Raw genomic sequence first — 60,948 nt, forward strand, 5'->3', positions numbered from 1 at the left:
CCTAGCTGCTTTCTGGATATTACCTCGAATGAGCATTTTATAGGGTTCAACTTCAACTTATACTTTCTCAACCTTTCAAACAACTTTCTCAGATTCTGACAATGGTTTCTTCCTTTTCGGATTTAGTAATCATGTCATCTATATATACTTTAATTTCTTTATGTATCATTTCGTGGAATAGAGTTACTATTGCCCTTTGATAAGTGGCCCAAATGTTTTTCAGTCTAAATGGCATAATCTTGTAGCAAAAGGTTCCCCACGAGGTAAATAAGGTTGTATTCTCAATATCTTTGTTGGCCATTTTGATCTGTTTGTACCTAGAGAAACCATCAATGAAAGAGTACGTTGAGCTGCATTATCAATTAGAACATCGATGTGTGGCAAAGGGAAGTTGTCTTTTGGGCATACTTTATTTAAATCCATGTAGTTTACATATACTCTGATTTTGTTTTCTTTCTTGGGAACTACTGCTATGTTTGATACCCATTGTGGGTACCTAACCACCTAAAAAACCAGCATCTTATTGCTTTTCTATCTCGGCTTTCACCTTGAGTATCATATCTAGACGAGTTCTTCATAGTTTATGCTTCACAGGTATACTTCATTTAATGGCATATTATGCACTACAATGTTAGTATCTAAACCGGGCGTATCTGCATAGGACTAAGCAAACACATCAACATACTCACGTAGTAGTGAGATCAAGTTTTCCCTTTTAGTAGCGGTGATCAGAGTCCTTATTTTAAATTCTCTTTCATCCTGCCCTGTACCAACATTAATTGCCTCTAATTCTTCTCTTATTGGTTTCCAAGCTCGCTCTAATTATTCTACTAGCTTCGCAAATTCTTTTACATCATCCTCTTCCTATTCATTTGCTTTTATTGCAATTAAGTATTCATCAAAATTTGGCCATTCATTCTTAGTGTAATGTGCTCGTGATTTTGTGGACGATGCGCTTTTCAGATTTCTTGAAAGTGGAAGGTGTTTCAATGTAAGTGTGTATTTTGCAAAGATAAAGAGATGGAAAAATTTGTGAAAATGCATTATCTCATTTGTAATATCCCACATCGGCGAGTGAGGGTTTGGTAGCTGGCCTTATTACTAGTGCTGGTTGCTAACATGTTGTACGTGTTTTGGGGCGTCAAGCTCAGAAGTGGGCTCGCGTCACCAGGAACAAAATCATAAGGGCGGTAAGGCCCAAAGCGGAAAATATACAGCATGTTAGGCCGGGCTATTACATCATTGATAAAAAAATAAAGGCTCAATATAGTGAAAACCATATGTTGATATCTTGAGCCAAGATTGCCAACTTGGTATGAAAGCAAAGACAAACACATAGACAAATACAGAAAGCACAAAGAGCACACTAGAACAACATTGTCATTTATTGTTTGAAGATTATAAGAGCCTCTTGGATCACTTAATTTTGGAACATTTTGCCACTTGCTAGCTTTCGTACAAGGCCTTTACTAACATTCCCTTCCATGGTGTGAACAGTTAGTTGTGATAGCAACTCTTCTCCTTCAACAACCTTTCTTTTCTCATTGTAGCTCTTGACTTTACGATCTTGTTCTAATGTGTTGATCCTTATAACAGCCAAGCCTTGGATAGGAACATCCATCATATATTCAGAGTGCTTTACATAAGCATCCTTTAGGAATGATACAAGGATCAGAGGGATGTCAATCCTTTAGGAATGATACAAGGATCAGAGGGATGTCAATCTCTTCTTCTTCTGATTCCTTTCCTTTCAGTTTGGCCAACCTTTTTTCTTGTTTGATATCAACAACTCTTTTATAGTCTTTTTTTCCAGGCTTAAAAATGAGCTCAAATCTCTGATTTGCAATCTTTAACCTTATTAGATTTATCCTCCTAGGATTCCTAGAGATAAGATCATACTAGAAAGCCATTCTTATGGCTTTAGAAATTACTGATTTTCTCAATATTATGTTTTCTAACACCCATTATGTATTAACAATTTCAAAAGTATGAAGATTTCCATCTTTGCTCCCTTCAATTTCTATATAGGGAACTACTATATTTTACACTAGGGGTGTTCAAAAAAACCGAGAAAACCAAAAAAACCGATGAAAAATTAACCGAGAAAACCGAATCGAGATGGAAAACCGATTAAACCGATTTTTAAAACCATAAAATCTTGCCGGTTCGGTTCGGTTTCGGTTTTAAAACTGAAACCAGTGAACCAAACCAACCATAAAATAAAAAAGCTATAAATACTACAGTCTACAGTTAACCTAACCCTAATAACATAACACGAAAAACTGCTGCCCAGACCACAGACTATTTTTCACCTTCTTCCTTTCCCTTTCAATTTCCATCCACTCTGCCCTCTGCATATGTCTCTTCTCTAGCCGAACAAAAACCTACATCTCCATCTCCTTGGCTTCTCTCTTCATTTCTTCTTAGCTTATCTCTTCACTTCTGAACAAAAATCCAAACAAAACAGGACCCACAACAGCCAAAAGCTGCTTTTGTACAAGCTGGTTAGTTTCCTTCCATTACTAATGTTTTGAATGAGTCACAGGGGAGAAAGAAGAACGAAGAGATTATTGCCAAGGTCACAAACTGGAGCACTGGGGAACAACACCCTTCTCTGAGGAGCCCACAACATACTCCTTTGAAGAGCCTTTTGGGCAAGGCAAGCATGGAAACCAAATCCAAGCCACTAAATGCTAAGGAAATCCCAGTTGAAAAGGATGGCCCCTCAGCTAAAGATAACGGTGCTTTGCCTAAAAAAATTCAAAAAAATCCCATTAATTTGATGATTAGGTTTCCCGGTTTTAAAGCAAAAAAACTAAATTTAACCGAATCGGAATTCGGTTCGGTTCGGTTTGAATTTTTAAAAATTTGAGTTACTCAATTAGGTTGGTTTTTGTGGTTCAAACCGAACCGAACTGAACCATGAATAGGCCTATTTTACACCATTGCTAATGTCTCTTCATTCTAAATCATCACCAATGTTCCATTCATAATATACTTCTTATGCAACCATATTATTTGATAGTTTTACCCACATTTACCTAGTGTTTTTCCTATATTTTATACATAAAATGCCTTGATAATCTTTATTTTATGTTTTGAAGGCACTTTTGGATGAAAGATTCAAAACGAAGTAAATTGGAGATAATTGACAAATTTGACCTCCAATCGATGTTTTGTGCAGAGCTTGAGCGCTAGAAGTTGAAATGAAGTGATTTTAGTGGCGTTAGCAAGCTAACATCCATACCTTTCTGTACATATATGGTAAGAAAAATAAAAAGAGAAAGACCATCGAGATCGCATCCTTCAAAGTCAAATCTTGCATTCTGCCAAGGTTGACCTTTAGCCATTCCGACTTTAATATATTGAGTTACAGAAGTCCATTTGATGCAAATTTAATTTTGTTGGATTCCTGACTCAAAAACCTATCAGCCTACAAAATGTTAGCAGAAAAGGAGCTCATATGAGAGATATATGAGTTTTCTAAGATGACATATGAATTCTGCCAGCAGACAGGTTTTGTGAAGAAATAAGTCCAAAGAACTTCTCAAAGCATCCAAATCGTCACCCAAGTCTTTATTTCGACAATTTAGCTTTCTAACTCTAAAGTCAAAGCTTGAAGATTTTATGCAAGGCTATTTCTCTTTTTTTAGGAAAATAGTTGTTGAAAGGCTTAAATGTAAATTGTCTACTTAGGAAAGGACTATTTTGTATAAAAAGGATTAGGGTTTCCTAGGATATAAAAAGAAAGAGAGAAAGGAAAAGAGAGGACGACTAGCCAAGAGAGAAAAAAACAGCCATTTCCTTTGAAAAACCTAAAATCAAGTTTTCTTCGTTCTTTTTGATTAATTGTTCAATAGACATGCAAGGCTAAACTCTTTTTCTTGGTTGTAAGGACACGGAAACCTTCGAATTTCAAGAACTGTGAGATTTATTTTACCTTTTCTTTTTAGTTTATATTATGAATATGTTTGTTCTCCTATGCTTATTTTTTCTATGATTTTTTATTTTAATTGCTAGAACGGACTCCAAGTTATTATTGTAGACAATCTGTTGCTATGTTTGATATCAAAACTGGAGTTGTGGTATATGAACTTGTGAAGCAACTAAGTTTAATAATTGTGGCGGATCTACGTTATTAACCTTAGAAAGAACATTCAAACAAATCAAACATGGACTGCAGACAGTCATATTGTTAAGATTAATCAATTTATCCAGTTTTTAATGTTGTCATTCAATTAAATTACTAGTGCGGACACTGTTGTTATTTGATGGTTAGAGTTAGTTATACGGTGGATCCGTTAATTAACTAGTGTTAAGAAAGGACAAATATTTAGAATATAAAATTTATGTATCGTTTCAGTGATCAGTTCTGATTTCCGTAGGTGGATGTTTACTTGAAACCAAGGTTTGTTCTCTTAATAATTTTTTGATTTTATTTTATTTTGCTTGGTAGTTTTCTGTTTACTTTTGCTTTAGCCTAGATAACTCCAAACCCCCCTCCAAATTGCATATCATATAGCATAAAAATCTGAATTAGACCTTCCTCGTGGGATCGACCCCTTACTTGCTCTATACTATCTTGTGTGTTGTGTTTTAAGCTAGGATAATTAATTAATTAAATTCTTCTAAGGGCATAAGTAGGGGTAGGAGTTATTCTTGGTTTCTTTGGTAGGTTCTTCTTAAATTGTTTTCGGCTTGGTTTTCTAGCGGGTTAGTGAGCTAGTTTACCGGAAGAGGCTTAACAAAGTTAATAGTGGATATTTGAGAAGATATGGTATGGTAGCTTTGGCTTTGGTAATTCTTATTACCTTTATACCCTCTTTCCATATTACTTACTTCAATATCATTTTTCTTCCCAGTAAACCCCCTTTCTTAGGAGGTTCTGATATTATATCAGCTCTTATCCTTTGTTCTATTCTTTCAACAATAACAACAACATCATAAAAATGTTGGACGGAGCAACCCATCAGATGCTCATAATATGGGGACTTGAAATTATTGGCGAATAGATTCACCATCTCTTTCTCCAATAAAGGTGGTTGTACATGCATTGCCTTGTTCTTCCACCTATGGGTGTACTCCCTTACGGTTTCCTTGTTTCTCTTATCCATCACCATCAAGCTCATCTGGTCTAGAGCGATGTCAATATTGAACTTGTATTGTTTCAAGAAAGCATCAACAAGATCACTTTATTTTTTTACTCTTGTGTTATCCAAGGTCATGTACCAGCTTAACGCAGAACCAATCAAGATATCTAGGAATAAATGGATGAGTAACTTTTCATAACGTATGACTTCTGCCATTTTATTGTAGTAAGACCTCAAATGCGTATTAGGGCATTGCAGTCCCGTATACTTGACAAATTCTGGCACCCTAAACTTCATGGGCACCACTACATCTGGCACCAACAAATCCCTCAACAACCCTCAATCTTTCCTCTCAGGTAGCCTATTTATCTTGTTAAAGATGTTCAGAGGATTCAACCCCGTGGGGACCCTCCATTGTTAGATATATTATGGTCGGTACTTGAGCAAGTGTAATCAGGCAAGTTATTAGAATGCTCGTTGTTCCTTGTGGTCTAGTAGCGCGATTTTCTCCTAAGTTTTGTGAGTCAATGATAACAGGAGTTATTGGTGGCGGTAACATGGTTGGCTGCTAACTAGATGTCCCTCCCCCAGACTATGTTTGCAAGAGTTGCTCAAGTAAGCTAGCCATCTGAACCATATTGTTCTTAACATCTTTCATTTCCTTCTATTAGTGGGCCTTAAGGTGAGCCCCTTCTTCATTTTCCATCCTTTTGCGAAGCCTAATATTGTAGATTCTGGCAAGGGGACCTATATTTCGAATACCTGCTATGCACATTCCATAATTCATAAATGTAAATGCATATGGATGTATGATTATGTATGATGATGTATATTGGATATGGATTAGCTATACCTCAGGTTGATATATAGCCACCATTCCTTTATAAACGGGTAGGGTTTTGACCTTTTTGTAGCTGTTGAGAAAATTTAATATGAGCCAATGCTTAATAAAAAATACACTGATCACAAAGAGATATTGCTCAAAAGGTTGGGTTTAAGCTCTTTTCATTAATACTTGATGAAAAGTTTTACATTTGAAAGCTAGTCTACTCATCATTATCGTTTACAGGAAGAAAGGCAAAGCCTTTATTATCCATATTCCTAAGAAAAACATTAGTCTCAACCATGCTTTATTGATATCGGTGGACATCCTTTCCAACTTGCTGGACATTATGGCGAATTATTTGGGCATAAATAAAGGCTTAATTAATATGTTTATCTATGTTTCTCATCTTCTCCAAGAGGAACATGTTGTTCCGATTCAGTTGATTATTGTTGGTGTCAATCATTTGGTTGTGACACTCAAGTAGTCCATTCTTTTCTTCCAAATATTTTTCCTTGGCCTTTACTTTGTCAATCTTCTTCTCTAGTAGGTTTATCTTATCTCTCATATTATCCAAATTAGTTTTGAAGACCCCGACAACTTTTCCTTTGGCTTTTGCTTCAACCAGCTCACTTTTCAGTATTACATGCTTCTTGTGTAGCCTTTCATATTGCTCAATCTAGCTTTCTAACTCAGCTTGAGTCCTTGAAGACATGTAAGCCCTTTATTGGTAATCATTGAAATTGGTTTTCAAAGCCTCTAGCTTAATATTGGTTTGTATCCAATGTATTCCTAATTTTTATCGCTTTTTCTTAGCTCGATTTTTAGTCGCTTTTTCTTCTTTCAATTGCTTCTCCAAAAACATGATCTTCTTATCCTTTTCCTTTAGCTATTACTCCCTTTCATATTGCTCAATCTAGCTTTCTAACTCAGCTTGGGTCCTTGAAGACATGTAAGCCCTTTATTGGTAATCATTGAAATTGGTTTTCAAAGCCTCTAGCTCAATACTGGTTTGTATCCAATGTATTCCTAATTGTTATCGCTTTTCCTTAGCTCGGTTTTTAGTCGCCTTTTCTTCTTTCAATTGCTTCTCCAAAAACATGATCTTCTTGTCCTTTTCCTTTAGCTATTACTCTACAAACTTTCTCAATTTCTCTTCAATGAGATGCTGCTCCTCGAGGGATATTTTGAGGGCTTTACTAGTGCCTACCTTCATAAAAAGCTTTTCCAATTGTTCTCTCAACTCTTCCTCATTGATAATCCTCTTCCTTTTAGTTGGTTTAACAACTTATGAAGTCTCAACTTCAAATCCAAGAGTCATGGGGATGGTGACTAGTGATAGATTTCTCCACCTTGAATACTTTTCACTAGTATTTAGATCTCTCAAACCATCTAATTCAATCTTGACAAATACCAGAAGCTTTCAATGTTGCTTGATGTTTTACACAACTTCCAAAATAGATTGGTCATTGAATAATTTGGAGAATTAGGATTATCCAACTGTCCTTGGCATATGTTGTATGCCTTCAATTTGCCTTACAACCAAAGCGGATGCGTAGATGACATATTCAGTCACTCAAATCAGAGGCACCCATCGTCTTTGACCATAACTCATCAAGCAATTTATTGCTCTCATCCACGGGGCTTCCCATTTCATTTCTCCTTGCATGATTCCTTACAATTTTACTTTCTAGTTTTCCTCACTCAAGTCCTTCCACTCTTCTTCTTTAACTATCTTTAATGGTCTTTGACTAAACCACCAGATGTTATTAAATATTGGCTTATTGGTTCTTAGATGGCTAATCACCTATATGCACAACAACTGTTTACAACATCTCATTGATCCTTAGCCAACCCTTTTATAATGGTGAGGTTTGGAAATAACACCAATCCGGAGATCCTTAAAGCAAATATCATGCCCTTTTCTTTAGCAAATCTAGAGTCATTCTTTCTCTTTTTGAATACCTCTTTGATCATCTTCCACTTTAGGTCAGTAGCACTTTTCTCCAATATCTTATGGAGATCTCAAACTTTGATCAATTCAGTCAATTCAGTTAGCACTTTGTCGCACCTTTCATGAAAGTAGATTTTATATAGATTTCGAGAGAATTTGGTTAGTAAACTCTTCTAAAGTATGACACATGTCTATGTTCTTAAAAGTGAAGCACCAGTACTTGGGGTTCTAAAAATACATCAAGGCTAATTTCTAAATTCTACATCATCGCGGATGCTTTTCATGTGTGAGATGAGCTTCTTCAAATTGTTTCTAGTGCAACTCACTTTTTTGATGAGTGACAATTTACCATCATCCAGTTTCAGGCAATCCCCTTCTAAGAGCTATAGGGATTCAAAATCCAACCCGTATTCAATAGAGGTCATCTCTTTAATGATGACCATGTTATTAGCCCTAAATCCTGCAATTCAAGATGCTTTTTAGGGTTAAGCATGTCTTAATGCAACAATGTTTATTTGTGGAACATACATCCTATAGGCAGGTTCTATGTCCTTTTACGAGAGACATTGAGGTAACATTATCTAGTCTTAAAGGGGTCTCTATACCAATTACTACCAGTTCAAGCACTCAACAAAGAGTCAGATAGTTTCATGAACTTAATCCCTAACTAAAAAGTCATAAGGTCAGTCGTTACTCCTCCACCTAAATTGAAGTTTTCATGTGTGTGTATTCTGAAGCAATATATCACAAATAAACTTGTGATGCATGAAGTCATTCATCCATATCCAACATACATGCGTGAGTAGGATAAAACATGCTAAAGAGTGAATAAGTAAAAAAGAAATAAACCGAATGCAAAACTTTAAACACATAAACCACATAAAACACATAGAGCCTAGTCCAAAACAGAAAATCTCCAATGGAGTTGCCATTCTGTCGCATGTGGGTGCGTGGTGTTGCGGTGTCGGGATCAAGGAGTCACCACCTAGTTATTCGGTTCAGGTTCATTGGGTTCCTGAAATTTATACACGCAGCAAAAATGATAAATTTTAAAAAATATTCAAGAGTCTCTAGGATCTCGTTAGATAGATCTTGAGTTATTCAGGGATTTATTACCTGAAGATTTAATCTTCTCCAGCTTTGAATAATTCTTTAAAGGCTGGGTTGTCCCAAACCACAAGTTTTTCAATTGTCCAGCCTCCAATGGTAATACACACGACAACTAGTGAGAAATCTCCTAAATTCCTATTTAGAAGAGAGAGATTTCTATGCCTAGAGTGCTAGCTCTCTATTAGGTGACTTGTGTAGTTTTTTCTGTCTAATGGACAACCTCTAAAAAATAAGAGGCATAACTTTATATTTATAGAAAATCCTGAAACCCTATAAATAAAAAAAATATCTATTTGCCCCTTAAATAATATCCATATATTATTTAAGAATAATTTTTGAAATTTAATCAATCAAGTCCCTACTTGATTATTCCAGGACTAGAATTATAATTCTTGAATTAAATACATTCTAGTGTTTAATTTCTAAAATTATTTTCAATCAAGTCAAACTTGATTAATGATTTCAGTTTAATTTTTGACTAATGGTACCTAATGTATGTGACCCATTAGATTCTTAATATATTAGTCCAAATATAAATTATAATTCTAAATAAATAAAAATAAATAAATCAAACAATTTAATTTATTATCAATTCAATAATTGATTAATTTATATTTGAAGATTAAGTGTACCGTTAGCAACGTGTCATGATCCTCCAAATATTATGAAAGTCATAAGTGGTTTGACTTAACCTTTCAATGACTGATTTTTTAGTGTAATAATTATTCCTTCTCAATAATATTTTGATTTAGATATTTTAGCATGGAGTGTGTCTGCCATGTCAAATCATATTTATTCGCAACATTATAGTCATTGATCATTTGAATAAGATTTGAAACTCTTTTCAAATCTCATTCCATCTTGTACAAGGATTTAACAATCAATATTATTTGAGAAAACTTGTGGAACATTTTCTCTAATTCACCTAGGATGATGAATCCTCTCTTGGTCACTCAAATACCTTCATATAGTTTATGTTATATCCAATGTCTGCCCATTTGTTACCTTTACCAAGATAACATGTAACATGATCAAAACAACTGTCACGTGAGCCTTTCCATAGACACAAGTGATATCTCCATATAGAATTCTCATGTAAATCAGTTTAATGTACATGTTTTTGACAAGTACCAACATATTAGTTATATGTATCTCTTATACCTCAGCTTATAAGAACAAATGATTCTTTCCAAGAAAAGAATATAATATGTATCAGTCTTTACGGCTCTAATAAATGTCTAATATTTAAGAGAGTATCGACCAAGAACATTTTAGAAACAATGCTTTGATGCAATATCAATCCTATAATTATAACAATTTTATAATTTCTCTTGCAAAATATTTTTGTCTCATGAACTTTATTTTTACTTTAGATTCATAATCAAATATTAGATTTGTCACACTTGGACATCGTGGCGACCTGTTAAAAATTTTCAATGAAAAAAACAGATATCTAGCATCTTGTTCTTGAAGGGAAAGGTCTAGGAAGGTGGTGATGACAATTGTAAAGATCACATTGCACGTGTGGGTGGTCTGATAGATGCTTTTTCCTTCTTTTTTTTTGTAGGGAGTTTCCTTTATTTTCAGAGGAAGAAGACAATGAACAAAAATGAAAAACGACACTATTTCTGGACTGGGGCGGCTGTTTTTCAATATGGTCCTCCAAGTTTTAACATTTTTTTAATCGGGACCCTGGGTAGAATTGTATTTAAACCCCTACATTGCAGCACCTTTTACAAAACAATCCTTGGACTTTAATCTCTTGTAATTTTGACCTAAAGTAACTTAGAAATTTAATATGTCTTCAATTATGCCCTTGATCTCATTAATTAAACTATTTCTAAGGTCAATTAAGCCCTCAAACTTATCAATTCTTCAATTAAATTCCCGATATCATTAATTAAACCGAATCAAAGTTTAATTAAAACCCTAGACTTGTCAATTCTTTCAATTAAGCTCATAATTTCATTAATTAAACTAATTCAAAGTTTAATTAAGTCTCAAATCTTCAATTAAGCTCATGATTTTATTAATTAAACTAATTCAAAGTTTAATTAAGTCCAAAATCTTATCAAATCTTCCCTTTTCTACCAAAATTAGCTCCCAAACTTATAATTCCACCTTGATTAAATCCTCAAGATTTTCAATTTGTGTTGTCTTGACCTATACCTCAATTTTTCTTCATTCGTTTTGTTTTTTTGGGTGAATTTATGTTGCTAAAAATTCATTGGTTTCTAAAACTTTGAAAACAATCCCAACATTGACTTTCACTCATCACGAAAACAACTTCAAATTTATTGGTTTCTAAAACTTCAAAAACAATCCCAACATTGACTTTTACTCATTGCGAAAGCAACTCAATTTCATTAGTTTTCGAATATTTCAGAAACAATCCCAAAATTGGCTTTCACTCATTGCGAAAACAACTTAATTTCCTTGATATGTGAATACTTTTGAAACTATCCCAACATTTGATTTCGCTCATTACGAAAGTAACTCAAATTCATTTATTTTCAAAACTTCAGAACAATCCTAACATTGGCTTTCGCTTATTGCAAAAGCAACTCAATTTCATAGGTTTTCGATTACTTCAGAACCAATCCCAACATTGTCTTTTGCTCATTATGAAAACAACTCAAATTCATTGATTTCTGAAACTTTGGGACAATCCTAACATTCGCTTTCGCTCTTTGTGAAAGTAACTCAATTTCATTAGTTTCCGAATACTTCAGAAACAATCCTAACATTGGCTTTCGCTCATTGCGAAAGCAACTCAAATTCATTGGTTTTCAATACTTTGAAAACAATCCCAATATTGGCTTTCACTCATTGCGAAAGTAACTCAACTACATTAACCTCACATCATATTCATAATTCATCCACATTTCTTTCATGTTAAGTTGTCATCATTAATCTGAAAATTCAAATTTATAGGCAATTCAAATTCATTAATTTCCAATAATATAAAAAACGATCCCCACATTGGTTTTTGCTCATTACGAAAGCATTTCAGTTACATTAATCTCACATCATGTTCATAATTCATTCACATTACTTTTATGTTTCAGTATTCATTATAAATTCAAAAATTTAGATTTAACCTCATGCGTTGTAGACTCTTTCACTTACCTTCTTCTCTGGTCGAGTGAGCTCCTCCGATAGAAGATCCTCTACCCGGTGTTCCCCTCTAACCATACGAATATTTTTTGTTAGTACATTCCTTAAAAAACTTACATACTCATTCTTTATACAAGCAATACTTCTTTTAACTTCATATCAAAACTCATTATGTTCAACAATACATGACAAAACACTTGGATATTGCTTAGTGTTTCTCTCCCCTCTAGAGTTGTAAAACTCATTTTATTTGGAGTTTATTTTTTTAGTGAGCTAAGACATAATTACACAATTTATATGAAGAAGGTTAAACCCAGTTCTGCCATTTATATGTTTAAATTCATTGAAATATTATGGCATGCGGGTCTGTCTTGTAACATACAACCCGACCCTTCTCTAGTGTTTTATCCATATCTGAAGTTATATAGCTCCAAATAGAGTAAGATTTGTTCTCTGTAAAATTTAACATCATTGAACACATTTTTCATAAAGACATTTACCCCATATTTTCTTAGTTGTAAACCTAAATGTTCACTTTAAGGTCTAGTGCACATTATGTCCAGAATTTCTCAATCTAACTTGTCTTCAGGTTTTTACCTATATCTAGAGTTCTACAGCTTCGATTTAGATAATTCCAGTCCCATTTAAAATTTAACATCCAATTATACAACTTTCATGAAGGGAAACATCATAAATTCTTCCTTTAACTAAATTAATGTCTGGTCTCAAGTTAACTAACAACACTGTCTAGAATTTCAGTTTTGTATATCTCACACAAACAATTATTTTCATACATTTCTTCCCCTCTTTCTAACATCCTTTGTATAGAACACAAGTTATTTCCTAGCAATGATCATTCTTGAGATTTTACATATTCAAATTTAGCTTCATAAGAGCATGCACCACATAAAATTATTTACATGTTTAAACTTCAGCACACTATAGTTTCTTGTAGGATCCTACACTTGTTATTTTAGCATGCATGCATAACCTAGCATAAAAAAGGTTTCCCCCCATCATTTGTTCATGTCTGGGCGAAAGCTTTCAAGCCTTTTCTTAGTCATCATGTTCTTTAATTTTGGTAAAACATTATCAAGCCTTCTTCATCTCCCCTTCACACTCTATCCTCACCTTCAATCTACTCAGAAAAATCCCTTAAGAACTATAATATAAGAGCTAGTATTTTTGTATAAAACTTACCCAACGTATTTGAAATTGCTCCTAGCTGCATTTTCTACTCTCGAAACTCCTTCTCCCTCAAATCTTTTGGCCTCTCTTTATCTTCCCTCTTCAGCCGCCAACCTCCTCTCTTCTTCTCCCTCAATTTGTTTTGTTTTTGGTGTTTAAATCTTCACTCAAACCTCTTATTTCATCTCATGTAATTGTTGGTGTTTAAATCTTCACTCAAACCTCTTATTTCATCTCATGTAATTGTTTGCATGTGTTTTTCTTTACTTGTTCTTGAGAGAAAGTGTTGAAGAGAAGAATGCCTCTTTCTTTTCGTCTCCTTCTCTATTCCACCGCCAACCCTCTTCTTCTTCTTCTTAATGTTGACAGGTTTTTTCCTTTTTTGTTTTGTCTCTCATTTGTTTATACATTTTCAATTTAGTCCCCTCATTCTTTTGTCTTTCCATACTAGGCCTTAAATTTCTCCTTACCCATTTATGTGTGTTTCAATACTTTATGCTAAAGCTTTGAAATTTTACTAATGGGAATTCTTTATTCACTTAATATCATGCATTCATTTTCTAGGGTTTTACCATCAATCCTTGTCTACAGGCTTGGCTTCTTTTACTTGGAAGTCTACTATGAAAACCTTCTCTTATCTTCGTGATGGATTTGTTTATAGATTGGGTTCTGGAGATGTTTCTTTACGGTATGATAGGTGGCTTGAGGAAGGTTTGTTAGCTGAATTAATCCTAGTAGTACATATATCGGACATTGATTTGAGGGTAAATTAAGGATGCTTGGTTCAATGGCTCCTGGAATTTTGACAAAGTAGTTATTATTCTTCCTATGCAGATAAGGGACCGATTGTTATCTATTCCAATTCCATCTAACACAAACTTAAAAGATTGTGTAGCTTGGAGTTCTTCTGCAGGTGTATATAAACCCAAGGCTGCTTATACTTGGTTGTTACATCGCTATAGAGAGACAAGGTCTGATGTTAAACGGGGATGGCTGATTCATCTTAATTGTCTAGAGAAGATTAGGACGCTGACCTGGCTTGTGTTTCATGGAAGCCTACCTACTAATCACCTTCATTCTTGTTAGTTATCTACTTCAGCTAGTTGCATGCGCTGCCAAGCGGCTGATGAGACAGTGCTCCATTGCTTGCGGGATTGTGGTGCAACAATGAGTATTTGGAGCAAAGTAAGTTTGAATAACATGTCTGGGTTTTGGTGCAATAATCCAACAGATTGGGTTATGGTTTTTTCTTCTTTCCCGGATGTTCATTTGTTCCTGTGTACTTTTTGGTGGATCGCATCAGAGAAACATTATCTCATTTGGGAAAGTTTATGATGGCGATGAATGGCTCCTTAGGAACATCTACAGCTTAATAGATAACTATAGTTCGAACTTGATGGGGTGTATTTTTTCTAGGGCTTCTTAGTTTGTTTGTTATTTTCACTATACCGAAAAAAAAAACTGCACAAAAGGCATAGTTTTGAAACCCAACCCGGTGGTCGACCCGGTCTAATGATCGGGTCACGGGTCAGATGGGTTGACCCGGGTCAACCCAAAAAAAATAAAATAAAAATAAAAAAATCACGTTCAGAGACTCATGTTTTTGACAAATCAAATAAAGACTTCTATAGTACAATTCCCCTCTCTTATTCTTCTCTCGTCAATTCGTTTTCCAACCACAAATAAGTGCTTCTGCATATAACAAGAAAACAACAGCAATGTAAAGAGAAAAAGAAAATCATAAAGAGAGAGAGAAAACACATGGACATCGAAACAGAAAACAATAGCAATTGTGTCTTGATGCAGGATCTGATCTAAATCGGGGATGTTGTCTTCAATGGAATCTACAGAACCATTGACAACTACCTGCTTGTCTGTGGGCACTACAGGGTCCCATTCCTTCTCAACCTTCCAGACGCTACCAAGTCTCACCTGGTCACCAGCGAGTTATACGCTGTGTCGAGGCAGGGGTTGTCTAGGCTCAATGAATTGGAGGGAACAAGTGGGATCACTACAAGAGGCTGCCGATAAGGATAGAGCCCATTGACAGAGGGACGCCGTGTTTGAGGTGGAGACATATTACGGGCACAAGAGCTATGGATTAAAATTGCTTTTCTTTAGTTAGGTTATCTCTGTATGGCGTCTATAATTTTGCAGCGTTGGTCTTTGTCGTTTTGGTCTTTTAAAAGGCCAAAACGACGTCGTTTCATGGCTATGTATATATATAAAAAAAGGACTGGATCTCAGCCGGGTTTTCCCGGGTCGCCCGGGTTCCGGGTCCACCCACCTGGTCGACCGGGTCAACTCCTAGGCGGGTTTTTACTTAGACCTGAACCGGTCCCAGGCCCGAGTCGGCCGGGTCCCGGGTCGACCCGCCGGGCCGGTCCGGGTTTCAAAACTATGACAAAAGGTATTGTTTTAGATGAAAATGAACAAACATACAATTAATATGAAGTTTTTTCCCTACTTAAGGGTTTAGATTGGCAATCACAGCATGCTATATCTCTTTCATTTAAAAGCCTCCACCTCCATCAAGAAAAGAACAAATTCATCACCACCATGGCCTGTGGTTCTGCACTTCAGAATTGCTGCTTCGTGAAATTGAAGGATATCGACCCAAATGGATAAGGAATTTCATGAATAGTTCGAGTTTAAGTAAATCTTGAAAGCACAAAGTTGGGTTCCAGGGTGGCTATGATAATGCTCTCCCCAACCTCGAAAATTAATAATGTCCTTAAAGTTTGGAAAAATTACATTTATGGCAATTAGATAAATTGAAAGTTTGGAGTTTCTCCGCCATCCTTCTCACTTCTTTAGCCGTCGTTCTTCTCTGCCGGAAATTGAGTCCACACTCACTTGAGAACTAACATGTATTTAATCTATTCGCTCTCTTCTCTGCCACAAATCAAAGCAATTGTCTCTTAATCTCTTCCCCGCCAGAAAGTGCATCTCCTCGATTACAGGGTTTCTTTTTCATCTTTCCATCGATACCCCCTCCATCCGCCAGTTTCATCATATTTGAATATATCCATTTTGATTTTATCTTAATCAACATCAAGAAATCCAATGCTCAACCTTTCAGGGGTTTTTTTTTTTTTTTTTTGATGAATTAACAAATAAAGTATTATTTAACTCGTAAAAGTAAGGGAGTTAACAGGATGGATAGTCCCATCAAATCAAATAGTCCATGAGTTGAAATAACAATTCAGAAAATCTCAAATGAAAAAAAAAACGCCATAACTATAGCTTGTGTGCTTCAGCACAAGTATCGGTAATCAAGCTGGCAATTATTTTAGTGCTATTTGCATGGATCCTAAAACCAAATTAGGCAATGCAAGGAGATGGATTAAGAATCTAAGATGCGTTCGATGCTCTCACCTCTTCTAATTTTAAACCTACTAAAGTTCGTTTAGCATTATAACCAAAACCAAAGTTACAACAATATGTTATCCCCGAGTGGAAAAATCAGTAGCCAACTGAAGAACCAACTTGGAAGTGAGACAGTGATACGCAGTTTGGTGAGCTGCTGTCACGAAGAACCCAACGCGCTACAAAGAAGAATTTGAAGTATCTTGAATAAGAGGAGTCATGCAAGTCCGATAGAGTCAAGTAAGTTAGTGTCAAGAATGCAAGTCAGCTTCCGATTCAATGGGAGAAAACAAAGCAACCACTTCTACATTATTTGCATTTGAAGTGTAACCTTGGATTTCAGCTATAATTGCTGAAAGTTGTCATGGTTTAGCTATATTTATATTTATCAAGAGGAATACAAGGATATTCAGACTTTTATCCAAACAATACCTTGTGGGACGTTCTCACCCTAAGAGAATTCTAGTCTTACTGCAATTGTGTGAAGCCCTTGACCGGGACCATACCAGACAGTCACCACTCACCAATGTTGCTTCTCTCAGATACCAAATAATTGACAGCTGAAGAGAGAAACTGAAATTATTTTCTAATCAGCTCTGTTTCTTACAAAGAAAAACACTCATAAGTTGTTCTTCACAGAACCAAATCCAACACAGCTAGCATGACAAAGTTCAAAGAGCATGGGAGAGAAGAAAAACAAAACAATTTACTTTAGTATGCAAGTTCAACAGCCTCCTACTGAAACAGAATCCTATCATGCCCTTTTGGCAAAGTCGCCAGCATCATCTTCGTCCTTGTAATTTGCATCCAATGCATCATCTGGGTTTAAACCACCACCACTACTGTCATTGGCACCAAACTGATTGCCGCTGCCATACCCCAACCCAGCATTTCCATCATATCCACCATCAGCATTGGTGCTAACATAACTATCACTGCCTCCAACTCCACCAGCAATGCCACCAGCACCTCCATCAAAAGTGTTTTGAACAGCATAATTACCATCATTACCACCATAGGTTGCATTTCTTCCACCATGGTTACCACCATCATTTGTGCCATATCCTCCACCAGTTCCATATCCATATCCTCCACCAGTGCCATATCCTCCACCATAATTTCCACCACCATAGCTGCCATAATTATTGTTAAAGGTACGCTGTGGCCGTTCGGTTGCATAATTCACCCTAACACGGCGACCATGAAGATCCTATGAGAAGGAAAATTTGAAACAAAATGATGTAAGCACAAATGACAAGGAATGAAAAAGCGGGTGATACAAGAGATGAATGTAATTTCTATCAACTAAGTTAAATGACAGACTTGAGGCAATGAGAGAGTGACGTTCAAAGAAAATTAGAAATTATGCAATTCCCTTTCTTTTGTCCCTGTTTCTCTCCTCAATTGAATATCAAACTAAAGAGAAAATGCCAATACAATTCTGCACTTCTCTTGTCTCCACTTCCAGCCACAGGCAAAAGACAAACAATGAAGTAGCAAATTACCTGTCCATCCAGGGCCTGGATGGCACTAGAGGCCTCCTCACTAGAAGTGTAAGTAACAAATCCAAACCCTCTGGATCTACCAGTTTCACGATCCATAATGATTCTTGCTGCAACAAAATAAGACTAAATAGCATTAAACCCAGACTGAAACGCCAGAACACATCTAAGAAAGGAAACCAAGAAATAAGCACACTAGCAACAACCGCGCAGAGACACAGGTACACACAACCACAGGCAAATACCACATATTTTGGCTAATCCATTCATGTACCTTCAACAACATTGCCATATTTATCAAAAGCCTCTTTCAGACTGTTGTCATCTGTCTGGAAAGAAATACCTGCAATGAAATTTGATAGATATCAACCAGCAACAGCATTAAAATACAAGAAAAACTAATAAAATAAGATATGCACCTCCAACAAAAAGTTTTGAAGATGACATGCATCTCATTGCTTGATAGATGGATGGTCTAGATGCAGAAATCTCAGAAGCCATCTGCCTGCTAGCCGTCTGCCGGAGCATATTTCCCATTTTGGTAAGAAACGCCATTATAGCAACCTAAGTAAAACAAAGGCTTGGTTAATAACTAAAACTAAACTAACCCCATAAAAGTAACGAGGACATCTCACTGTAACATCATTTTGCTCTCTCTTTTTAAGTTGAAAAATTGAATTTAAAACAAATAATCAATAAATCATAACCCATAAAAAGCTATACCTAGAAAAAAGCAACAAGGGATTTTATTTTTTTTTTAAAAGGAGAGAAGATTAGCGATGGTTTAGATGGAGAGAAACGTAGAACACTAACATCTATAGCATCTATCTAAATAAGCATATGACCCTGTCTTTGTCTGAAACAAACAACAAACTCAGTGAGTCTCTCTCTTCCTGATCAAGACCGCAGAGCAAAAGAAGATCCATTAAAATATTTCGTTCTGGATACATCAAAACATAACCCAAAAAGTCACAATATTTTTTTCATTTTCATAAACCCTAAAACACTAAACACAAATCAAATCAGTTAGAATCAAAGCCCATCCAAGAAGAAACAAAAGTAAAAGAAATGAAAGAAATAAATAAAATAGCCGAGGATCCAAGAAAACTAGGGTTTACCTTTTTACGTTTTGCTTCACTCTCTCCCCCTCTTTTGAAGAAAGCGACCTAAACCCTAGCTTATTATAACTAGGAAGCAAGAGAACTGGTCTTGACCGTTGGATTAGATGGGTTTATATAGGAGGGTTATTATAACTAGGAAGCCAGAGAACTGGTCTTGACCGTTGGATTAGATGAGTGTCTGTGAGGCTCCGTATCTTTGTAAACCCTCAGTGTGTCCACGTGTTCCCCTATTAGTGCTTTGTATTTTCTAATTTGTTGCAGGGCAGCTAGCTTTGATGGGAGATTTTATTAGAGAAAATTACCTGGTCCTCCCAACATTTAATTGTGATAACACTTTATTTTTGTTTTTATATAAAAAAAAATTACACTTTATATGGCTATATTCAAGTTTTAATTTTTTTTTAATGAAAAGATAAAAATATTATAATATCACTACAAAATAATATATTATATTCTCTTCTTAACTTTTCAAGTGTAATGATTTTATTTAATACTCAAATTTTTAGTGTAATTAACATATTAATTTGAGTAAGATATTAATATAATTTTTTTAAAATTTACCAAAATCATAGTAGAATTTCCCCTGAAAATATAAATATCATGGACATATTTTTAAAATCATTTCTTTTAAAGGGTCCAAATTTTTTAGATTTAACAATTTCTTCGTATCATCGAATTAGAACACATCCAATCACAATTTCAATTACTTCATATCTTATAAAATAATTTTCATGAAAAATAATAAAATAAATACACAAATTCATATAGAAACATTATAAAATAAACATATGCATTTTGAATTTTAATATGTTAAAGTGAATTCATATTGTTATAAAAGCTCAATACCATATTTTATTTACAATATTACAAATATCTTAAATTTAAGCATTAATTACTTACCAAAATTATATTGCAAAAGAATTTTAATTTAAATTACATTTTCATTACTTAAACAAAAGAAATTTAAAATATCTATTACTCTACATGATGTTGCAAAATACCTGAAATTGATTTAACACATGATGAAAATAAAATCAAATAATAAAATATACAAAATAATAAGCCAACTTTAATAATATGTCATGGTCTTAATTGATCCTCTCAAGCAATTCTATAATCCTATTGTACCATCTTGTCGGGTCATATTTTATGGTCATCAAACAAATTGATGTCATCAATCCATTACCGAACATTAATCCTATTATCGGGTAACCAGCTCTATTGTCCATTACTGGATACTAACCTTATTATTGAGTAACTAGTTTTGTTTGCTAATTTCTGGACACTAGCTCCATTACCAAGTAACTATTTTGATTGCTCATTACCAGGTAACTAATTTCACATGTATTACAATTAAAATAGCAACATACCATATTTAAAGAATTTAAAGTTACTTGACTAAACACATTGTGAAATAAAAGCGTCAAGGTGTCAAGCACCTACTTGATATCTGAGCTCTAAATGCACTACCTTGTGGTTGCACCATTTTGGTAACCTCTCTTATGTCAACATAAATTTTTAAATATTACACTTTATCCATTTATTATTGAAATCTCTTTTCAAATTGTAACATCCCCAGTTTTTTTAATCATGTAATGCACGATTTCGTTCCTAAATTTAGGAAATCATAAGTCTCTTTTTTGAAATAGTAATAGTTCACTATTAGTTAGAACGGACGACCATTTCACTTTAGCATAAGCAGTCGGTTGATTGGATACTACTAAATTTCATTGGTATCCTTAACGGTGGAACAAACAGTCATCCAATTTGATCGATCGAATTAGACAGTAGCCAATTTCACTATTCCTCCTATCAAATGGTCGACTAATTAGTATAATACATCAAATATCAGTTCAATTTTTTTTCTTTTAATTGTTTCAATTCACACAATACTCATTCTATTTTCATGTTAAAGAACATTATAAAATCATAAAAACAACATTTCAAACAACCAATTTTTATAACTCAATTTTTACATAACACTAATGCATTCATTATTTCATATATCTTATAATCATCCAAACTAATCTCTTTAGATGAGTTCCTTGCCAAGTAAATAATACAAGAATAACTCAAGTTCTCTTCACTTTTTATTCCTTTCTTCAACCCTCTAAAACCTTCACTTTCAAGTTTTAAAACTCTACAACCCCCCTAAATTTTTCTTTTTGATCATTTAATAACCCTTTTGATCACTCCAATTTAGTCTATTCTAAGTGGTTTCATCAAGAATTGAGAAAAAGAAATAAAAAAACCCTAACCCTTTTCTTTTCTTGCAAAATTGTCAACCATAAAGGAGGGATAGTAGCCAATTTCACTATTCCTCCTATCAAATGATCGACTGATTTGTATAATACATCAAATATCAGTTCAATTTTTTCCTTTTAATTGTTTCAATTCACACAATACTCATTCTATTTTCATGTTAAAGAACATCATAAAATCATAAAAACAACATTTCAAACAACCAATTTTTATAACTCAATTTTTACATGCATTCATATTTCATATATCCTATAATCATCCAAACTAATCTCTTTAGATGAGTTCCTTGCCAAGTAAATAATGCAAGAATAACTCAAGTTTTCTTCACTTTTCATTCATTTCTTCAACCCTCTAAAACCTTAACTTTCAAGTTTTAAAACTTTGTAACCCACCTAAATTTTTCTTTTTGATCATTTAATAACCCTTTTGATCACTCCAATTTAGTCTATTCAAAGTGGTTTCATCAAGAATTGAGAAAAAGAAATAAAAAAAACCCTAAACCTTTTTTTTTCTTGCAAAATTGTCGGCCATAAAGGAGGGAGGGAGCGTTTATAGTTTAATTTTTTGTTATTTACACATTGACCCCATTTTGTCTCATGTATTTCATTTTGTCCCTATTAATTTTCCTTTCTAACAAATTAATGCTATATTATCTTTTCATTTCATTCAATTTCACTTTTTTCGTCTAATTAAATTCCCTTAACTTAATTTAATCCATTTTATCTTTGGATTAATTTTTATTTGTATTTTACTAACTTGGGAAAACATTTCTAACTCTAGTTTACATCAAGTTTTCTTCCCTCTCCTACTAAACAATTACATTGAATAAAATCGAACACAAATCAAAAGAAATCGAGTTACCTAGCAATTGAAGAAATCTTCTTTAGTATATTTTATGTCTTGAAATCTTCTCTTGTAGTTAGTAAAAGTCAAGTACGAGAAACCTCAACCTTAAACAATTGTTTATACAAATCGAGATGTTAACATTTATATTTACTAGTTTTTTTTTTGTTAAATATTGATAGTTTTGAATACCAAACAAAACCCCTATCAAATTTCCTTAAAAAAAACCCATTTTTTTACACTAAACTTTTATTCCCAGATGAAATAACCCTAAAAAACATTGTTGTTGCCTAATTTCTTTTGTTAAATTGTAATTATTTAGAATCCCCAACATCCTTTTCAATTTATAAAAAAAATTATTGTTTTGTTTTCAAAACCCTAAAAAAACTAAAATTTTATTATGAACTATAGGAGTGAAACTTACATCGAAAAAACTTATGGCATTGATTATATGTTGTACATAACATAATGTTCATGATCAAACATGTATTCAATGTTGACTTGAAGGAATTTCAACTTCAAGATGACAGAGGAATATAGTTTTTTATGATGTTTCCACATTGCATGATGATGAAGGAGACATTCATTTGTATATTGATCCAGGCCTCTTAGAACTAAGTATCTTTATGATTATGATTATGATGTTCATATGAGTAATAAGGTAGTGCGTTTGGTTTATAAAGATGTTATTGGTGGTGGTGATGATGATGCTTGTTTGGGGTTTGAGGTTGTAAAAGATGACAATGTTGGTACGAAGTGTGAGGTTGAAAATGATAATAGTGTTGGCATGAAGTGTAGGTTTAGATGATAATTATGTTCAATCAAATGAGAAGGGTTTTGAAATTGAAAATGAAGATAAGGATGGATGAATTGACATCATTCATAGTTCTAATGACTTTGTAATGAGGAATAAATTATATGATGGCTCTGATTCTGAGAATAAATGGAAATTGAGTAGTGAGAATGATAATGCCTATTAGAGAGATAAATCTAACCATAATGAGGATGAAAATAGTAGGGGTAAAAAAAGGAATATAGATCTAACCTCTAAATTCAAAAGTAGAAGATTTTGGGTTTTGATTGATAGGTCCATGGATTTTCCAAGAATGTTAAATATTCAATCATGTGTTTCACTTTAGGGATATGTTAAGGGAATATAAAGCTAAACATGGTTATCAACTAAAAAAACTATTAATCAAAAGAAAAGGGTAGGTGCATATTGTTTAGATAGTGGTTGCATATGGAGGATTTATGTATCTTTATTATATGGTAGCAAAACTTTTATGATTAAGTAATTGAAAAGTAAACATATTTGTATTAAGTCATCCACCATCAAGGTAGCTACCTCTATATTGATAGCTAAAAAATTGCTACCCCTAATTAATGATGACCCTAACATATCTAATAAAAGCTTTTAAAACCATTCTAGATGATAAATTTAGAATAAAATGACATCCAATATAGTTACGAAGGGCTAAAAAAAGCTAGGAAATTTGTAAAAAAAAATTATAATGAGTCTCATAAGAAGTTTCCTTGATATGTTTGGTTATTAAAATAGTTTAATCCTAGTTCTGATGTTTATTTAGGGTTTGATCCTAATTTTAATGTTGATATCAATTCACCTTAAAAGTTCCAAAGAGTCTTTTTTGTTTGAAAGACATAAATGATGGATTTATAAATGATTGTGCACCTTTAATGATAATTGATTGTTACTATTGAAAAGGTCCCTATGAAGGAGTGTTCTTGGCAACAGTTGGTCTAGATAAAAACAATGGATTATTTCTAGTTACATATACTATTGTAAAGGCTGAAAATAATGACTCTTAAGATGTTTATATATGTTTGGTATAGCTTCATCAAAACTAGAATTATCCACAAACCATTTTGCATAATGTCTAAAAGACAAAATATATGATGAGCTATATATTTTTTGTAACTCTATATTTGCTTATAAGTTTGTGTGTTTATGTATTTGTTAATATTTTTTACAAGGTCTATCGAAAAGTGGTGTAAAATGTTTTCTTAAAGCAACATATAGACATTATATAATACATACTTATGCCAATTCAAAAAATATGAGATTTCATATGTTAGAGCTTAAAATTGGGTTTTGGGGAACATCAAAATCATTTTACATACCCTAACTACTATAGCCATATGAAAGACATTGCTGATATTGATAATGGTGTTGTTAATTGGTTAAAGAATATCTCTCATAAGTCTTGGGCTAGGTATTTATTCGATTATGAAGTTAAAGTTGAATATATAACAAATTGTATGGTCAAATCATTCAACCATTAAGTTGGAAAGCATAAAAGTATGCCAACTGTGATGTTACTTGAGAAGATTAGGTTGGAGATGATGTCTAGATTTCATGATACGTTTGAAAAGTAAAGAAATTTAAAAATGATTTTTGCAAGTGTTGATGAATACCAAGTGTTCAAGAGACAAACTAGACTTTCAATTAATTTAGAGAAGAGACATTGCTCATGTGGTAAATGAACACTAACATGGATTTCATATAGAAATGTCATTTATTGTATGGCTCATAAAAGAGTAGATTTAAAAGAATATTGTCATAAGTTCTACAAAGTTCAGACTTTTAGGAGGACTTACAATGAGATGGTCCTATATGAAAAGGAGGTGGTTGTTTTATCTCCATCACTTAAAAGAAATGTGGGTAGTATTAGTGTATTTGCAATGTAGTCAATCGGTTGGTTACAAGTGACACCGGTTTTTTTCATGAAAATATTTTTTTTATTAATAAAGGTATTCTTTATTTTTAATACTTATTTATATTTTATTAATGATTCTAAAGTAAAAATAAAATTCTTGGAAAAAAAATACTTTGTAAAAAAATTTATAAAATTGTTATAATTATGAGATTCATATTGTATTAAAGTATTGTTTCTAAATGTTCATAGTCGATACTCTATTAAGACTTGATATTTATTAGAACTATTAAAACTGATACATATTATGTTTTTTTCTTTATGAAATGAAACAGTTGTTCTTATAAGTTGAGGTATGATGGATACTTAGAACTAATATGTAAGTGTTTATTAGATGACATGTACACTAAACTAACTCACTTGAGGATTCTATATGGAGAGATCAATTATTTTATCATGCTATGTTTTGCACCTGGATATAAATAGGACTCTCAGAAATAGGTGAAATATATGGAAAATTGAGGTACCACCTAATAATTAAAGGAAACTAAGGATTCTAAGCACTGGTTCCAAAGATTTAGGTTAGGGGTTGGTTTTGCACCTCCCAAAGTAATGTTGTTGAGTTGTTTATCGCTTAATTGTTGACTCAAAATCTCTTTAAGAACTTAAATAATCCTTGAAATCAAATGGATTTTTCTCTCTCTAATTATTTGATCAATGAAGTGTTGGAAAGGTTTAAACTTGGTGATGGAAATCTTTTGAAAGCACTTTAATTCTTCAACCATACTACAAGTAGAAGTAGATTCTTTCACTCTCCATCTTCTTTATATGTCATTTTTTTTTTATTTTGGGATCTTTTAATGAAAATTAAAATGAAAGATCTTTCTTTTACAACAACCTACCATATAACATCCTTCTTTCCACCTAGGCATCCACCATCGACAAACTTTTACAAACCCAAACTGATATGGTCCATCCCTGGTTGGAATCGAACTACCCACATAGATTCCAATCTCTTTAAGCCTTGTCTCTGCTAGCCATTGAATTGCCAACACACCCTTCTCCCGATCTTCCAATTTTGATTTTTTGACCAATTACTAACCACCTAGATCAGCTCCTTACATAATCCAAAAACTCAATCTAAGCTCTCATTAAAATCAACACTTTTTAACCTTGAAATCCAAAAAATAAAATTCAACCCTTTTAGGTTCAATTTAGTGTTTTGAAAGTGGGAGAAATGTCAGCATGAGAGAAGATGTTGGTCAAAGATAGAGAAATTTGATTTGTAGTTTGTTGGGATTTTTGATAGAGTAATTTAGTCGTTTCATTAGATTTAAAATTTTTTGTTTCCCAAAGATGTAAATTTTAATTTCTAAAAAATCAGTAGGCAAGTACAATTTCGATCAAATTATAAGATACTAGGGATAATTTTCCTTTAAAGTTTCCATAACAAAAAGCACAAATAGGTTAAAAATGTTAATTTTTCAAAATTAAATTTTAGTATGAAGAGATAATTCTGGGGTCAAATAAATACAAAATTCTCACTAGGGATCCTTATTATTTGTCTTATATTATCTTGAACTCCTATAAATTGAAGAATTTTTTTTTTTTTTACAAACTCTAATATTATTAAAAAAAGAACTTTTTAGTTAGAAGACTAGCCTTGGTGCCTACGCTTCGCCGCGAGGCTAAGTTATGTTTTTCAAAAAATGCTTATTAGGTGCCGAAATGCGGTAAACTATGACATAGAAAATCGGTCATGACAAACCTGTAACCTCAATAATCAAGTCGAGCTAACCTGAGATATTCTGCCAAACCGGCGACCTAAATCATGAGATTTGAATAACCTGATAAAAAATAAAGAGGATTATAATGCCTATCTTTTTTTTAAAAAAAAAAACCTTTGACTAAAGTCATTAGACTTGAAACACCTAATTTAAAAAAACTATGAAGTCCAATTCTCAATCAATCAAACATTGAAGGAATAAATTGATTTTCTTAAAAGATTTTAAAAATAGCAATTAAAATAATGAGAATCAAAATCAAAATTAAAATAAAAAATAAATCTTATATTTTATTGAAGGATGAAATTGAAAATAAAAATCAATTTAGTAAAAGGAAAAAATTTAAAAAGAATGAGGATCAAAATTGACATAAAAACAAAAACAATGTTGTTATAAAGGGTATAATTGAAAAGGATAATAACTTTTACAAAAAGGTCAAGAAAAAAAATTATAAATCAAAACAATGAGGATGGAATTGAAAAACATAATAGCATCAATTTGTATTGAAGGATGAAATAGAAAACCACTAAAACTCTTATAAAAAGGTAAAGGATAAAAATTAAAAATCCAAAGAAAGAGGACCACATTGGAGAGTATAATATTTGGTAAATTAGGATTGAAGAATGACATTGAAAACAAATAAAATTTCTACAGAAGAGCCAAGATAAAAAAAATTACAAATCAAAAGAATATGAACTGAAGTTAAAATGTCAACCACCAATAGGGTCAAGCTATAAGAGAGGAGAGAGAGAAGAAGAAAAAAAGAAGAAAGGTCTACTGGTGTTAAATCGGACCACCAATAGAGACACATGTCGCACCAACAGAAGGACACAAATATGCTTCCAACAACATGGCAGAAGAATATTTTTGGATGTTGAGAGACGTTGCACGCGTGCCCACCTTTTTTTTTTTTAATTTAGTGAAATACAGAATTGCCTCTAAGTGGACTTTGTAATTATAAAAAAACCATTGTGAAAAGCTGAAAATGCCCTTTGACCTTAGGCTTAATTTTTTGAATTTATGGGCATTTTTGTAGTTTCATTTTGCATTTTAATTATTTATTATTTTTTATATTTATGCAAATACCAAAGTGTCCCTTAGCTTCAATTATAATAGCTAAAAAACCATTGTGAAAATATAAAAATACCCCTTGACACCATGTTTAATTATTTTCTTCCAAGATAAAAAAAATATTTATTTGCCCTCACTCTATTTAGTAATAATAAATTGGCTATTTATAAAGATCTGAATGTCCTTAGAAAGCATGTTTTAAGATTTTTGGGTTGATAAACAAAAATATCTTTATATTATTCTAATAAACAATGACAATAAATATAAAGTTATATACTACGTTTGTTTACGTGGTTGCTTCTGCGTTGAAGCAAAACGCAGAAGCAACATATTTGGTAAAATACAAAACATTATTTACTGTGTGTGGGACCTACCACAATTCACGTTTCAAATGCTGGTTAGTAGAAAGCAATATTAATTTGCTTCTCCTTTCCTGCCATGAAATAATTCACTGCGTTGTTCACTTCTAGAGGTGAGCAGTGGCGAGTGAATTAATTCACTCGACACTGTTCACTTCAATAAGTGAACAGTGTCTTCACTGTTCATTGTTCATTGGAAACAAATCTATAAAATCTTATTTATTTTTAATTATGTTTTACTCGAAAAACTAATATTTAATATTATTCAATGACACTATATAAATTAAAAGGAGATCGCAATTTCAATTTTGTTTGTGATGATATTTTACCTGATTTTGTTGCACGTTCAAAAAACCATGGAAATTGTAGTTCTTATTGGATCAATTTCATACGTGATGAAATTGTAGATAAGTTAATGGAACAATAAAAAATATTTGATATAAAGTATTATTTATTTAATGATGTAACAATGGTAGTTAAATCTACAATATTTAAATTAAAAATCATCAATATTAATATATATATCTTTTTTTAGTTATTTTATAACCTCAATTTGAAAAGCATGTTTAACCAAACACATTAAACTATTTTTTATTCAACCTCAATTTCAACCACAGTTTTAACCAAACATATATAAATACAAAACCAACTCAATCAAAAGTACTTTTTATAAAATAATTTTTTTTAACCACAACCACAAAAACTACCACAATACCAAACATTCATATAATAACTTATACTATTAGAAAGAATTAAAACCACTTGAGAAAATACTATAACTTATACTCATAATATAATATTTTTATTATTTACCTCGTATATGTTAAAAATAAACTACATTCACAAAATCTATAAGACTACTAGTATCGCATTGAACAAGTGATTGGTTCTTTGAAAAAAGTAGTTATTCGTATTATACACCTTATGTATTTATGTTATATATAGATATTATTTGAAGAAAGAACTCCTTTAGATAAGAGTAGTTCACAAAAAATGTATTATAATAACAATTTTGGTAAAAAAGAGAAGATATTTTAATTTTATAATAATAAAATATAATAATTTTATAAAGTTTTATATTATTTGTAGCATTTCTTAATAGTTTTTAATTATAGATATTACTAAATATAAAAAATTATAAACAAAATTTTAAAAACCTAATAGATTATGATTTATTATACTTTTACTTTTATACATAATTATATTTGTTTCAATCATATAATCAAACTAACTTTATTTTTAAATAAAAAAGACATGATATTTTTTTAAATGGAAGAATTAATTTAGTTCATGGAAAGGTGTCTCTCTGTTTTTTTCTTATTAAAAAACAGACATTAAACTTTTTTTTATAACAATATGATATAAATATATAGTTGAATTATAAACATTTACAAAAACTATACACTCATATGTAAAATAAAAAGAAAACTGTAGTTTTCACACCCTTTATGTAAAATTCCAAATTGAGCAAGAAATTACTATAGTTTAGTAATAAGAAAAGGTTTTATTACTCCACAGGGGAAGGGAAGGGTGTCTTTTTTTTTTTAAATTAACATGGGTGTTTGAGTCAGCTTCCATGCACCTCAACTAATTCCAGGCTCTGAAGTTAATGACCATGTAAGTCTTTAGTGACCCTGAGGTTTGTGTAACTTGAATTGGTGACCTATGGGGAGCAAACTCAGGACTTGACCAATTGAATTATACCCCTCAGAATTGAAAGGGTGTCTCCTTTTATTTGCTTGGTGGGAGGTGGAACTTAGCTCCTTCGTTGCTATATTTTTCTTGATAAAAAAAAGGCATGGTTTGATCAAGAAGTTAGAACAACTACAAACCACATGTGAACCTCAACCAAAACACTTGAGTATTAAAATTCAAAATGTTTAGCAATAAGCTAATAAGTGGATAATTGGTTGAAGCAATTTGATCTATTTTTTAAATTAATATAGATCTGATAGCTTAATATGTAAAGCTTAGATGGTTGGTAGCTGGTGATGTCAGGTGTGCCAAGGTGGCTGATAGCTGGTACTTGCAAAAAATCTTTTTTGATGGATGTGAAACATCTCAAATATTTAAGTAAGTATTTTTGTAAAGAGAGAAAGTGCAATGATATTTTAGAGAAATAGGCTATGAAAATATCATTGCTGAAAATGTTAAGAATAAAGATATTATGAATCTTGAGTTTGAAGGATTCATGGTAGCCCATGAAACTTGTTCTTTTGTATAGATTGGAGGCTGGAGTATAATTTTACTTTTATGATATTTTGAGTTGTATTCTACTTAAAAAAATACATATTGGAGTAATAGTTCGAGTCCACAGGGGTGTTAGGGTGTTGGGCAAGACGCCTAACACCAGCTAGGCAGCATGCCCAGCAGCAGGCGTGCACCCTAATGGTGGGTGCGGGCTTCCATGCTCAAGCCCATGCACTTTGATAGAAGTTGGGCTCGAGCGTGATAGTTGAAGCCTGTAAGGATGTTTTTGGATCATTTCAAGGTTTCTTGAGCTTTTTTAAAAGAAATTTAAACAATTTAAATTTAAATTCATCACATAGTATTGTGTACACACTACACACTTGAGATAAGTAACAAGAGCTTGATTATAGAGTTATTAGCCACGTGATTGATTTTGCGTTTAAAGTGTCTCTTACTAATTAACAAGAGAATTGACAGAGGAGTCTTCTCTTGCCGCTCGTATTTTGTTTAATGATTAATACGACGATAAATAACAATATAGAACAGAACCTAAAAAACTTTGGCAGCAGAAAGAGCAAATAAATCAAAGGCTTTTCATCTGAATCCCGACAAAGTCGTAACATCTTTAATGAAAACAAATAAATAAAACTGCAGAGAAAAAACTTCCATCACAGCTGTGGTGATTTTGATACCAAAAGTTAAGCAGATTTAATCTACCATTCTGCAAGAACATTTCGCACACCTAAGGCAACAAAGAGTGGATCAAGTCCATCAAGAACAGAACGAGCAACACGGAACACAGGAGAACCATTTACCCGGAGCCACATTTAGATTTGCTTTTGGCAATGGCTCTGGCTCTGGCTCTGGCTCTGGCTCTGAGAACAGCTTTGGCTCTAGCTGTGCCCGAGGTGATTGAGCTGCTTTAGGAGTTTGCGGCTGTGACTGGTGCCGTGATGATGATGGATATTGCTTATGAGATAGTGAATAACTTTTATCATCCCCTGTCAAACTTCACATAAACACGATAATTCAGTCATTTCTTTATATATATATATATGCTACTAAGTATTCATAATGCTAATGTGTTCAATCATTTCCTGATTCATACCTTTTAATTAATTTCCTGCGTGCTAATATCTTGGCTACCATCTAATTCTATATGGAAAGATCCGGTGGAATTAAAAGAAAGACTTGAAATTTCAAAGCGAAATTCACCTCGTTTCTTAAGATGAGAAACATTCATGCATGATGTGCAGATTTCTTGCAGTTAATTGTTTTATTCCAAAATCCATAATAATATATAGAGCTTACATTGGAAATGCAAAAGATTTGATACTTGCCCCACTTGCATCTGAAAGACGAGAAAGGCTAGCAGAATGAAGTGATCCTTTGGCAAGAGACCTCTCTTTGTTTCCATCTTCTTTGTCCTCTTTTACAACTCGCCTCATTGTTTCAGCAGCTTTTGGTTGATCAGTTTCACCAAGGTACTCATTGACATTTGATTTCTTTGGTCCAACCTCTGTTGATTTATTAACTGGATGGTGATTACTTGGAGGTTGGTTGCTTGAGTGATCAATCAACGGCGTAGAATCACCAGGAAAGCCTAGCTCTCCGGATTTACCCAACCAGTTTTGGTGGTCTCTTGTGAAGCTCATATTCCCCATATAAATACTGAACAATGACTCAGTGGAAGCATCACTCCATTCCATTCGAGTATTGGATATAGTTCTAGCAAATACAGAAGAAGGAATCCTAAAAGCGGCAGAGGGATTTGAATCAGCAGTTCGCTCCATCACCTGTGTTGGAGGAAACTGCGTTGCCGAACCATCATTGGATGTCAATGTATGAGCATGACTAGGTGATTGTTCTTGCCAGGGCACAGAGCTTACCGGAATGTCATTGTCATGGTCCTCCAAAGGAACTTGAGCGTTTACGCTATGTTTAGGAACCCCAATATCACCTGCATGGGACTTGCTGATTTCATCTGCATCCAACTCAAAAGAGTCTCCAGATGAAGAAGAGCACGAGGAGGACGAGGAGCTTAACATTCTGCCATTGGTAAAATTATCATCTTCACCGAGAGTGGTGGCAGGATACATACTCAAACCATTACTAGTTTCACTCCCATGTACAAATTCCTTAACTGGAAACATCTGTCTTGCTTCAGGCTCTGAAGCTTCCATCATATGGAGATCATACTGTAAAATATGAAAAAGGATGAATATTTGCATCCAGCAATGCATATAGTAAGTGTGATGTCAATTACGCCTTAATGTTAGAGGGTAGTAGATTAGAGAGATAAAGAACTTATAACGTGTTACGATATTTTATGATGCAAAACAAGAAACCACAGACAGTTAAGTAATTATGTGCAGTTTCATCAACATCTTTCATCCATCACTTTCAAATTCTAACAATATGCAGAACTTGTGTTGCTTCTTACACAACTATGTGGAAAGAGAGGTGTACACAACTATCAATTAGTTAGCTAATTTTTAGCCCTACTTTTAGATTGTAGCGCAACATACCTAAATGATTGATACATATGATCTTATATAAATATTCCTTTGTGATATGTATAAAAATCATCAAGACTAATTCTAATCTTCAATTTGGCATATGAGCTTTAGGCTACGAGTCCTAACTCATTTTCTTAACGAGATTCTGTCCAAGTCTTCATTTTTAATCAGCAGGCCATTGCTGACACTCTCTTGTTGCTTTTTCCTTCAACCAGTTCAATCAACCCTAGTCTTCTATATCTCACAAGAAAGCAACTATGTCCAATTGTGACAGAATCTTTGTAAATTCAGACAACAAGATGTTGCTTGCTTTGACTATTCAAGAGAATTCCTCTCAAATTTATATTAAACAGGATGGTATGAATTATTGTGTTTGGTCTAAAATTCTAGAAATGGAAATGCATATTGCTGGTAGGACGAAAAAAGGGTTATATTACTAGAAAAACAGGGACGAACTAGGGAGTATGCTTTATGGTGAAGGATCTATGGGATGCTTGAAGAAGCATTACTATCCAGAATGGTTTAAGCTTGAGCAAGCTGAGGGGAAAAAAAAGAGGAAAAAAAGAAGGTAGTCCACCCAAATTACTACTGCTGACACGTCTCAATCTTTTACTTCCCATGTATTGTGAGAGTCTTCTTAAGAAGGTCATTCTGGTTTAGCTCTTGTTTCTTCTGTTAATAACACTTGGGATATTGTTTCACTAGCTAGTTGATGATTAACAATTCTTTCTTATTTGATTCATTAATGTCTCCTCATGTCAAGTCTATTCATTATTGATGAATGTAATAGGATAAGCTGTATATATTTACTAAAATCTAAGAGTGATGTTATCCATGTTATTCCATGATTTTACAAAATGATTTTCACACACTTTCATACTCAAATTCATGTCTTTCATTCCGATAATGTTATGAAATTATGGATAAAGATGTGTTTGAGAATGCAGTACAAACTATATTTTTAAAATTTTTGAATTTTTTTTGCTTAACATAATTTTTTTTTTATGTTTTCATATTATTTTGATGTGCTGATATAAAAAATAATTTTTTAAAAATAAAAAAACTTCATTTTGATGCATTTCTAAATGAAAAATACTTTAAATTATTATTATTATAGAATGTACTTATATAGGAAATATTGTATATAGGAAATATTGTAGATATACTCTTGTGTGGTAACCTCCACCATTACTATTGTATATTGCCCTACATATATATATAGAAAGGGTTGGCTAACCATTAGGTTAAGCCTCCCAATTATTCTCAACTTGGTATCAGAGCCTTCTGCCGTCAGAACTCTTTTCTCCCTTCCTTCCTTTGCAGTCGGCCCTCTCTTTATTTTCTCTACATGGATTCTATTGCTGCCGTCGACTTTTCCCTCTCTACAGGTGGTGCAGCACAGCCAGCCAACCATCCCCAAGCTGCTGCCGTCGGTGCTTTTTCTTCCCCACAACAACCTCCACTTGCAGAGCTTGTCTCTGATTCTTCCTCCCAAGTCCCTGCCATTCCTTTACCTCTCATGGGAACCAACACTACAACTATTGTTCCTTTAGCGAACACTCACCAAGTTGTTTCGCTAAAACTTACGAACACAAATTATCTCTATTGGAGAATGCAGATGAAGCCATATCTCCTTGGTCAAGGTGTTTTTCACTTTGTTGACGGCTCAGTGTCGTGTCCTCTATCTCATATTTTTGACAACTTTGCCGGTTCTTCCTTTATCATCAGCCCTTCTTTTCTTCGTTGGAAGCAACATGATCAACTTATTTTGAGTGCTTTGCTCTCCTCTCTCTCCGTGGATGTGTTGCATCTCGTGGTAAATTGTTCTACTTCGTATTGTGTTTAGCGCACTCTTGAGAAAGCGCTTGCCTCTCCGTCTAATTCTCACATCATGCAACTCCATGGCTCCTTTCAAGACCTTCGGCAAGGTGACTCATCGGTTAGTCTATACATGCAGCAAGCCAAATCGTTATTTGACGAATTGGTTGTTGCTGGTCGCCCCATGTCTCTTGAAGATTTCAACCTTTATGTGTTTCGTGGCCTTCGTGGTGAGTTCAAAAACTTGGTAACGAGTCTCATAACCAAGGCAGAACCGTTATCATATGCTGATCTTCACAGCCACCTTCTCACCCATGAATTTCTGCACAAGAACTCTTTCCATTCCATGGCTGCCGCTCCCTCTCTGCTGTCTTCTTCTTCTCTGCCGCAGCAGCTACCTCTGCTGTCAACACCCCAGTTTTCTGCACACCATGCTATGTCTCATCACAGCCCAAACTTCAGCCGCAACAGGGGTCGCTCTAGAGGTAATTGGCGTCCCCACAGCAGCCGTTCTACTCCCTAGAACAGGGGCCACTCTATTGCAGATTGGCGGCCAAACCACTGGCAACAAACCAAACGCCATTCCAGTGCTGGGCAGTGGTCTGGACAGCAGCATGTACGCTGCCAATTGTGCTCCAGATTTGGGCACACAACTCCCCATTGTTCCCAGTTTCATAGCAGCTCTCCGCAGCCCTCTGCTCATCTTGCTGTTGGGAATATCTCTGCTGTAACTTGGTTCCCCGACACCGGCGCAAATCAACACATCACACCTGATCTTGGAACTCTGACCGATTCTGCACCCTATCTTGGTAATGATTATTTGCATGTTGGTGACGGTAAGGGCCTTGACATATCCCATATTGGACATACTAAATTACATTCCCCAAAACGCATGTTTACATTGTCTAATGTTCTCTATGTGCCTCACATTACCAAACCGTTGTTATCTGTTCAAAAATTCTGTCGTGATAATCATGTTTATTTTGAATTTCACGCTTCTATGTTTTATGTGAAGGATCTCGTCACCAAGGAAGTTCTCCTTTCCGGTCAGAGTCATGATGGCCTTTATGTCCTCTCCGAGTCTTCTGCCACGTCAGTTCCTCAAGCTTTTTGGTCTCCTTGCATCTCCGCGACTGCCGACCTGTGGCATCGTCGTTTGGGTCATCCAACCCCTCGCATTTTCAATTTGTTAGTTTCCAGCAATAAAATCGTATGTACTTCTAGACGTTCTCTTACTCAGTGTCAAGCTTGTCCTTTAGGAAAGTCGTCCTGTTTGTCATTACGACCTAAGGGTCACAAAACTTCTGCCCCACTTGAATTAATTTTTAGTGATGTTTGGGGTCCTGCCCCTATGTTTTCTTCTGATGGCTTCCGCTATTTTGTTATTTTTGTCGATGCGCATACCAAACATATATGGTATTATTCGCTTTGTTGCGAAATCTGATATTTTTTCCACTTTTCAACGTTTTCAAACACTTGTTGAGCGTCAGTTTTCTCTTAAAATTAAATCTGTTCAAACTGATTTGAACGTCGTCATCGATATATTGTCGAAACTAGCCTAACCCTTTTAGGCAAGTGTAGTGCCCCATTGTGATTTTGGAACTATGCTTTTGAATCATCGATCTACCTTATTAATCACATGTCTACTCTTGTTCTCCAAAATACATCTCCGTTTGAGTGTCTGTTTCGACGCACTTTTGATTATAACTTCCTATGTACTTTTGGGTGTCTTTGTTTTCCCTTTTTGCGTCCATATCATGCTCATAAATTAGATTTTCAGTCTTCTCCTTGTGTGTTTTTAGGTTATAGCTCATCCCATCTTGGTTATCGTTGTCTTGACTTAGAGTCTGATCGTATTTATGTCTCCCGTCATGTTCGTTTTCATGAAAATGTATTTCCTTTTGCGAAGTCTGAACAGGTAACATCCTCACCGGTACCTCCCACCCCACCAACCTATCTTCCATCCTTTCAGCCTACTACTTACCAAACCGGCCCCAACCACAACCCAATTCTGCCCTCTGCCGCACCCCACCAGCCTACCCTTTTGCCCATAGATTCTGCCACCCCTTCATCACCATCCCACACTGCCATACTGTCACCATATGCTTGTCTTTCCAATGATCATTGTGCAGGAACAGGTTCTCCATCATCGGATACGCATGTTCTCAGGTCTGTTGCAACAGAGCAGCCCAGTTCTGCAGCAGATCATCCCAGTTCTACAGCAGCCTCACCAGTGTCTGCAGTGCAGACCAGTCCCTTCACTGCTTCTCCAGCTGGTCTGCAGCTTTGTGTAGACCTCTCCTCATATCCTCTTCAGCATCTTCCAAGTACAGGTCACACTTCTCCATGCCCAGCTGCTCGTCAACATCCCATGGTTCTTCATCCAAGGCAGCCCAAGACAGCGCTGTCCACAGCCACTGCCGCAGCCTCTGCTGTCTCCTTCAGCCGGGTAGTTTCTCCTCCCTCTCATGAGCCACTTGTTTTTAATGATGCTAACAGATATGAGGCGTGACATAGTGCTATGTGTGAGGAAATTCAGGCCTTACGCGAAACAGAACTTGGACTTTAGTGCCGTTTCACCCCTCCATGAATGTTGTTGGTAGTCGGTGGGTATACAAGATTAAACACAGATCTGATGGAAGCATTGAAAGGTATAAGGCGCGTCTAGTTGCTAGAGGTTTCACTCAGCAAGAAGGTATTGATTACTCTGAAACCTTTAGTCCAGTCATCAAATAGGCGACCGTCAGATTAGTCTTCTCCATTGCTGTTTCGTGTGGTTGGAAAATTCATCAGCTTGACATCCATAATGCCTTCCTCAATGGTGTTCTTGAAGAGGAGGTCTACATGAAACAACCTCCAGGTTTTGTTGATTCTGCTCTCCCTTCTCATGTGTGCCGATTGCATAAATCTCTATATGGTTTAAAACAGGCTCCGTGGGCTTGGTACACTTGTCTGAATGATTTCCTGTTATCTATTAGTTTCCGTGCCTCTAAGGTGGATACCTCTTTGTTTATCTTCTCTGTTGGTGCTGATATTTGTTATCTTCTGGTCTACGTTGATGATATTCTGCTTACGGGTAGTAACTCTCTTCTGCTCCAATGCCTCATTCAGCTACTGAGCTCAGAATTTAAGCTTCACGACTTGGGTTCTATTCATTATTTTTTGGGTATTGAGGTTCAGTCTACTAGTATGGGTCTTATGCTCCGCCAGCATAAATATATACTTGACATCCTTACTCGGGCTGGTATGTTATCTTGCAAACCTGTTGATACTCCTATCTCTACATCCAAAGCTACCATTCTGCCCGATCCGTTGTTTTTTTATGCTACCCGCTTTCGTCAAATTGTGGGTGCTCTTCAGTATCTCACTTTTACGCGCCCAGATATTTGCTTTGTTGTTAACAGAGTCTGTCAGTTTATGCATGCTCCTACAGATTCTTATTGGGCTGCCGTGAAACGCATCTTGCGTTATCTTCAGGGTACGGCATCACATGGCTTACATATTACTCGCAGTTCTTCTTTTGCCTTACATGGTTTTACAGATGCAGATTGGACAGGCAGTGTTGAGGACAGAAAATCTACGGGTGGTTACCTTGTGTTTTTTAGTCAGACGCCGATTTCGTGGAAATTCGGTAAGCAACGCACAGTTGCTCGCTCTTCTACTGAAGCTGAGTACAAAGCCTTAGCTGATGGCATTGCTGAGGTTATCTGGCTTCAATACTTATTAACAGATCTCCAGATTCTGTCTGCTTCTGCTCCTATTATCTGTGTGACAACCTTGGTGCCACTTATTTGTCTGCGAATCCTGTTTTTCATGCTCGCACAAAACATGTTGAGGTCGATTATCATTTTTTCCGAGATAGAGTTGCAAAGAAGGAGATTCAGATTCATTTTATTTCCTCCTAGGATCAACTTGCCGATATCTTCACTAAGCCACTTCCTACTTCTTCGTTTACTGCTTTTCATTTCAAGCTTCGGGTTGATCCTCCACCCTCAGCTTGAGGGGGCATATTATAGAATGTACTTATATAGGAAATGTTGTATATAGGAAATATTGTAGACATACTTTTGTGTGGTAACCTCCACCATTACTATTGTATATTGCCCTACATATATAAATAGAAAGGGTTGGCTAACCATTAGGTTAAGCCTCCCAATTATTCTCAACTATTACCGCAATCCTAAACAGATCCTAAATATATTATAAATTTCTTCAAGGCTCATGGCAACACCTACTAGACAACGTATGCCTACACACCAATAAAATGGCATAATAGGAAGTAAAAACTTACATCTCCTAGCTTAGGCTTTATGTTTTACTGTGCATAATCCTAAACATTTCTAGACTAATGTTGTCATGACTATTGGCTTGCTTATTAATAGGATGCTTGCTTGTATTATTTGCTATCAAACTCTTGTAAGGTTGTTATCAAGGTTCCACTATATTCTTTTTACCTCTTATTCTCAATCTTTTGACCTAATATTTCTAGTTATGTGTGTTCTATCCATATACACACCTTTTATAGAGAAAAGATTTATCCTTGTTCGCTTTGATGTGTATTTTTTAATTATCTTAATTTTCAAAATGGATATAAGTGTTTTCATTTATAGGTGTTTTTTTTTTTATATATAGATTCATAACTTATATCTTTGAAGTTTGTCTACTCAAAATCATAAATTAGTAATTAAAATAACATATATTATCTCCTTATTGATTATAAAGAGCATGATAGATTTGGTTTTTCCAAATCATCTTCTAATGTCATTTATTCCATGTATAATTTTATCACAATCTATCTAAGTCTCACTTATTTTTTTGTCATCCAATTGTTCTCTATATCTATTCCTATTCATTTTCGAGAATCTCTTTGAAACCATAAGTGGAAACCTGCCATGGTAGAGGAAATGGAGGCACTCATGAAGAGCTCTATTTTGGAGAAGGTAGAGTTATCTTAAGAAAAAAAAAGGCATTGTGGAAACAAGTGTTTTCAATGAAGTAAAGTCAGATGGGACAATTGACAAATGCAAGACTAGATTGATTGCTAAGGGTTACATCTATATATATATAATTGACTATAAAAAGGTTTTTGTTCTTGTGGCTAAGATAAACACTATTAGTTTCGGATTCTCTCATATAGTTAACCTAAACTAGTTGTTATGACAACTTGAAGTAAATGATGTCTTTCTTTAAGATGATATGATGGGGGAGATGTATATATGCCCTCACCTAGGATTAATGTTAGAAAAAAGATGAACCATGTAAGCTGAAAAAGGCATTGTATGCACTAAAACATTTATGAGGGGCTTGGTTGAACAAGTTAAGCTACTCTTTGAAGAAATAATGGTCTTTTTAATATGTTAGTATCCAAGCTGGGCATATGTGCCAATAAGAGAGATTTAACATATGTTTGATATATATAGTTATTAATTAGTTAGCTGATTTTTAGCCTAGCTATAACTCCTAAATTATAGTGTATAGTTTACTTAGATTGATATATAAACTGTATAAATAGCAGTTAATAATATGAATATAAACCATCCAATCTAACTCTATTTTTCAATTGAAAGCAATTAAAAACGAAAACCCATTCAAATGAAAAAAAAACCTCCAATGAGCCACAAGTTGTCTGTACTTTTGTATCCCTACAAAACATGCACAACAGGGGTTAGAGCACCTTCAAGAGCTAGCGAAGAAGGGAGACAATCCCACTATAAATCAGCTTTTGGATTTTTTTTCGGTAACACTGGACTTGCATTTTGGTTAAAATCCAAATATGGACTTGCCCTAAGATCATGAAAGCTAATATATAAAACTCTACGCCACAGAATTTTTGCAATTTGGTTAACTAAGTTTTAACTTTGTATATTAGGCCCATACTGAATTCTTTATTATGTCGTTAATTTATTCATCTAAGCTTCCTTAAATTTGTCTTTGGAATTAAGAAAGTGGCCGTCACAACGCCGAAAGGAAATGCAAGAGCTTGGATTGTTTAAAGAAAAGCCGAATTATCATTTTATTATCAGGGGGAACTGACAATACTTTCGCCTTATGTACGTAACCCATGTGATATTGCAGAGACTAGGATACACTACCTGTTCATCTGAGAATTAATTGATCATTCCTAGCTAGTTTTGATAGGAAATAAAGAGCCACATATATGAAGGCGAGGCAAATTGTGGAAGAGCACTAGCTAGTTAATGAAACGATGATGATAGTTTTAGAAAGGACTTACACAGAAACGCAAATTCACAGCCAAAAGGTGGCAGAGAGGGGGGGGGGTGCTGGCAACCCAAAACGTTCCAGAAATCTACAGCCTCCTCCTATTTGCTTCAAAGAGACAAGAAAACAAAGGTCCAGGAAGCAAAATAAGCAAACAAAGAGGGAGAGAAGCGAGTGGATGGAAGGGGAGCAAAGATTGAGGAAGAAAAAAGAAGGTGAAAGGATTTTATGGTGTTGCATGGCTTTAGGCACTTCTATCTCTTTCTTCGTTAGAGAAAAATAAAATTCCACTGTCCTTCCCGCTACTTTGCAATGCAATGTCGTTGTCGTGATACAAAGCCGATGCTATTCATTGATTGTCATGTGGTGATTAACTTTCGCGTGTCATACAAGATGGGTGCTTCCAGAGTGTGTTTTGGTTATAAACACCTTAGAGAATATGCCTGCCAATGCCTTTACCTCTCTATGGAAAACAAATGGCAAAACAATCTTTTTAATAGCCCATATGCTCTTTCTATATATATATATATATATATATATATATATATATATATATATATATATATCATTAAAAAAATAAAGATATTCATTTTTTTTCCCACGAATGAAGGAGAAATTTTATAATATTAAAATTATAACCAGTGAAATCATATTAATCAGTGATTCCATTAACTATTATACCATGTAATATGCAATTGTCTATGCCAGCTTATCGAAATTTTTTCTCTCTTTTCTCCCAATTCCTAAAAATATCCTACCCATCACCGTTAGAGCTCCCTGAGTCACCCATCTCTCTCTGTTGTTATCCAACCATTCTCATAATTAAATCCAGCCACTCCAACTTGGTGTTCTCGCCGCCGTCTCTTCAAGTGTTGCTCAACCTCATTGCCGTCGGATCCAAGGGCCCCACACATGATAAGTTGCTCTCCATCCTCAAGTTCAAAACCAACGATCATCTTAGCTCCTTCTCCTCTAAGTTATTAATGGTGGTTTTCACCAACGAGAGCACTGATATATTACGAGAACCAGTTGATTAGCATTAGAAGAAAATCATTAGTAAGCTTGTAGCAGAAGAATGAAGGCAGCAATAGCAAGTAGTATAACATGCATTGTTGCAGCAGCAACTACAGTTAGTTAGTAAACAAAAGACACGTGACATGTTACTTAGCTCACTACCAGAAAATTGATAAATACAAATGAAAATACTAACGAAATATTTTCGTCGGTAAATTATACTGACTTTTACTAACAGAAATATTCTCTCGGTATATACCGAGGAAATTACGATGGGAAAAAAATTAAAACAAAGCAAAAAAAATATGATGACATGTCATTTATACCAACAGAATTACTGACGGAATTAATTCCATCGGTAAAATCATTGGTAAATTGTTCACTTCTCCCTGACACTGTTCATCATGTCAATTACAAAGGGAGTCACTGACGGAACATTCCATCGATATTTTCCAAAGAGCACTAGAACTGTTTACTTCCCAACTGCACTGTTAATTACTGTTCTTTATAGACGAAATCACCGACGGATTGAAAAGTCGTTGGTGTTATTTGACGGCTTTCTGAAAATTTTTAAGTAAATTAAAAATTTAAATTAAATATTATAGACGGAATCACCAATGAATTGAAAAGTCGTCAGTGATATTTGATGGTTTCTGAAAATTTTTGATTGAATTGAAAATTAAAATTAAATATTACAAATGAAATCACCGACGGAATGGTTAGAAATATTAATATTTAATTATCTGTCGATAAAATCGTCGGTAAAATGCCCCAATAAATAGAATCCTTCATTTCACAATAGACGGGCCTGTTCTTCTTCTTCCTTTTCTTCTCCTTCTTCTTCTTCTTCCCTTTATGTAAAAAATTTCAACATCCCTTTCTTTCTTTCTCTCCTCTCCTCTCCTCTCCTCAACTCCTCTTCTCCTCCACTCTCAGGTATGTCTTATTCTTCTTCTTTTGCTTTTCTCTTCTCAGATTTTTTTAATTAATATACTTTATGAATTTGTTTTTTTTTCTCTTCTCAGCTTCACTCACAACTACATTAAGGTAAGATTTAGTTTCCTTCTTTTTTGTGTTTTTTTCATTATATTTGTTTTTTATTTTATTTTTAAATTTTTCTGTTCTTAATAATTGTATGAATGTTGTTGTAGGATTTTTTTTCATATGAGATCAATGTTGTTGTTGTTTTATTTTTTTGTGTTATTTATTTGTTGCAAATTTGTTGAGTTGATTTTCTTCTCTTTTTTTTCCAAGCAACTCAATTCTGAGTATTATGGAGTGTTGATTTATATTAAATTAATTACTTTCTAGTTTTGTTATATAGATTTTAAAAAATATATTTTTAAATAATTACCGATGAAATTGCATACGGTATTTTTTTGGTTGTATGACAATTTTCCCGAGGGAAATACTAACGAAATGAAGCAAGGATTTTTTTTGCGTGCATTTTCCGTCTGTAAATTAACCATCGGTTTTTTATTTTTTTACCGACAAAATTAGCGACAGATGATGGATTTACTGATGAACATTATTCTGACGGACATATTTCATCGGTGAATTAGTCAGTAAAATTTTCACCGACGGATAGGTAATCTCACACCGACAGAAAAATTTCATCGATAAAACTGTCAAATATTGTAGTAGCTCTTGATAGTTAGTTAGAAGTTAGTTAACGAGTTGTTGGTTAGAAGGAATTCATTGTATAAATAACATTGTAATAGAAACGTTGAAACAAGTAATTAGAATTTAGTTTCTGCAATACAACTTTCTCAACCTCCTCCTCATCTTCTTCTTCTTTTATTCTATACTATTTTCTCTAATCTTTACATTGCTTTGTTAATGAAAGCCTTAACAAATTCGTATCAGAGCATCGATCCACAACCAATAATGAAACATGCATTTGTAGACAATAGGCAATGGTGGAAAACAACAAGGTGAAAACTTTGGAAGAGCATAACAAAATACTTGATGAACAAATGCAAAGTGTTCATCAAGAACTTTAAGATTTTATACCCAAGAATAAAAAACAATGGCTGGAAAAAATAGAAGAACTAAACAAATAAAAAATCAACCTACATATGAAAGTATTTATGACTACATTGAAGTCATTTATGGCCAATCAAGCAGCATAGAAAGAAGGGGGAATCAACTTAAGTCCTGATGGGGTGATTTCTAATTATAGAGGCTAAATTTGTAAAGAAACCAGGATTTCCACAAGATTGGGTACAATGCAGCCTTACCAAAGGTTGAAATACATACTTTTTAGGGAGATAATCCGAGGGGTGGATAAAAGTATAAGAAGTTCTTCTAGACGCACTTTACTACAATGTATATGTCGCTATTTGACACTAATATAGGACCTCCAAATTTAAAAGGAAATATGGCAAATGAAATCACCACCTTGTTTTTAAAGAAACTAAGAATCCTAAAATATGAATTGGTTATTTTATGTACAAGCATTTAATTTGCATACATTAGTGTTGTGCATATATATAAACTAGCTAGTTTATATATTTAATATGCAATGGATGATATATAGTTGTTTTGTGTTTTTCCACTTTGGTTAATAGGGTTATCAACTACACACACGCACACTCACACTCACTTTAACCTCTATTTCCTCAAGCTAGACCTAAATTTGCACTCAGTTATATTTAGAAATAATCGCTACCAATTATACAAAAATGGTGGATTGTTTTCTGATACGATCCAAGAAAGGTCAAATTTGAATTTTGGCGTAAAATTTTTCATTGTCTAGTTTTATTCTATTGAACATAACTTCTAACTATACCATTGGATCAGGCTAAAATGTTTATAGGAGTTTGTAGATATACTCTTATACTTTGGGTTAAAATTCCAGGTCAATCAAAATTCGAGAAGGGATTATTTTAAAGGATCAAAGTTATTAGATGAATCTTGTCAAATCTGTCTATCTAGACCTTTTTCTACTCTTTGGACTAGATCTAGATCTACAGAAGGAATTATGCTGAGATTACAATTTTTTTATAAAGTAAACATCCTTACCTTTTCAGCAATATATGGTAGGCTTGTTAAACTATCTAGACAAGAGAAAACGACGTATTTGAAGTCAGGACTGAAATCTGCCAAAAATATACAAAAATTAAACAAACATTGTTTTCTTATGTATTATAGATTCCAGTCAATACAAGAATTCTTTAATGCTCTTGGAAACATGTGTGAAATCTATCGGCTTGCCTATTCCACAAGGATTCCATGTCAAACAATGAGATATTTATAGCAGCAATGATTATCCATAGTTTGCAAGGATTTCATATCCATTATGAATTATATATGGTGGCGAGGCTTGGGATTCTTTCGTTGTTCTTTTTCTTATTTTACAAGATTTCCTAGAACATCAAGGAGATTAAAAGGAGGCAATTAAAGGGAGAAAATTCCAGCAATTAAAAATAAATTTTCCTAGCTAATTTGAAGCATGAAGTTTTGGCAAAGCCTCCAAGGAAAGCAAAGTGGGAGTTTCAGCCATGTATGGTGTTTTAAAGCAAGAGGACTTTGTTTTATGTTGGTTTTTTTATATTTATTTTAGTGTTGAATATTATTAGCTTTGGGCTTTATTCTAAATTGAGTCTATTTCAACCCATTCAACATTGTTTTAGGGGTTGTTTCAATTTAGACTTATGTTAGTTGATTACTAGATAAGGCTCATTGGTTTGCAGCCTAAAAGTAGTGCATTAAGGTTATTTAAGAGAACTATATATTGTTCTATTTGCTGCAAAATTCAGCAATCATGATGATTTGAATAAATAATATTTTTTCTCTTTGTTTTGCATATTGCAAGCAACCTTTCTTTGCAATGACAAAGATTATACACTAACTTATTAAAGATTAATTGGATTTGTGACATCATTTGTATAATTCAAGTTCTTAGGTACAAGGTTATCTCTGGATCTATGTTCTTTTTCCAAGACTTTTGATTCTTAGGTATAGGGTTACCTCTGAGTCAGGGTTTCAAACTTGATATTCAATTTTCTTGGATTTGTTTTTAATTTCATTGTGGGTTGTGTGATCACAAGGTTCACATAATCTTATCCTTATAATTAATATTGGTGGCTTGGCTATTGTTTGTTGTGGTTAAAGGAGATGGCAATTGTCAAGCTCAGTTTGATGATGGTATATGCTAGTGAAAGAAGAGAAGGGAAGAATAGAAAAAGGAGATAAAAAGGCATAAATAAATTAAAGGGAGTTTCCTTATTTATGCTAGCGGTTGTGGTTGAAAAATAAAGGGAAAAATGTTTCGTTAATGATTGTTTTACGTGGGGAAAGCTCTTTTTCTCTCTTCTTTTAATTAACAAAAAATTAAAAGGGGTGGTGCTTTTATTGTGCATCACCTCACAAATCATTATTCATTTCAATAGTGTTTTTTTTCTTTCCTTTGGTTTTTTTTTTTTCTAAATCCATGTTCTCCCCTAATTTCATTCTTTAATATTTGTTTTATTGAAGATTGAGTTTCATAATTCATTATAGGTTGCTTTCTATATAGTTAGCTTGGTCTAATGATCTGTGTCACGGGTTTAGCGGGTTAACCCAATTGACTCGGGTTTTTTTTTTGTCTTTTTTTAATTGATATTTTTCAATTTTATCCTTCAATATTAAGTTGATTAGGAATTAACAAAAAACTAAAAGGATGGTACTTTTACTGTGCACTACCTCACAAAAACAATATTCATTTCATTTTTTTCCTTTGTTTGTTTTCTTAATCAATGTTTTTTTCCATAATTTTATCATTCAACATTTAGTTTATTAGATATCAGACTTCATAATTTATTGTGGTTTGATTTCCATGTGGTTAGCTTGGTCTTATGACCCGTGTCAAAAGTTTGGCGGGTTAACTTAGTTGACTTGATTCTTTTTGTCTTTAATTTATTGATATTTTTTAAAATTTCATCCTTTAACATTGAGTTGATTAGGAATTAGACTTTATGACTTATTTTGGTTTGCTTTCTATGAACTTATCTTGTCTCATAGCTTCAATCGCAGGTCGTAGGTGTGGCGAGTTAACCTAGTTGACTTGAGTTATTTTTGTCTTTTCTTAATTGATATTTCAATTTCATCTTTTAACATTGAGTCGATTAGTAATTAGGTTTCATAATTTAATTTGATTTGTTTTCTATGAACTTATCTTGTCTCATGTCTCGAATCGTGAGTCATGGATATGGCGAGTTAACCTGGTTAACTTGAGTTAGGGATGAAAACTGTTACTAATTTAACTTAAATTTTGGACGACATAAAGTAATAAATTGATATGCTAAATGTCAATCCAATGATGCATAAATTCTCTAATCGGGTAAAATAATAATACTATAGTGGAATTCTAAGAAAAATAATGTATGATTTGACACGTGAAAAACATTGATCGTTGGTATAGTCTCGTGTAAAATCATGCTATTTTGACTAAAAGTGGTGAAAATTTTGAGAAAATATTTATGACGGTTATGGATGGAAGTCATCAATGAATTAGTTTAAAAATCATGATAATTTAAGTAAATAAAATGGTATGTAAAATTCAGATTTTTGGCATAAAATTATCTATTGTCCATTTTTATAGTATCAATCATATTTCTTAATCTGACTATTAGATCAGACTAAATATTTACAAGTAGTCTCTTAACATATTGTTCTATCTTGGATTAAAATCTCAAAACAATCAAAGTTTATAAAGGCCTTGCAAGATTGACATGGATTTATTAATGGTATTCTTATAATTCTACTTAAATCAAATTCTCCCCTACTATTTTGGCAGACAACCTTTAAAAGAGTAAGGGTGATATCTAACAAGGAAGACTAATCCAAGATGGAAATTCTTGAGAGAAAACTAGGTTTTGTGACTCGTGACCCATCATAAACTAACTTTATATTTTTACGGTGACAAAATAAAGGTATATTTTAGCCTTTATGTTGTCCTTTGTCTTTCCTTTCACGTCCATAACTGTGTTAAAAATGTTTTCAAACATGTTATTTTCAATGTGCATGACATTGAGGTTATGGCGGAGGATATTTGTCTTCCAATAAGAAAGCTTCCGAAAAATACTTTGTTTTACCTAATTATGGGTCACAGCAAAACTAGAAAATTTCTACTTACCATATTGAAAACCAAACATAATGTCATCATATTGCGAACCATGTCATACAATTCTTCACCCGACAGTAGTGACGATGCAATAAAAAAGTTCCTTTTATTTCTTTTGTACTTATGATTCGTTGGCAAGAATCGTCGATGGCAATAAAAAAAAGACTATTTACCACCATTTTCTAATATGAAGGCCTTGTTATTTTCCATACAGTATAAACATGTTAATTTTTCATATGTGCTCTAACTAGAAATCTTTCCGTACATAGGGAATCATTGATAGTCCACATCAAATTTGTTTTCATTTGAAAATTTTGTTTCCTCAAGTTATCATAAATCAAATTCCCGAATGACCACAACTGATTCAACTCATCAATTAATGGTCGAAGAAAAACATCTATATTCTGACCCTATAGATAAAAACATGAACTCCAGCGTCATACACATCCTCAATGACAAGTTGTAAATTATGAATATCACCAGCCAATAAAAATAAGGAGCAACAAATAACCTGAATGGATTGAATCCATCTTTTTACTATGTGCGACAAAGTCTTTTTGTTACCAATTCTAGGTTTATAAGGAGTATGCCTACATGTTCAACACTCGGTTAACTCTATATTTTAAGGTAATATGACATGTAGAAGTTTGGACACATGTCAATTTTCTAGTATGTTAGGCCGAGGGGTTTCATCATGAATTTAGCAGTATAGAAGTTTTCTTTCATCCTATTCTCTTTAAGTAAAATACTTCTCAACCATTCAATAATTTTGTCGTAATCGGCCTCACTTAAGCCATGATCTGACTTGATGGTGAGCACCTGCGCAACGACCGATAATTTACTATGATTTGTATACTCATCTCATAATGGTTCGTTAAAGTCTTTTAAAAGATCAAAAAACATGGTCGTATCTACATTTGGTTCTTCATATATAATTAAACATTCACCTGCATAACCTTGATTCATTCTCATCGTATCCCAAACCATATTCCTATAAAGATTACTATTGTCATCTACAACTTCATGCACGTTGCTAAAACTAGAAGTTGACTCAACCATCTTTTCTACCACTATCTTGTAATGAACATATGGTTCTTCGTGTGCAAACCAACACAGGTATTTCTCCATGAACTCTTTTTGTAGAAGATGCATTGTTACAACATCTGGATTGATAAATTTTTTATTTTTGCACCTCTTACATGGACATTTAATATTGCCTCCACTAATATTTCTCGGATTAGATAATGCATAATTAATAAAACCCTTAATTTCATTACAATAATTCATCATACGCAACCTTTTGGGTGAATCTCAATACATTCATTAATGATTATCCATTACTTATATCAAACCTATATAGAACATTGATGACAACATGGATCAATTAATTATGAAAACTAAATAAATTAGCTAACATTAGTTTAACTCAAACTTATTCAATTTATTTTAATAATACTCTTAAATCATTATCAATTATCTACATAAATTCAAATTTCTATACATTTACTGAAATTTTCAACTCAACAATAAAATTAACAAAATATAATACGGACTCATTAAATAAGCCATTATTTATTTCATTACAGAACACCTAATTCACAAATTCAAAATCAATTTCATCAAATTACAAACAAATATAATTTTTTAAAATCTCATACAAACCCTAACATGTACAAATCATACAACAAATTTCTATGGAAAAAAGCTACAAAACAAGTAAACATACAAACAAACTACATATACTACAAAGATTACAATAAAAGTTAACATTTTAAAATTAAGTTCAAACAAAAAATGGATAAATTTGGTTACTTAATTTCCAGCTAAATGACTAGGTAAGCTAGCAGGAGAAACTTTTCAGCTTCCTTCCTTTTTAGGATCACACAACGTAGTGAGTGATCTTTTGCTGTTTTTTGCAGAAGAAAGAAGAAGAAGAAATAGGAGAGGGGGAGGGGGAGGGGGAGGGGGAGGGGGGGTCGTTTTCTAGGTTATAACTTAAAAACTACCGACAGATTCACAAACGGATATTAGCGACAAGTTTCTTGTGTCAATAATATTGTCTATAATTATGACATGTTATTTTTTCTTTTTTTTTGTTCTTTTTCATGCATTCTTTTCCTATTGTAATAATGACATGTTATAACTTAATAAATTTCTTTTTCATTTTTCTTCCTAAACTTTTTTTTTTCACTTATTTTTTATCTTTCTCATTTTACTATGTTAATGCATGCTCATTGTCTACCTGACTTTAATTAAAAAAAAAACCAAAATGCTAAAAACCACCAAAAATTCATGAAATGACAAATCTTTCAGAAAATTAGAGAATTTTAAAGGAAAATGCTTTTTTCCTAGATTCTTAGATTTTTCAGGAATTTTTTAAAAGTGCAGTAAAAAATGGTTTATAACAATTACTCCTCATGCAAAGCTAGTGAAAAACATATATTTTTCTTTAATTTTGTTTTGTAAGTTTGTGAAAAAAAAACCATGAAAAAATAACTATTTATTGAAATGAGTAGACTTTTTTTATAACCCAAGGATGACCCTACCTAATTTTTTTTTTTGAAAAAGTGAAGCTCATTAATGTATGATGGCATTGCCAAGTTTAAAAATAAGGCCTATTGATCGGTTAGATTTTAAGATGTTAGACCTATTAATGAGTGGATCTGCCCAAATTTATAAAAACAAGGCCTATTGATAAGTTACCTTAGTCCTATTTAACAAATTAAAATTAGTTTCATATCAATTATAACATTCATCAACTTTTGCATATATCATATAAATGATATAAAAAAAGAATAAAATATTTTTTTTATCTTTGATTTGATGTGAAAATTCTATTTTAATAAAAATTTTAGTAATTATTTTAAAATTATAAAAATTTGTATTTTATTATTTTAAGTAATTCGATTTAGTTTATTATTTAGTTTAGAGAGTAAATATTTGTTTTTTACTTTCATTCATATAATTAATATTTCTTCAAGGTTCTTGAATATTAAAGTTTTCATTGTTTATTCATATAATTAAATTTTCTCCAAAGTTCTTGAATATTAAAGTTTTCAATGTCCATTCATATCATTAATTTTCTCCAAGGTTCTAGTAACTTAGAGTTTGAATCATAATTTGTCAATCAAATAAACTGAGTTTCATACCATTATATTTTGTTAGTTCCTACAAGGTTTGCATTTTTATATTTGAAAATTTTCTCCTTAAAGGTTTATGTAAGTTGACTTCAATGAATTTTTAGATTGATTATGATTATTATACTTTGTTGATCTTTATTATAAAAAATTATAAAGGGATTTTGCTTCATTAATTCTTTTCATATATATTCTAAAAGTTTAATCAATAGATTTAAGTTTAATGAGTATTTAAATTATTATCTTATTTAAGCATAGCCTCAAAGTTAAATATCAATAATAAATAAAACATATATTATTATAAACTTGTTTTAATTAAAAACTCTAGTTAGAAATATTTTATCAATATTTTAATTAAGATTGAGAAATTTAGATTACTTTAAAATAATAATAAAAAATTGAAGTTAAATTTTTAATGTATAGTGAATTGAATAAAGCTTTATAAATTGTTGGGGTCTTAAAATGACTAATCTAAAAATAAGTATACATCTCTAAAAAACAATTTGAAAGTAGAATAATGATATTAATCATAAACTTATAAATTATTATTAATAATCACAAAATTTCAAGTGAGTAATCTTCAAATGTTGTGACTGAAGTATTACATTAATTAACTGATTTTGTGAATATTTGAATATAAATAAAAAATAATTATATAGAAATTAACTATACTTTTTTCTATTGAATGAATATAATTTTATTATAATTCAAAACATAAATTATCAAATTAAATAATTATTTTAAAATAATAATTGGAAGACACAAGGGGAAGGAAAATCAAACGAAGATTTCAAATTTTCATTTATCCTCATATAATACATACGAGATGACATGCCCGCGCGCTGCCGCGGGCTTATAAAACAAATGCACTTGATAGTGTTATAATTGTGAACCAGCGCTAGATAAGTAATAGAAATTAAAGGTATGATGGAGCAAATATTTCATGACGAAAAAAAAATTGTGTTGGTGATCAAAAACCTAGAGACTGAACAAAATGATTTGTAGCAATCTACAGTGTTTTGTGAGAAAAGATACAGTGCTTTTGCAACATGATTTAGCTTTTCAGTTAATAAAAAGAAAATAAAATTACAAAGCTAAATTCTCTATCAACTTAATATTAAAAAAAAAAACAATAAAGATAATTTTGGAAGGAAAAAAACCCATTACAAAAAACGTTGTAACAATTGACAATATTTTGTAAGGAAAACTATAGCGTTTTTCCCAATAAAATAAAATAAAAAACCATTTAGAGAAATATTGTATCAATCCACAATGTTTTGTGAGAAAAATTACAACGGTTTTTTCATATGATTTAGTTTTATTGTAATTATAATTCTTAACCAACTCAATATTCAAAAAAAATCGACAAAGATAATTTTAGAAAAAATCATAAAAAAATCACATGGAAAAACACTGCAACAATTCACAGTGTTTTAAAGAAAAAAATTACAAAGCTAAATTCTTAATCAGCTCAATATTTAAAAAACAATCGACATAGATAATTTTAGAAAAAAAAAATAACAAAACAAACACCAAAAAAAGGAAAAAAAAATCATGTTGGAAACACTGTAGCAATTCACAGTGTTTTGTGATGAAAGCTACAGTGCTTCCCCACATGATTTAACCTTATTTGTAATGACTTGTAATTGTAATTCACAAACAACTCAATATTAAAAAAAATAAAATTGAAAAGATAATTTGAAAAAAATTATAACAAAAAAAACCATGCGGAGAGACACTGTAGCAATCCACAATGTTTTATGAGCAAAGCTACAATGCTTGCCCCACATGATTAAGCTTTATTACAAAGTTAAATTCTAACCAACTCAATATTAAAAAAAAAAATCAACAAAGATAATTTTGAAAAACAAATATCACAAAAAAAGAAAACACAAAAGAAACTGGAAAAAAACCATGTGAGGAAAAACTATATCAATCCATAGTGTTTTGTGAGGAAAAACTTGTATTTACTTGTAATTGCAATTCTTAACCAGCTTAATATTTAAAAAATAAAATTGACAAAGATAATTTTAGGGAAAAACATAACAAAAACAGAAAAAAACCATGTGGGAAAAAACACTGTAGCAATCAACAGTAATTTTCGAGGAAAGTTACAGTGTTTTCCTCACATATTGTAACTGTAATTTTTAACCAGCTCAATATTAAAAAATAAAATAAAAAAAGATAATTTCGGAGAAAACCATAAAAAAAAAAAAAAACAATGCGGAGAAACACTGTAGAAATCAACAATGTTTTAAAAAAAATTACAAGACTAAATTCTCAATCAGCTCAATATAAAAAAAAAATAGACAAATATAATTTTGAAAAATAAAGAAATAAAATAGAAAAACTATATGGAAAAATATCGCAGCAATCCACAATATTTTAAAGAAAAAAATTACAAAGCAAAACTTTTAACCAGGTTAATATTTAAAAAGTAAAATCAACAAAAATAGTTTTGAAAAAAATGAAAAAATAAATGAAAAAAAAGAAAAGTTGAAAAACAAAAATAATTTTGAAAAAAAAATTTGAAAAAAAATTGAAAAAACAAAAAAAAGGAAAAAGGAAAAAGTTAGCAAAAAAAAAAAGAGAAAAGCACTCTAGATTACTGTTGTAATCCACAATGCTTTTGGGTGTGAGGGAACAGTGATTCCCCCACACCATTTAGATATTAATTGATATTTTCCGTGTATATTTAAGATATTGATAATATGCATAGTTTTTATTTTTTTATCTTGCAATTATTGAACATCATGACAAGAAACGAGAGTTTGAACGACAGAAAAAATAGCTATTTCTAAATTTTAAGCTATTTCTATTTTATTATTTTTAAATTTGAAAAATTAAATTTTTTTATTAAAATAATATTTTTAAATTAGATCAAAAGCATATATTTCTAACAACTATCTTTTTTTGCAATTACCAAATTAAATTATATTCTTTTATATAACACCATTTTCGTAAACAAGTATAAGTTAAATTTAAAGATTGTAAGATTATAAAGTATAAACAATAGATATAATTAATTCTGAAAATTAAATCACAATTTTTACTCCTATATTTATCTAACTGCTTGTTTTTTGTCGTTTGCTATTTTAAAAATATTGCATCCTTGTAACGAACTCCTGACCCATTCGACATTTTGTTTAAACCTACTTTTTCAAACCATATCTGTACAAAATTATCATAATACCCAAGAATGCATAGTCTTTCATCCTTATGACATTTTTCAAGAAGTCATCATTAAAAATTGATTGAATATCATGTTAAAATACAAGGGAGACAAACAAAATAATCTATTAATGATTAAAGTATAAATGATAATATATTGTTTAGCAACATGCATGAAATGAATATTCGTAATCTTTTTCAAAGAAATTGAAAATAATATAATAGACATTTTAACCATTTGAAAGATATATATCTAAAATTATGTTAATGTAAAATGTGTCGACTGAGTTTTTATTGTTTTTCTATTTTCCCTTAAAAATTAAAAAGGTATAAGGTAAATTTGTTGTGTTTTCTTTTATATAAACACTATTAAAAACTTGAGCAAAATCTTGAAAATTATAAACTAGTCTATGATGATGTTCCAAAAATCAAACTAGCTTAAGAGTAGGATTCCCGGGTTGGACAATCGATTAATCAATTGGTCCTAACAATCTCCTCTATTTTTCTTAGCCAAAGTAGTTGATAGCTTATAATTGGTCTTAAATAGGCCAAAGTTGCGCGTGGCTAGTACCTGCAAAAGATCCCTTTTGGTGGAGATAGGGACTCTCTGATGTTTAAATAAATATATTTTTAGATAGAGAATATACAAGAATATTGTAGAGAGAGATGCTCTGAAAATAACAAAGTAGTAGAGAGTTGAAGATTGTGAACGTGACTCCCTGTTATAAAGCTCTCACGACGTATTTATAGCCCATAAAAGGAGGGTCTGCAGGGTAATTACCCTGATAGCATTGAATGAGGGATGAATATCCCTTACCTAATAAGAAAATAGGGGCGCGAGCGACGCTACGTCGTCTAGTGACGGCACAGGCTACTTTTCGTGCCTCCTGTGTGAGGTGTTGTGTGTTGGAAATGGTCTTGGATTTAATCATAAAATTATGATTAATGTTTTAGGAGTCGTCACCTAGTATTATGATCACTAGGAACCTATGGTCTGCGAGAGTCTGAGTAAGGGACTGGTTGTGCAAGAGGAAGACGCATCACCCCCAGTGCACCCTACCTAAGGTAAGCTGCATTGTTGTTTGATTGTTTTTTCTAAGTCGGGTTCTATTCGTTGGTCTTTTCTAAGACTCAAGGTAGATCTATCTTCATGAGAAAGTCTCTACCCTATCGGGTTAAATTCTAACCGTTCTAAAATCTGAATTTTAGCATCGTATTTTTACACCTTGTATCTTTAATACTTGAGGGTGTATTTTATCGTGTAATTTTACACCCTACAAATATTAAAGTCTACATCTGGATCCTAAAAAAGATTGGAAAAAGATTTTTGATATTTTGGCCAAATCCTAATGGATGATCATAAACTAGTTATGATATCTATTTTTTGGATTTTCAAAACATGAGAAAGATGCAATCTTTTAATGAAAATATGCTTGGAAAATTTTTAGGATTCGGCCGTATGCATGAAAACAAAATATATTTTTTTCAAAGGATTTTTGAATTTTTTTTGGAATTTTCCGTTTTTTTTCTAGAAATATATAATATAATATAATATATTAATTGAATATTATTAAAGCATGTGGGCCGGGCATAAACCGAGAAAACAGTGGGCCGATATCGGCCCAAAACGGTTGGGCCAATCTCGGCCCAGAATATTTTCTTTTTCTTTTTTTTTTGGGCCAGGCCAGACCCAGCCAATTGGGCTGGGCCAGAATTGGCCCGGCCCAATTGCAAATGAATTATTTACAGAACGTGAGCAGTAAGTTCACGTTCTGCAGGCAACTTTGCAGTTGCAGACGGCGGAGTGAAATGGGGAGAAGGAGCTGCTGTCACTAGCCTGACGTGAAGTTGGCGAAGGTGCTGGTGGAAGAAATGGTGGTGGTGTTGGCTGTCTATGGCGAAGGAAGAAAGAAGAAGAAGCAGAAGATGAAAATCTGCAGAGGGGAGAGGGAAGACCTCACGGTGGTTGCCCCTATCACCGGTGAGTATTTGGGTTCGTGGGGAGGCTGAGACGCCTTCTGTTGGTGGAGGAGAAGCCGGTGGTGGCTCTAGTTGGTGGCTGAAATGGCGGGGAGAGAGGGAAAGAAAAAATGCAGAAACGTGGGCAGAGGGGCTGGTTTTTGGCCGACTTTGGATCCGATTTTCTCCTCCCTCGGGCCATGAAATGCAGCCCTATTTATAGGAGGTGGAAGAGGAACATTTTGTCTTTAATGGTGCTAAATCGTGGCCTTTGGTTTGGTTGGTATGCATCCTAACCGTTGGTTCAAAGTGTGCACATCGAACTGCCAAATTTGACAGTCCAAGGCTGCTCGAGTTGCCTACTTCAGGCCAGTCACCGGAGCAGTTTTCATGTTAATAGGCCTAAACGGATAATACTCTGGGATAGAGGGATTTCAAGTGGCCATTTTGGTGCATGTGTTGTCAAATTTGGGAGCTATATGAGGCATTAAATGCACCTGCAAAACTGCTACCCGGGCAGTGTTCACGGGGAAGATGATGAATAGTGACCAGGCGACACGTCGCCTGGTCTCTTTCTCTTTTCTTTTTTTTCTTTTTAACGCATGCTGTTTTGGGTTAAAATTAGGGATTTTTGCCGATCTTCAATTTAGTCCTCCAACTTTCAATTTCTTTCAATAGAATCCCTAATTGACCCTAAACCTTTGATTTAATGTAATTTCGTCCCGACATAGCTTCAACTCCAGCCCCGAATTTATGCGCCTTTTGCATTATAGTCCTTGGTCTCGGATTTATGCAATTTCACCCCTAATTGACCATTAAACTTTCAATTTCTTCAATTTAACCCCCGGATTTTGTCAATTAAGCCCCTTAATTTTGGCGCCTTTTACAGAAACGTCCTTGGCTGTCAATTTCTTCAATTTAACCCCTAATTGACTCCAAAACTTCAATTTTCTTGTAATTTGGCCCCTAATTTCAATCAATTAACTTAGTAAAAATTAAATTTAGTCTCGTAAAATTTCAATCTTCTCAATTAAGCCCAAATTAGGCTCCCAAACTTAATTTTTCACCAATTAAGCCCCAAATAAAATTAATTTGACCCATTTAAAGTATAATTAAGTCCTTGCACTTATTTAAATCCTTAAATTGGACCCAAATTAATTCTTAAACATAATTAAAATTTAATTTGGCCCATGATTAAATCAAATTGGCCTATTAAAAGTTTAATTATGTCATTCGACTTAATTTTTATGCAAATTCATCCAATAATAATTTAATTTGACTTGAATTTGCATTTTTTTCTCCATTTTTTTGGCATAATGGGGTACAATTAGGCCTTGAATTTCCTTCAAAAATTGCAGCTTGATTTTTGCCTATTTTTACAGTCTTTTTTTATCTGCTTTCTCCACATTGCCAACCTTTATTTTATTTTTTATTTTTATTTTGAAAAAAAATTTGATTTTTTCGGAATAACTCAGAATTGGGTTATGACACCTGATAAGAAAATGGTAGGTCTATGAAGGACTTTTATACACCTAAAAAGGTGTAAGAAAAAATAAAGTTTAAGACATCAAGTGTAGTTAAGCCTATAAAGGCTGAGTTCTTCCCTAATATTTAGTCTCAATGGAGGTCGGTCACTCCTCTGGACAAGACATGAGAGGATGGTACTTATCTTGGAATTGGTTGACCGTCAAGTGCAAGCGTATTGGGTTTGGCATGCATGTCAGACCCACACCACCTTGGACTTGGCACCCTGTCAAGTCCAAGCGCATGGAGCCTGGCATGCGTGCCAGACCCACACTACGTTGGACTTGGCTAACTGTCAAGTCCAAGTGCATTGGGTCTGGCATGCATGCCACACCCATGTCACCTTGGACTTAGCGCACTACCAAGTTCAAGTGCATTGGGACTACATGCGTGTCAGACCCACGCTACATTGGACTTGGCGTACTGCCAAGTCCAAGCGTATTGGGTGTGACATGTGTGTCAGACCCACGCCACTTTGGATTTGACACACTGCCAAGTCCAAGCGTATTGGGTATGGCATACATGTCAGACCCACGCCACTTTGGACTTGGCACACTGCCAAGTCCAAGTGCATTAGGTCTGGCATGCGTGCCAGACCCACGCGATCTTGGACTTGGCTAATTGCCAAGTCCAAGCATATTGGGTGTGGCATGCGTGCCAGGCCCACTCCAGCTTGGACTTGGCATACTGCCAAGTCGAAGCGTATTGGGTCTAGCATACGTGTCAGACCCACGCTATTTTGGACTTGGCTAACTGTCAAATCCAAGTGTATTAGGTTTGGCACATATGTCAGACCTACTCATTTACAAAAAGTAAATAAAAACTTAATAAAATTAACTCATTAGTGCCCCCCCCCCCAAGCATTTAATATGTTATTTCACATTTAAAGGCTTAAGAGAGTTGGAGGTGACAACTTGGCTAAAAGTGTATCTTCATCCTTTTTGAGATAAAAGGTGGGAGGTGTTTTTGTACCTGGCGAACATTAGATAATAATACCATATATTTTTGTACCCCATAGTTGTTGGCCCTCCTTAATGTTCTCTTTCCTCTATGGACAATTCTTGATTATTTCCTTGTACAACACCATGTTAGGACTATTGCCCTTAAGGACATTATTTCTCTTTTAGCAAGTGGTGCGTATAGCTCTAGAGAGATTACATCAATCCCTTAGAGAAGGTGCATATAGCATTAGGGAGACTATCTTTATCCCATAGAGATTGGTGCATATAGCACTGGAGAGATCACATTCATCCCTTGGAGAGTGGTGCATAAAGCATAAGGGAGACTATGTCCATCCCTTGGAAATTGGTGGGTTTATCGTCCTAATGAACCATCTGGAGAAAATAAAAAAGTCATTTTGAATAAGTCATTCATATTTAAGAAACTTACATTCTTATTTAGGATTATACATCCTAAGGGGAGCTGAGTAACAGGTATGGGAGAGGAGCTTCAGGTAAGTATCCTAATTACTTCACTTGGAAAATCACTAGCGTCAGTTGTTCTTGTAAAAACAAGGAGGTCCGTATCAAAGTAAACTGGCATCTTCAACTCGTATATGATTTTTCATGAATTGTTTTACTTTGGAAAAACTTCTATTTGGTAAAACATAAAGTTTTCTCTAGATGACATGTTTTCTTACTCTTTTTATTAAGGCTTCGGAAGCTACTGGTTCCATCAAGTCTTCAAACTTAAGAATTTCAGCACTGAATCTCCTCAAATATGCTCTCGTAAACTCGCCCTCTTGTTGGGCTATACTTAAAAGCTATGTGGAGGTTTTCTTGGTGAGTATACTGGTGCTAAAGTGTGCATCACTAAAACTTTCAATAAAATTTGGTTCCAGACCAGATTGTTATACCAAGCACGGACAAATCCTCTGAAGGTTGAAGGGAATATCTTGCACACTGAGTCATGGTCTTGGATGATCAACTCCAAGTTATAGCGCATATTTTACACATGCTCTCTTGGGTCGGCCAAGCCATCATAGTTGCCCAAACTCATATTCATGGAAAAGTGGTCCTTTGAGAGTCGAGTTTTTAATATGTGTTTGGACAAGGGAGAAAACCTCCACTGATGGGAATTATAAACATTCCCTTGGGTATGCTGATTCCCCCGGGCAGACTGTCTCCTTGCTCTTTGTCTATTGGGCTCTTGGGAGCCTAAAGGGCTTGGCATAGAACAACAATTACAATGATCGGTGTCCATCATAAAGTAACTAAAGGAAGTGTATTTAGAGTGTTTGCTTTGTGCATAAGTATGACAATGGCATGACTGATTCCTTAAGGAACCGTCATTAACATCATTTCATCTAGTCTTCTTTAAGTACTATAATTGTCTACGAGATCCTGGTGTAGTTAGTGACCTTGGTATTAAGACTTGTTGTGGTGACAATGTCTAATTTTGCCATCGAGTTGTCAACACGGCCTGGATGAGGAGTTACATCTGACTAGTGAGTTGTTGAAGCTCATGTTGGGTAGGAGTGTTTATGGCAACAATATAATTTATCCGGCTTCCTAGCCTTGGGGGGCATTGGTTGTGAGCCATAAATGCCCTATAAATGCTAAAAACACGTTTTAGGTAGAAATCAATGGCTTTTTGATAAGTTTCCCATAGACGATGTCATTGATGATGTCCCAAAAATATGACTAGCCTGGGAATAGGGTTCCCATGTTGGATAATCAGTCAATCAATTGGTCCTAACAATCTCCTCCATTCTTTTTTGGTCAAAGTAGTTGATAGCTTATACTTGGTCCTCGATTGGCCAAAGCTGTGCATGGCTAGTACTTGCAAAAGGTCCCTTTTGGTGGAGGTGGGGACTCTCTAATGCTTAAATAAGTATCTTTTTAGAGAGAGTATATACAAAAATATTATAGAGAGAGATGCTCTGAAAATAACAAAGTAGTATAGAGTTGAAGATTGTGAACCTGACTTCCTGTTATAAAGCTCTCACGGCATATTTATAGCCCATAAAAGAAGGGCTTGCAGGGTAATTACCCTTATAGCATTGAATGAGAGATAAATATCTCTTA

General features: G+C 33.5%; 2 protein-coding genes across 2 annotated transcripts; both read right to left on the reverse strand.

Annotated features, from left to right (window-relative positions):
• Positions 1-17,204: 17,204 nt before the first annotated feature.
• LOC7487102 (glycine-rich RNA-binding protein 4, mitochondrial) lies at positions 17,205-19,439 on the reverse strand. The gene is made up of 5 exons (XM_002318534.4): positions 19,272-19,439; positions 18,573-18,717; positions 18,428-18,496; positions 18,157-18,263; positions 17,205-17,861 (listed from the first exon to the last, which is right to left on the reverse strand). Exons 2-5 carry the CDS (start codon positions 18,706-18,708, stop codon positions 17,406-17,408), a joined length of 768 nt encoding a protein of 255 aa, XP_002318570.1. The 5' UTR covers positions 18,709-18,717; positions 19,272-19,439; the 3' UTR covers positions 17,205-17,405.
• An 11,595-nt stretch (positions 19,440-31,034) lies between these two features.
• Positions 31,035-41,370, reverse strand: LOC7484711 (uncharacterized). The gene is made up of 4 exons (XM_024581827.2): positions 41,025-41,370; positions 40,398-40,434; positions 31,767-32,653; positions 31,035-31,464 (listed from the first exon to the last, which is right to left on the reverse strand). Exons 3-4 carry the CDS (start codon positions 32,639-32,641, stop codon positions 31,227-31,229), a joined length of 1,113 nt encoding a protein of 370 aa, XP_024437595.1. The 5' UTR covers positions 32,642-32,653; positions 40,398-40,434; positions 41,025-41,370; the 3' UTR covers positions 31,035-31,226.
• Positions 41,371-60,948: the final 19,578 nt, after the last annotated feature.

Source organism: Populus trichocarpa, chromosome 12, assembly GCF_000002775.5.
Source record: "Populus trichocarpa isolate Nisqually-1 chromosome 12, P.trichocarpa_v4.1, whole genome shotgun sequence".
In the NCBI taxonomy this organism is placed as follows: Eukaryota; Viridiplantae; Streptophyta; class Magnoliopsida; order Malpighiales; family Salicaceae; genus Populus; species Populus trichocarpa.

Coding starts and splice junctions, on each gene's coding strand:
- LOC7487102 (XM_002318534.4), bottom strand. CDS start 18,708: ATGGCGTTTCTTACCAAAATGGGAAATATGCTCCGGCAGACGGCTAGC. Junction 18,264..18,427: donor ATATGGCAATGTTGTTGAAG/GTACATGAATGG, acceptor ATTTTGTTGCAG/CAAGAATCATTATGGATCGT. Junction 17,862..18,156: donor TCCAGGCCCTGGATGGACAG/GTAATTTGCTAC, acceptor TCCTTCTCATAG/GATCTTCATGGTCGCCGTGT.
- LOC7484711 (XM_024581827.2), bottom strand. CDS start 32,641: ATGATGGAAGCTTCAGAGCCTGAAGCAAGACAGATGTTTCCAGTTAAG. Junction 31,465..31,766: donor AAATCTTTTGCATTTCCAAT/GTAAGCTCTATA, acceptor GTTTATGTGAAG/TTTGACAGGGGATGATAAAA.